At 33.8% G+C, this 72,089-nt stretch overlaps 2 protein-coding genes across 13 annotated transcripts; both read right to left on the bottom strand.

Annotated features, from left to right (window-relative positions):
• Window positions 1-33,614: 33,614 nt before the first annotated feature.
• Window positions 33,615-44,024, bottom strand: LOC100255982 (uncharacterized). Of its 12 annotated transcripts, none has more exons than XM_059735191.1 (4): window positions 43,931-44,024; window positions 39,708-40,810; window positions 35,410-35,793; window positions 33,615-34,348 (listed from the first exon to the last, which is right to left on the bottom strand). In XM_059735191.1, coding segments are annotated over exons 2-4 (1,431 nt in total). In that variant the 5' UTR covers window positions 40,753-40,810; window positions 43,931-44,024; the 3' UTR covers window positions 33,615-34,346. The 12 variants fall into 12 exon arrangements, with proteins under 12 accessions (XP_059591174.1, XP_059591178.1, XP_059591173.1 ...); XM_059735195.1 differs by having other exon boundaries at window positions 35,463-35,793; XM_059735190.1 differs by lacking the exon at window positions 43,931-44,024 and adding an exon at window positions 43,453-43,900.
• An 8,951-nt stretch (window positions 44,025-52,975) lies between these two features.
• On the bottom strand, window positions 52,976-69,227 carry LOC100267894 (serine/arginine-rich splicing factor SR45). Its single transcript, XM_002268447.5, has 12 exons — window positions 68,924-69,227; window positions 68,069-68,134; window positions 66,065-66,153; window positions 60,254-60,300; window positions 60,088-60,168; window positions 59,839-60,004; window positions 59,511-59,751; window positions 59,367-59,432; window positions 58,327-58,452; window positions 55,866-55,932; window positions 55,746-55,783; window positions 52,976-53,275 (listed from the first exon to the last, which is right to left on the bottom strand). The coding sequence occupies exons 1-12, from the start codon at window positions 69,133-69,135 to the stop codon at window positions 53,212-53,214; spliced, it is 1,263 nt and encodes a 420-aa protein (XP_002268483.1). The 5' UTR covers window positions 69,136-69,227; the 3' UTR covers window positions 52,976-53,211.
• Between the last annotated feature and the right edge of the window lie 2,862 nt (window positions 69,228-72,089).

Below are 72,089 nucleotides of genomic sequence, written 5' to 3'. Positions count from 1 at the left end.
GTGAACACTACAACAGAGGATCCATGCGAATGCTATAGGGAGGACCTTCTATAAAAAGGAAACGTAAGCTTCTAATTGTGGTTTATTTACTGCCTATGATTTTTTCTCCCTTTTCTTTTGGGTGTTTCTATTAATATATCATGTTTTTATTATAAGAATTATAAAGTGGAGGATAACTAAGAAATAAAATTGTGGAGGAAAGAATGAAGGAAAGTGAAAGACTTTTCCCTTTTGGGATGTCTCAAGAACCAAAAGTGCCTTTTATAGGCTTTAAAAAAAAGGGGCAATTAAGATGAGTAAAGATAGGTATTAATGGAAAATTTAATATAGCCACCCTTGTAATTATAATACTTCCCCTTGAATATGGATCGTGTTTTTTAAAATTCCTCATTAAAACTTTATAACTAGAAAAGTTCTATGAAAGAAAAACCAAGAAGGAAAAAGAGTACAATATTATTATAATTAACTTCAAGATGATCTTAGTCTATTAAGATTATCTCATTAAAACATTGTCAATAAAACATAATAAGATAAGGCCTAGATGGAGGAAAAAAAAGTACAACAAATAATATCATTTTATGTACATACTGCTCTCACACATTCAAATCTTGTGACTAACTTATTGAACATAGTAGTTAGTAAAGCTTAGTGAATAAATCTATTAGATTCTCACTTGAATGCACTGGTTGAACATCAATTGATTAACACTCAAAAATGTATATTTTCTATAATAAATATAAAGGTTTGTCAATGCTTTTTAGTGTTAATGATACCTTTTTACTTTGAATTCTTGCCAAGTCTATATTTGCAACTAATGCATGCAATCAAGTGTTAGTGACAACAATTTAAGAGCTTTTAAGAACTTTTAAAGAAGATGCGTATTATAGATTTGATAGAAGCACACGAAGTTGAGAAAGGTACCTAAATTCTTGGCATGATGATGATGAAGGAGATTAAAGGGCAATTGGTACCCGAGGAAGATGATAACAATAACCAAACTTCCAAAGCTTGATTGAAAATTTGTTGATCATGTTGAACTAGAATATAAGAATTTTGAATTAAAAGGCCTTTTTTTGATGAGGAGGATGAAGATGAACTTTGCATTGACAATGTTGAGTTCCATCAAAATAATGTGATTGAAAATTAATTTGAGATCAATGAAAGTAATCTTGATGTTAGTGGGAAGGGCCATTTTTTGTCTATTTCATGAAAATGATTTTGTGGAAGATTTGATATATATTGAAAAAAATTTAAATTTCAAAGTGAAGAACTAAATGACCACTTGATGACAAATTTTTGTGAAGACTTGAATGAATCTAAGCTTGATGAAAAAGTAACTTTAGATCCTTATTCTAATGTTGATTTTAGTTCTAGTTTCAAAGTTTGTTTGCAATCTATCTTCTAATATTTGGTAGAAATACTTAAGAATAATTAAAGTATTTTTACTGTGTATGGAATAACAATTTCTTTTTTTGTTTTCTACCTTTTGAGATTAATTACAAGTGGTTGACACCATTTGTAATAGTTTTTGAGAGGGCTGGGATTGGTTGAGATTGATTTTGTTTCATAGTTTGGGATGAAGTGAACCTTAAAGTTTGCCTCATCCTATGTAAATAGTAGGTTAGTGAGTTTTCTTTTAATTTTCTTTTGGTGCTTGTTTGCTTAGTTTAGAGTAAGATCTTCCTAATGATTTCTTTCCAAGCTCTTATTGCAAATTTTGTGCATCTTTGGAATTCATGAGTTTGCGTTGAATTTTATTGGAATATCTGATGTTGAAGAAGAATTGTTTAGAGATGTTAAATTAAGGCAAGATATTCAACTATAAAGGCAAGTACTCATGTATGATGAGAGTATGAACTCTTAGGAATATCTCTGCTTGATAAAGCTCAAAAAGCATGTTGATAATGATGGAAGGAGTTAGAAATCGTGATGAATACAGTCTATTGTTGATTTTGCTTTCAAAGTGATTATAGTATTTTGAGATAAGAGCACTTTTAGATTTTTATGCAATGGAATGAATTTTGGTTGGTCATTAGATGGGAAAGAAAGTAACCTCGCTTTTGTGTGATAAAGGGGTTATGATTAAAGAACCAATAGCAAGTTCCCCTAGTAAGTCAGGAGTTGAGTAATCAAGTGAAAAAGAAAAGAGCGAAACTGTTGTAATTACATAAGTCTTAGCAAGAAATCTACGAACGGGAACTTGAAAAGAAAAGAGGAGCCTGTGGAAAAATTTCTAGAAAAAGCTATCAAGAATGCTTAAAGAGATCAAAATAGGAAAGAAAAAAAAAAGGAAACTTAGAAAAAGAAATTGAAAGAAATAGGAAAGAAGCAGACTATGGACAAGTCTCTTAGAAAGACGTCTATTGGTAAGAAATAGATAGCGTCTAAATTAGTGAAAGTTGTTATAAATATATATATATATATTTCTACTCTTGATATAATGGAACTACAGCATAGTCTTTAAATCAATCCATTAAATAATATTTTATTACCTATTTTAGGTTTGTCCTTTTAAATTAATTCTTTAAAAAGAGCAAAAATCTTATACAAATATAAATAAAATCAATCACAGATAAACATAGGATATAAAGTGAAAAAACCACCTAACAAGTTACAGGTGTAAAAACCACGAGTGGCCTCTCAACCACTAAATATGAGAAAATGGTACACAGTTATATCTAATTGAATGCACCTATTCCTTAGTATCTCATAATATCAACACCAAATTACAACAAGATGCATATACTTATCATGTCAAATTATCTGAATGTAATTTCTTCCAATATCTCATTTTTTTTTTTTGGTAAATAACTAAATAAATAAATTTATGTTTAAAGTTAAGCAAGTGAGTCAAAACATTAAGATTAAAAGTTATTGATAGATAAATAAATAAATAAAAAGTCTTAATGTAAATTCAATTTGAGCTAAACATTCATCGAATGGACTTTTATATACCAAAGTATCATACAAATAAAGTGAACATATTTTTCATGCTTATGGTGCTAAGTTAAACTCTCATATCAATGGTTTTTATTACATGAATTTGAGTTGTCGCACACATCTCTCTAACATGCCCCATTGTACTCTACACTCTGGGTGGAGCCAAAGTTTGCTGACATATGCTCCCAAATATACCTTCATTTTTATTTTTATTTTTTTGATAAATTTAACCTTATTATTATGACTTTGTAGGTTATAATAAAGGTCAATTTTTCATTTATAACTTACATTTTGCTATGACTTTGTCAAAATTCTAACCATCAAACGACAACCACCATGTGATAGTTATATTAACATATCATATATAATTCTTAAACTAAAAGTTGAGTCACTTTCATCTAATTATCTACAGAAAACCTTATAATTCATTAATGAAATTATTATATTTTTTAGAATTTTTTACTTAGAAAAATTAATAAAAAAAAATTAGTGAAATATCTAACAATCCTTTTTTGCTTTTGGTAAATTCAGTACATAGTATATTCAAAATTTTGCTTCTTGCCCACCTAGCAAAAATTTCTAGCTCTACCTCAAGCACAAGCCCTCTTCGTTTCAAGTTGAACCCAAAACTTAATGCCCATTTGAGAGATGATCATGCTAAGTTTAAAAGCGCTTCATTTACTTGACATAATTTTTCAAAAATCACTTTACAAATTCTAAAAAGAAAAAACAAATCACTTTTTTGGTTTTTGAGGTGGTACACAACTCAAAATTCATCTATATATGTTTGTTTCAAGACATCAGTAAAATATTTAAAAACTGAAATTAATTTTTTATTTCGAGCATTATAAAAGGGTCCACAAATTACAAGGATGATTTTTGTTTGTTTGCAATCTGGTTGTAAGAAGATTTGAATTACAAAGCTGTGAATTCCCATCCTACAAAATGGAGAGAGAGAGTTTCCTTCTCTTCATAACTAGTAATCTATGGTAACCTTGTTGCCATCTTAGAACAAGAAAAATAAAACATAAATTAAATAAATTTAAAATTAAAAATGTAACTTCCACTTCATTCTTCCTTTCGTTTCAATTTAGTTTCTTGCAAAAATCAACTAAAACCCTAATAAAATTTACAACACCAACTTTCCGAAGAAAAATTTCCCAATACAATGAACAGAAAAGGCAACAGGTTTTAGCAACAGGATGCAGTCTGGGCTTTTGATAGAAGGATAAAGCACAAGCAAAAACATATTCCCTGGAAAGATGAGAAACTGGTTTTGCCTTTCATAGTGAGGTATCGTAAACAAGATGAAAAGAATAATATCAAAGATATGCTAAGCTAAGAGCTCCACCTCTAGGGTTTCTGATCATTTTGGCAAAAATATCAAGAAGACCGAGGAAAGAAACTTACCCCGAAACCAAATGAATCACAGAAACATGTTTTGAGGCACAGGACTTTGTTAGATTTTCTTCTTAGGTTATTTGGTTTCAAAATCGTCACGTAAACAAAAACCATTATCAAAGCCCTAGCAGCGCATCAAATGAAAATCCCAACCCAGACATAGGTAAAACATGCTTATCATCAAAATCCCATGGATCGTATGAAAATCCAAGGAAAAACACGGAAGAGGGACCATCAGAAACAGCACATCTCATATTTAAATATCAGATAGCCATCGAGCCTCATATCTCCAACAAACGAGATCGGTACTGGCAAATTTGTAAAACCTTGTGTTGAGACAATCGAAGAAGATAACATTGCAATAAAAACCTATACTAATGTGCCTCAAGGAGGTAAGGATACAATTGTCAGAAAGTTCCACATGATCCCCTTCATTCTATCGAACGGAGTAGGTGAGTGGTACTGCTCAGAGTGCAAAGCTTCAGAAGATTTATAGAGGTGAGCCACAAGTCAATATTCCCTCGTGATTCTGCTACAGAGGAAAAAGCAAGAAACTAATCCAAGCTCCCTCAAAATCATCTAAATACAAGCAATCTATTACTGGATCATGATTCCCTATGAGGTCAGCTGAGAATGAAGGACCAACTCGAGAGTATGGCACACCAACTACTCACAATCAAAAGTACAGCAAAACTCATAATACAATGGCTCCGTAAAGTCCAAATCCTCTCTTCTAAAAAAAAAATTAAGTGGACTTAGAGAATTTCCAATTCCATAAAAAGGAAAACTGTGATTCCAAGTTATACTAACTCTTTCATAATCTAACAATACTCTAATTGAAATATGAAAATTTTCTCAAATTAAAAGGCTAGGCAAATGGAGTTCGATTCAAGTGAAACTTGAGCCAAATAGTTTGTTGATGAATCTAAAAACCTTATAAATTAATTTTTGATCCAAAAGATCATCAATTAAGCCTCAACTTAAATTAGTTCCAAATTACTCCAAATAGAGATATTGTGATGCTCTTCATTTTCTCAATTTTTCTCATTAACCAAACAAGTTCTAAAAATTAGGAAACTCTCCAGATCTAATACATGATGAGTCTAAAATATTTTACAAAATTAAAACAAACTCTAATAATGCCAAAACTCTCAAAAATAAAAACTATCTCAGCATACCTTATTGAAAATCCTTTGATGTTTCCTTAATTATTTCCCTATCCAAACGAATTCAGAATTGATTGAAATTAGATTCTACAGTTTCCTTTTTATTCTAATAATATATAGAAATAATTAAGAGTCATGATAATTAGCCAAAATATCTCAAAATTTAAAAGAGACGTAAGTTAAAGTTGTCTTAGTTGAACCACTCTATTTTTTTACCCTTTTCTTTATAATTTTTGTACTAGGCTATCAATGCCCAAATCAGGTGAAATTTATAGGTTAGATTATTATATAAAATAATTTGGAGTAAAATATACTATAGAAATAATTCAAAAAATTTTGAAAAGCATAATTAGTCCAAACTGTCCCTATGAGCCTCACTCTTGTATTTCCCAATCTGTTTGAAATTTTCTCATGGGGTAAACATGGTGTAAATGTAACAAAACTTGAATAGTTAGAGTCATTATCAAGTCTATTGTTTGGTAAAAATAATTTGGGATTTTAATACTTTACCAAAAATTGACAAAAATTCAAAATTCACCAACTGGTTAGATATATAAAAGGTATTCCTCATCCTTACGAAATCCCTTTTTCTCATAAAGTTATCTCCATAAACTCAACTTAATCTATTATACTAGATTGTTTGAGCTTGATTTGGGTCTTCCCAATGTTGAAAACAAATTGTGGTTCAACATTTATGGATTGAAAAGTATCATCCAATTCTCCTTTAAGTATCAACATCATACGATATCATTCCCATCCACTTTTAACAATTTATATGTGAATCAAACCTAAATTACAATATTTTTCCCTTACTGTCTTAGCAACCAAACAGTTCAAAAAGTAGTAAAAATGATTTCAAAATATATAAAAAATTTCACATATGCAAAAACCTAATCTCTAACAACACTTGCCTAAAGAAGAGGTGGAGAAGAAAAAGAAAATAGAAAAAGGGAAAATGGAAGATGAGATTATTTACCTCTAATTACTCCTCTAAGTAGAAATGAAAATTTCTACACCTTGATGTTTGGATCCCACCTTTACACCATTTTCTCTCAACAAATTTTTGAAAAAGGAGAACAAAAAAAACAAAAAAGAAGAAGAAGAAGAAGAAATCTCTAGGAAAAAATGAAGAAAAACCGTTTTTCTTTAGATTTTTCTCCTTTTATATCGAATACCAGTTGATGTAAATGTCCTTCTCTACACTATGAGGTGACTGGATTACCCTTAACTGCCACCAAAATTTCAAGTATACCTCTCTTGTCTTGTAATGTCAAATTCTTCATATCTCTATATGTGACATTTGGCAACCCCCAAGTATGACATGTGGTGCTTCTATTATATTCCCAACAATTCTTCATATCTTAATGTCTAACATTTGGCAACCCCTAAGTGTGATATGTGATACTTATAGTATATTCCCAACAATTTTTCATATCTCTGTGTGACATTTGGCAACCCCTACTAACATGTGACAGTTCTAGTACATTCCCAAATTAATTTCACTTGTACTAATAGTCTAGTTGATGTAATTATTTTCTAGCTTATTTGTATAGTTTTAAGGTTATTTAACTTTTTTAATTATCTTAATTTATTAGGGATTTAATTATTTCACAAAGATTTTATTTATTTTAAATTTAAGATAAAAACATATGGAAAAATGAAAATTTTATTTCATTTGAACTAGGATTGTTACATTTATAAATGACTCTCACCCATGTCCATTTACCATAATTTCAAAAAACAACAGCACCTCTCTGAATCTTACATACCAAACATGGGCTCTTCAAGACAAACTGATTTTTGGTGATTGTTGGATCTCTATTTGGCCCCAATTACTCCGCTTATCACCACAGCTAAAACATCTTAACAAGCATAGACTATTCTTGCAACACATGTGCAACACATTTGCACACTTGCACCAACCAATCTCCATTCTTGTATTAGCACAAGGACGGACTGTCAAGTGTATGGATGTGACTCTCACATTCCTTCAGGTTGTAGAAACCGTGCATATCCTTAACTAAATTTTTAACATTAATGAATAGTTGATTAATTTTTATCTACCCAATCTACTATTTCAAATGTTTCTTTCTACCATTAGCAAAACATGTCAAATGTTTTTCTCTTACTTCAAGTCAAACAAGATCCTTTATATTCTATCATGTCAATTTAATGTAATAATTTCTTCCAATATCTCATGATTTTTTCATAAATAAATAAATAGTACGATAATTATATTCACATATCATATACAAACCAAAAGTTGTGTTAGTACTTTCAACTAATTATTAAGAAAAAAAAACCTTACAATTCATTAACGAAATTCTTAAATTTTTTAGAAATTTTTTTCTTAAAAAATGACTAAAATTAATGAATTTTTTTCTTTATGAAATATCTTACAATCCTTTTTTTCTTTTAATATATATATACATTTCATTTCATAAGTATATTTAAAACTCTTTAGAGCTCATTTAGTAGTGATTTTAGAAAGTACTTCTAACATTTCTAATATTTGAAAAATTTTATCATTCAAATGTTAAAAATGTTAAAAATATTTTCTAAAATCACTGTCAAAACACATTCTTAATTTGTTGAATAACAATAAATAAATATTATAGTTCAAAATTTTGTTTGTTGCCCACCTAACAAAATTTTCTAGCTCTACCTCAAGCACAAGCCCTCTTTGTTTTATATTAAACCGAAAACTTGATACTCATTTGAATGATGATTATGCAAAGATTAAAAACGCTTAATTTACTTGACGTAATATTTCAAAAATCACTTTAAAAATTCTTTAAAAAAAGAATCTTTTTTTTTTTTGTTTTTTTTTTTTTTTTTTTGAGGTCGCACACGGCTCGAAAATGCCTTTATATGTTTGTGCTTCAAGACATTAGTAAAATATTAAAAAACTGAAATTTACATTTTTTATTTCGAGCATTGTAAACAGGTCCACAAATTACAAGGATGATTTTAGTTTGTATGCAGTTCTGGTTGTGTTAAGATTTGAATTAGAAGGCTGTGAACCCCCATTTTCTGTCTAAAAATTGGAGAGAGAAAGTTTCCCTCCCTTCATAATTAATAAATCTAATGTAACCTTGTTGTCATCTCAAAACAAGAAAAAGAAAACATAAGTTAAATAAATTAAAAATTAAAAAAGAAAAATTAAAAATAGAACTTGCACTTCATTCTTCCTTTCCTTTAAATTTAGTTTCTTGCAAAAATGAAGTAAAACCCTACGAAAAATTACACCACCAACTTTCCCAAGAAATTTTTTTCCATACAATGAACAGAAAAAGCAGAAGGGTTTGAAGTCTGGACATTTAATAGAAGGATAAATCATAAGGAAAAACATATTCCATTTCCCTGGAAAGATGAGAAACTGGGTTGTGTAAACAAAATGAACACAATAATATCAAATATATACCTAGTTGAGACCTCCACCACTGCAAGGGAATCCTAAATGGCACTTATATATCCTTCTTAATAGAGGAAAAGAATATGAAGAACTGCTTGATCCAATTAGAAAGTTGCATTCAAGAAGATAATACATAGAGAGAGAGAGAGAAGGCAACAAGATGAAAACTGCATTTAAGATGCATAAAAATTGAGCTGTTCAAGAAGTTTTAAGGATTTGATTTTTGAAGAACATGAAATGAGGAAAAAAATCAGGAAGAGAAAGATATGGCATTATTTCTTTAAGTTAGAACCGCTCAGCCCCATCTGAGCATGTGGATTTCCAAGAAACATCCATCTTTTTTCAAGGCCCAAATATAAATAAATAAATAAAACCTGCAAGCCAATAAATATGCACTTCAAGGAATTAACACTCAATTCATTTCGATTTCTATCAGTAAAGCTGACACATCCAAGAACTTGGAGGGAGTAGGAAACAAAAATATCACCATGGAAAAGAAGATCAAGTAATAAGGTTGAGCTGGTATGAAGTTCACATGGTCTTTGACACTACAAAATGGTACCCCCCTGCAAACTGAATTTTTCTTTGAAATTATGACCACCCTATGAGTTTGAGGTGCAGAAATTGTGAGAAATCCTCCACTCTCATATATCTACATTATAAACTTATCTTATGTGGCGATAGTTCAATGTTGAAATTGATTATGACACTATGTTTGAATTGAAGACCTGAATTATATTCATGTGATATACTTTATGGACACATCCTTCACATTGTCCTTGATAAATGTTCTATATGGTATGTGAAGCATTTTTACAATCCTTTTGGACATGGCATACAAGATGTTCCATGTGAGTATCTATCTTTCATATGTTTAAATAAAATTCAATAGAAGATTAATGGTCCCATTTGAAAATTGAGTGGCGTGTCATAATTGGCTTTTGTGATATTATAATTAAATATATGTTAATTACTTGTCATGTATACAAAAAGAAATGAGGAGATGGATCTTTGATAAGTATTCACAAAAATTTACTTCAGAATTAAAGACTCAAAATGAGATGTGTAGTAGGATATGGACACAATTACCATCTATGATTGCTTGTGAATACTCATTTTATATGCATTATGGATTTAAATATTGAGTAATAAGATGTTTTTATTGATCAATTTTTGACATACTCATTTGCACTTCATTAGATATGAACAAAATGAAAAGATAAGTGATATTTAAAAGAATAAATGAAAATAGCTAGAGAAAGACTAGAGAGAGCACGAATTAAAAGGAGAGATAGATCCACAATACGCATAAAATAAATTATTTCAAGAAAACTTTAAATGAAGGATGGAAAGGATGTGGGCATAAGTGTTGAATATATTATTACATGTATGCATTTAGAAATTTTGGTATTGAGTCATAGCATAGTCATATTTGTATTATTCAGTCGAATAAATATCATAGAGTGCGTTTGGGAGTGCTTTTAGTAAAAGTGTTTTTCTCTTAAAGTGTTTTTAAGAAAACCACTTATTAAGTGGTTCTCCAAAAAACACTATAAGTGATTTTTCAACACTCAAAGAAATTTTTCAAATTTTTGTAAGTGTTTTCTATATTGTCAAACACTTAATTTTTTTTCAAAAACACTTTTGAAATTAAAAAAGCTTTCTAAAACCACTATCAAACGGACCATTAAATATATTACAAAATAATCAAATAGATAAGTGACTAAGAATAAGGAAAGGTTACCAAGCCAAGCCAAGTCATCTAGAAATGGATAGTTTTGTGAGTGCCTCGCACACAGGCAAGTAGGATAAAGAGGGTCATGTGAGATAACATATAATCATATAAGATAAATAAACATCGTCATACCATAACAAACATATAACAATGGCCCATGAGAGGAGTATATGTAAATCAATCAAACCAACATCAATTTTCCCTCAAATTGAGTTTAAGTTTGACTCTCTAACCATGCCTATTTCTAGACCCCCATTTTTCATAGTGTGATGATGCGGTTTGGAGTTTTCTCTTATTTTGTTTCTTTATGAAATAGAAAATAAAAAATAAAAAATCTAAGTGACTTCAATCAAAGAAAAGATAAGTCAACGAACTAGGGGCTCAAGTTAGCTAGTGGAAAGGTATTTACCCCTCCACTAAACGCAAAACAAAATCGCTCTCTACTAAGCAAGTGGAGGGAATATTGACATTTTATCAATTTATTGACGAACTTAGGTATATGAATAACATGCTAAGATACTAAAAATCCCAACCCAGAAATATCAGAATAGGTGGTAAAACATGCTTATCATCAAAATCCCATGGATCGTATGAAAATCCAAGAAATAACACCATGATGGAAGAGCAACCATCATGCTTACCAGTAACAGCTCATCCTATCTTTTTGCATAAGCATTTGTATATATCAGCAGAAACCAATGACCACAAATGCATGTAATTAACCATGTATCTTCTTGTGTATGTGGATGATTTGATCCTCACAGGTAGCGATGATTGATTGTTTAGCTGGTTCACCCAACAACAAGGACCTTGGCGCTTTATCATACATCCTTGGCATCAAGGTAATTCCCACACCTAATAGCATCCTCCAAAAACAAAAAAAAAAACAAAAAAAAAGGGAGAGAGAGCGAGAACTTCTGATAAAAACCAAGGGGTTTTTTTTTTTGATAGATCATGAGGTTGGTATATCCATTTGGTAAAACACTACAAATGAATTGGAACAAGGTTAAACTATAGAGGAGTCAGCTCCTGCTCTTGATGATGACTCTTACCTTTGGGGTGTGTTTGGGGGCAACTTTGTGAAAGAATTACCTTATAGTTAAGCTTTTATGTTATACCTTACATAAAACTCCGATTGTTTATGAGGGTCATTATTTTCAAGTAATTTTGCTGTTGTAGAAATAATTCAAAGGAAGTAGGTTCCATCTGCTTTTAGGGAGAAGTTAAGAAATGTCAGGTTTAGAGGTAGACAGAAAAGCACTCAATGGAGTTCTCAACTATGCCAGTAAAAATTACTTTTTGAGGTTGCTTCACCAGAGATATAATGTGGTTGAGTTCATTGGTTGAACCTGAACATGCATCTTATGAATGGAACTTCAATCCATTTTCCATACTTGTACTTAACAGTATGCACAATTTCTCCATTGTTGTTTCTTTCTTTTTTATCCCCTAAACTCAAGGATGAGTCACAAGACTTTATCAAGAGGCAGCAGTGCGTGAACTAGCTCTGCTAAATTCAAATTTCAGAGAAGAGAGTCCCGGACAAGTGATAGTGTCTCCCCCTTCAATACCAGCGGAATGAAACGTGCAAAAACAGGATATTTAAGAACCCCGTGTCCGAACTGGTTTTCACCCCGCTCCAGAATTTCATGACCTAAGTATACCCACCCTATTTACATCTCAATTCAGCATAGGGACAAAGAATAGGCTAACAATTCTGGCTGGGAGAGGTTTCTGGTGGGCTTTCTTAATGAAAAAAAAAAACACCAAAACATGTCTTCTATAGTTGGCTTTCGAGTTTAGATTTGGTGATGTCAATTCTTCTATAAACCTAGCCATAGCGTGGTGAACCTATAGTTGCAGGATTACTTTTGGCCGTGACTATAGGCTTTATTTACACCATCTATGGCCAGCATGATCCTTTTTTATTTGCAACTATACCTTATAATTACACATTTTTAACTTTTAGCGGATGGTTGACCTTCACTGTAAACTTATTTTCTTATAGTGATACTGTGGACCTCGTATTTCTGCTCATGCATTTCCACTCGATGGGGAACTCGTTTTTTATTTGTTTGGTAAAAATTTGATTTTTGATAAAAAAACTTGGAGTGGCCACTTATTTTTGTTTTATTTTTAAAGTGTAAACAAAATAAAAAAGAAAACCCTAAGTGCGACTCCTTATTCGAAAAAAGTGGTCCATGAAAAACCAAATATGGACTCGGGGGTCAGGTTACTTATTGGGAATGAACGATAAAGACCGTAGCATCCCTCTAAGTTCCAAAAAAATGGGTCTTTACTAATAAAATGAAATAATCATGGTAATTGGTAAAGAAATCAATGGATATCAACATGATTACACACTGAAAGCCAAAACATGCATGGAAAATGGTCAAAGTGAGAGAGGATGCGTACCTTAGCAGTTATGAGGTTAGTGCACAACAATGAACATAAAATATGGCACACATGTCACTAAACAGAGTAATATGTCATCAGATATCACACTTCACTCAAAATTTATTTTTAGAGAAAACATCACCAATGTTGGGCCCCCACCAAAGCCCAATTTATTTTTACACAAATTAATTTAATGAATTCCATTACTTGAAATTATGAAATTTATTCACACTTATTTTAAAACATTTAAAAATCATGGAAGATGTGAAAATGGCTTGCCGAAAAGAAAATGGCAACCAATTTTATTGAAAGAAATGGGATTTTTGGTACCTAAAAATTCTAGGATTGAAAAAAAATGTGAAGTTGGGATTATTTAAAAAAAAAACTAAAATGTGGAGTTGGGCCCATGTTGGAAATATACTCCTTCGATTTCCCCTCTTTTCAGGTATAACACCTTCATTGAAATATATAGCTTCTGCATCATACTCTGATAGACAAGAACCAATAATTAGCTGAACTTCTTTCTAAAGCCAGGAACAGTATTAGTTTGCACATCCTCTTCACAGCGAACAGTAACCACCATTATTTTATGAACGGGTCATCCATTATACGTCCTTCAAAATGAAATTCCAGCATAGATTCAACCACAGCTCTAATACTCCTTGATTTTCCATGTCCCCTCGATCGTGTTTCCGAAGTGGGATACACACCTTCACTCACAATCTATTCCCATCATTTCTGATCCAACCAAATTCAAAAGTCTCGAGGCGGTCGAGGATGAATGACCCTTCTTTTTGTACTTCAAACTCCAATTTGAAACTTCAATGAGGTCCTCTGAGACTATGCTCATTAGCGCTCGTGCTAAGAGTTCAAACTAACAGCAACTCTCATCTACAGCAGGATTTAGAGATCTCCTGCCCACGAATTATAATACCACGCGTCCTCTGGGAACTATCTCTCCTGATCGTGACTAGAGAAATAGTGAGAAGTCCTTCTGGATTTGATACTTAGTGACTTGCGGATTATATATGTTCAACCGGACCTTGCCTCATAACAGCTCCTTACACACAATCAAGTGTTAGGGTTTCCTTGTGTAATCTGTATCCTTCTAGAAGGCAAACCCTATGTGACATCTGCTCCAGTAGCCTCGCAGAGAGCCGACATGACATTAATAGATAAAATCCTCTGGGTCAAGAAGGCATTAGCAGCGAGCTTGGAGAGCTCTTCTGGAGTCTCTCTGCTTCCAATGAAGACCCAATCTTGGAGAGCTTGGAAGCACACCAACCAAAATAGCCCACCCAATAAGCGACCGACCCAACTTTGATACTCAGCATCTCAAACGCACCAGCAACAGAGGAATAAAAATGGAAGAAAAGGAGCCAAAACAAAAAAAAACCGATGGAAGGATAAACTGGGAATCAAGTAAAACATGAATGTATAGAGCCTCATTTCAGGTGACATCCATGGGCTAGATTTACAGAGTGTATGAGAAACAGAGTTCCACTAGTTCCAAGCCAAACCACAAAAATAACAGTGAGATCAACAACAACAAAGTATAAAAATGATCCAGAAATCAACAAAATTCGGCATGTAACCCATATTATCCAAACCAAATTGACAAGCAATGTAGAGCAAACAAGAGATGAGAAGTATATTAAATTATTAATCAAAGTAAGCAAGAAACTCACCACAAACTCACCTGCAGCCGCTCTCCTTCCCTGTTATCTTCTTCTCCAAGCTCTCTTGCTCCTCTGGAATGTCTTGCCCTCCAAGCTATCCCCTCAAAATCTCTCTGGAACTAGCAACCAAATCCCCTCCTTCACCCTCTGTCTTGCCTCTCAAGATACTCCTAAAAAACGCTCCTCTGTCACCACTACACCGAATATGCTCCTCCAAATCTTCAAATACCAACCAAGAATATTCTATAACAGGTGTCATCGTCTGATAGCTTCAACCAGCTCTCTCCCAACAGGCAAGATGTATTATTTGATGACCAATCCTCAAGCGACACGTGGCTCTCCAAAATGGGGTCTACAACTACATACCCATCGTGTCAAATTATCCTAATTTAACATAATTTCTTTCAATATCTCATGCTCTTTTTTCGTAAATAACTAAATAAATAAATTGATATTTGATATTAAAGATAGTGAGTCAAAACATTAAGATGAAAAGTATACATTGGATAAATAAATAAGAAGTGCTAATGTAAATTCAATTCTGGGCTAAACATCCCTATGGACTTTTATATGCTAAAGTATTATCATGCAAATAGAATGAACATATATTTCATGTTTATGGTACCAAGTAAAACTCTTGTATCAGAATTTGAGTGAACAATTTACATGAAAATCCCACTCAGCAATATCAGAATAGGCAGTAAAACATTCTAGCTTGTCATCAAAGTCCCATGGATCATCCTACAAAAATCAGTCAGAAACAGTAATAATGAAAATCCAAGAGAAAACACCATGATGGAAGAACATCTCATATTTAAATGGTAGACAGTCATCAATCCTCATTTCTGCAATAAAAAACATCGATACTGGTAAATTTGTACAACTAAGAAACCTTGTGTACCCTTATTAATCCGTAAACTCACATTCTCCATAAATTGCTGTTGGGATGATCAAAGAAGATAACATTGCAATAAAAACCTGTACTAATATGTCTCAAGGAGGTGATGATACAATTATCAGAAAGTTCCACTCGACACTTGGTATCAAGACGATCCAGTTCTCTCTTTCAAACAGAGTTGGTGAGTGGTACTGCTCAGACTACAAAACTTTATTAGATTTATAGAGGTCAGCCACGAGTCCGTCTCCCCTGGTGATTCTGCTACATAATTAGTTCGGAGGAAACTGCAAGAAACTAATCCAAGCTCCCTCAAACTGATCAAGCAATCTATTACTTGGTCATGATTCCCTATGAGGTCAGCTGAGAATGAAGGACCAACTCAAGAGTATGGCACACCAACTAGTCCAGGATGAGTAATATAATGCATCAGAACTATGGTGAGAGAGAGAATCAAGCAGCTATAAATAATCACCAAGCTGATCAAGAGAATGAGCATAAAATCTTGTTAATATGAATCCAAGTGCTAAAATAAATTTTCTTAAAAAATTTAAAAATTAAACACAAAGGTACAATGATGTATGTGTCTCATTTTTTTTTTGATTTGGTAGATTCTAGAATATAAGGTTATGTTTGGATCCCGGAAAGTACTAAAGAAAAAAAAATGTTAAAGAAAATAATTTTCTTATGTTTGGTTGTCTTATAGAAAATAATATATAAGTGAGATTAATTAAAATTTTATATATTTTTAAATTATTTAATCTTTATATTGAAAAGTGAAAATAAGTAAAATGAATTTGAAATAGCATGTAAAAATAATTTATTGATTTTAAATCTATTTTTATTTTCCTTTATTTTTTCTTTCTTTCCATCTTTCCTTTTTATTTTCTTTTCCTCGCATTTTCTCTTATATTTTCTGGGAACCAAACATAGTCTAATAAAAGTGAAAAAGTGAAAAATTATAACTATAATCATAAAATTGAACTTTGAAAAATAAATAAAATAAAATAAATATTACTTAGAATACTTTTAGCAACATTATTGAATGGAGAAAAGAAATGATCGGTTTTCAGCATCAAAAACAACCAGCAAGGTTTAAATTAGAAAAGATGCCGGCACAAGGTTTAAATACTGATGCTCCTGCACATTATAATATATAGGATCTTTCTAACCAATATTCTATAAAGTAATTGCTCGCTCGTCCTGTCTTTTTGCATAAGCATTTGTATTTATCAGCATAAACCAATTACCACAAATGCATGTAACCATGTATATAGATGATTTGATCCTCACAAGTAGTGATGATTGATTGTTTAGCCAATTCACCCAACAACTTGCGGCGAAATCTTCCATCAAGGACCTTGGCATCAAGGTAATTCCCACACCTAATGGCATCCTCTTATCCTAACACAAATATATTCATGTTCTCTTGGACAAGACAAAGATGTTTCACGCCAATGAAGTTCATGCACCCATTTCTCCAAACAATGTGCTCAATTTGCTCGATGGCACCTCCTTACCCAATGCAACGGAATATGGCTCATTGTTGGTGGATTACAATAATTCTCTTACTCGCCTGAATGTTATCTTTGTCGTCAATAAATCAATCCATGCATCGATCCACTACCTTATATTGGCCTGATCTTGAACCTGTCCTCCTCTACGTGGTACCATCACTCATGACTTGTTTCTTGGTCGACATTCCCCGATGTTCCTTCATGGATTTTCTGAAGCCTATTGGGCTGGTAACACTTGTGACCGCACCTCCACTAGTGCTCATGTTGTGTTCCCTGGGTCATATTCCTATCTCTTGGAGTTCAAAGAAACAACGCTCCATTACCCACTATTCCACTGAAATTGCATGGTTTTAATCCTTGTCCCATGAATAGGAATTCAATTGCCCATTACACCAACTGTTTTCTGTGACAATACTGGCGCAACATATCTATGTGCAAATCTGGTCTTCCACTCGAGAATGAAGCATATTCTCATAGATTTTCATTTTCTATGTGATATGGTGTAAAATGGTGTTCTAAGAGTTTGTCATTTCTCATCCCATGATCAATTGCCAATGCTCTCACTAAACCTCTTTCCCCCAATGACTAGAGACACTTCGAGTCACGATTGGTGTTCTGCCATGGAACTCCATCTCAACGGGACATAATAAGGAAATAGATAGTCAATGATTTCAAAATATATTCTGTAAATATTTTATTCTTGAGTAGTTTCTAGAGGTATATCTTCCGTAACTAGTTGTCAATATTCGGTAAATATTTTATGTTTAGGTAGTTCCTATATTGTAAAAAATTAGTGGTTAGAGAATTATTCTTTTCCTTCTTTATCAATCTTGAATATTGTAGATATTGGGGGAATCTTCTCTCTCAATGAAAAGAAGTTAGTTAGCCATTTTCCTCAATCTCTCAAGTTTCATACTATCAAGCCCTAAACTTAAGGTTAAGAGTGTGTTTAGTAATGATTTTAGAAAACATTTCTAACATTTTCAACACTAAAGTATTAAAAATGTTAAAAATACTTCCTAAAATCACAACCAAACGATCTCTAAATATTTCACCCATCAAGTTCCTTATATCACTAAAAATGCTCCCTTCCAATCAAATATAAACAAAGCTTATAATAGGTTAAATTTTTCCAAAGAAAATAGATCACTCCAAGTCCAAAAAAACTCTTTGATCCTCAATGATGTATGATAATTTAATAAATGTCTTATAAATCCAATGCTTATAACAAACTAACATGATCCCTTTCATCAATATTTTTTAATATTTTTTTCCTTTCCATTTTATCTCTTTCTTTTATATATATATATATATATATATATATAAAAGAACTCTTTTCATGGTTTTTTATGCTTAAAGAAGTAACATTAAGAATTTTTAATTGAAAAAACTCAATTCCTGGTTAGCTAAGTTAATTTAGACTCAGTTTATAAAATAAAATAAAAATACAATTATTTGTTTATTAAAAGTAGCTAATTATTAATCATAAAACAATAGTTTCAAATGTAATGTGAGGCAAAAAGATTTAAAATCAAATTATCTTTTAAACTACCGTATTTTCTTTTAATCAAGTTTTTGTATTTTATATATGTATTTTTATTCATGAGAATAGTTACAATGATTTAAGAGTTAAAAATAAAATAAAGTAAAAAAAAAACTTGGTTAATATGCATCTAGATGGTTTGAAATAGTATTAGACATTGTTTCTCTTATGACTTTGCATATTATAAAACTCAATGATTTATGTTACGGAAAAATGAGAATAGGTAATCAGAAAATTAAGAATACACAGATTTACATGAAAATCTGAAGGGAAAAACCATAGGTAGAAGAGAAAAATAATCCACTATGTCAAAAATTGGTACAAAATGGGAGAGTATCAAACAAGTATTGCATAGACACAAACATCATAATCAAGTCGCACCTCGAGTCTTTTGCACATATGTCGCACATATATTGCACATAATTTTTTGTCACTTCATATGTCACATCTTAATAAATTATGAATAGAAAATTGTAATTGATAGATATCATATACCCACTATAATTAATCCACTATGTCAAAAATTGGTACAAAATGGGAGAGTATCAAGTGGCTATTGCATAGATATAAACATCATAACCAAGTTGCACTGCGAGCTTTTTGCACATATGTTGCACATAATTTTTTTTCACCACATATGTCACACAGTGAACTATTCGGATCAACCTATGCAACATATGTGCAACATATGTGATGAAAAAAAATTTTGTGCAACATATGTGCCAAAAGCTCGTAGTGCAACTTGGTCATGATGTTTATATCTATGCAATAGCCACTAGATACTCTCTCATTTTATACCAATTTTTGACATAGGGGATTAACTATAGTGGGTATATGATATCTATCAATTACAATTTTCTATTCATAATTTATTAAGATCTCTCTCAGTTATGTGTTAGAACTTGTTGACCCAATTTTTATTTTTATTTTTGTCTGATCCAAAAAGCTCACAGTGTGACATATGTAGTGAAAAAAAATTATGTGCAATATATGTGCGACATATGTGCAAAAAATTCGTGGTGCAACTTGATTATGATGTTTGTGTCTATACAATACTCGTTTGATACTCTCCCATTTTATACCAATTTTTGATATAGTGGATTATTTTTCTCTTCTATCCGTGGTTTTTTCTTTCTAGAGATTTTCACTTAAATCTGCGTGTTCTTAATTTTCTGATTACCTATTCTCATTTTTTCGTAACATAAATCACTAGGTTTTATAATATGTAAAGTCATAAGAGAAACAATGTCTAATACTATTTCAAACAATGTCTAGTAACCACTTCTGGTGTCCTAAAACAAAACGCTGCATTACAGCATGTTACACCTTCCTCTCATGCGGCCCCACGAAATAGAAATAGCTAGGTGGCTCTTGCTGCAGTGCCAATTGAAGCAATGTACAATGCAAATGTTTTGGATTTCATTATCACCGATCCAAATTATTCCTCTGAAAAAATATTTACTTAAAATATCAACACTAACAACAGTCACAACAGCGACATCCTCGTCTAGGAAGTCATCATCGATGACTCTACCATCGGGACATGGTAATGAGGCTAAGTGATCTGTGACAATGCTCCATCTGATGGACTTTTGAGTGACATAATGGATGTCAAACTAGGTTAGAAGTACCAACCATTTCATGAGGCAACCGACCAGAGAGAGTCTATCAAACAAATATCTTAGAGAATCTAGACGAGATATCAAATGCATTGAATACTCGGTCATGTAATGTTTCAATATTTGAGTGGCCTAAACCAACGCCAAGCAGTAGCTCTCAATCATGACATATCTCGCCTCATAATCTAAGATCCTCTTACTAAGATAGTAAATGGCCCAGTCCTTGCCCGAATCATCGAGTTGAGCCAATATGCATCCCAATGCCACGTCTGAAACTGACAGATATAGGAGTAAAGGACGGCCTAGTGTAGGAGGCCCTAAGACTGGAGGTGACAACAAGTACTCTCTGATCCTCTCAAATGCACGCTGACATTGATCGTCCCAAACAGTAGGTTGACTCTTCCTCAAGAGTCGAAAAATGGGCTCACAGATGTCTGTCAATCTGACAATGAACCTGCTGATGTACTGAAGTCTACTCAAGAAACCTCTGACCTCTCTCTCCGTCCTTGGTGTAGGCATGACAAGGATGGCTCTGATATTGTCCGGATCTACCTTTATGCCTCTCTCATTGACCATATATCCAAGGAGTTTCCCAGAAGTCACTCCGAAAGTGCACTTCTTGGGATTCAGTCTCAATCTGAACTGTCGGATCCTCTCAAAGAACCTCTCCAAAGCTACTAGGTGATCTGATCTGTCTCGGGATTTCACGATCATGTCATCTACATAAACCTCGACATCCTGGTGCATCATTTCATAGAAAAAGGTGGTTGCCGCTCTTTGATAGGTGGCTCCTGCGTTCTTCAATCCGAATGACATGACTCTATAACAATAAGTACCCTACTCGGTAATGAAGGACGTCTTCTCCATGTCCTCTAGAGCCATTAAGATCTGACTGTACCTAGAAAACCCATCCATAAAGGACAACATTGAATGACCTGTCGTACTGTCAACCAGCATGTCGATGTGTGGGAGAGGAAAATCATCTTTAGGACTAGCTTTGTTGAGATCTCAGAAATCAACACAAACTCTCACATTGCCGTCTTTTTTAGGAACGAGGACGACATTGGCCAGCCACTCCGGGTACTCAACCATTGACAAGAATCTCACACTAAGCTACTTTTAGATCTCCTCTTTCACCTACAAACTCCAACGAGGGTGCAATCATCTCAACTTCTGCTTAACCGGTCTAGCATGGGGTAGAAGTGGCAAACGATGCTGGACAATAGATGGATCAAGGCCCGACATGTCCTCATAAGACCATGCGAAGATGTCTAAGTGATATCCGAGTAGCTGTATGAGGTTATCCCTCTCATCTGTAGATAAATTCGATCCGATCCTCAACTCCTTAGGCAGCTCTGCTGTGCCAAAATCAACAATCTTCGTGTCGCCTGTAGCAGGCAAAACTCTCTGATCAATGGGGTCTGAGTTGGAAACAAAAGATGAGTCATCATTTGAGTCATGCTGTGCAATCTTATCATCAGTGTTAAAAATCTATGATATGGGTGAAGATAGTGTGGATAAAGCAATAACATGAGAAACAAGAAAATACTCAAAGATGCTCAAATCCATAGATGAAGAGTAAAAAACATCATCATAACGGGAGACAAATCCCGATAAAACATCAAAGGAAAGAGGTGGGTCCATAAAGTCGGACACTCTCTCAACTAGGCCAACGGGACCATCAAACAAACCATTAACAGCTATAACATCCTCAGCAATCTTTGGAGCGAGAGCGACCTGGATTTCCTCGGCGATCTCGATAACGGACACTCCGAGATCGAATGGTGAAGCGAGCTCAGGCGAGGCTATCTCCTTGATTTGGCTCGAGCTCATCGCGAGCATCTCATCAACAAACTCCTCATGTGGCATAGCTTCATCCACTATGTCTCTGATCTCGACAAATGTCACGTGCTCGTTGATCTCGTCCGGGAAATAGAGCGTCATAAGGCTCAGGCGATCAGGAGAGGAAGGGGCAATCAACACAGGAGTTGAAGTACCTAGGGCTCCATCACTCAACCGTAACTGCTGGACGAGGCGCTGAAGCTCGACTTCCTAGATGGTGTTAAGCCCTTCAATGATCCCCGAAGCCCTTGCAAAGTAATTTTCTAGGCTCATTGTGTATAGGCGAACAGGATAATCAAACGGACTGTGAGTCAGCCGATCCCTCACCCTCTCTTTGTGCAATCACGCCATATATCGATAATCGGCCTCAATGGGGATGAATCCGAGCCCGAATGGTACATCGTGATCTGGGAGAGTCATGAACTCGCTGGGCTCGTGCTAACATCATCCCAACCCCATGCCGGGAAGATAAGACATACCCCTCATCATGTCGAGCACCACCATGCTACTATGCTGGTCAAATGACATGGCCACAAAATCTCGGCAAAAATCCTCCGTCTCCAGGGTTTACACCTCATCAAAGGTGAATCTAATTAGGAGTAGGTCGTCATCACTGTGACTGATCTAAAGAATCGACTCGACAGAAGTAAACATGTCTCCTATGGACTGCATTGTGACAACCTGGCCATCGTGAATGAACTTCACCTTCTGATGAAGGGAAGAAGGAATGGCTCCTGCTCTGTGGATCCAAGGTTGGCCCAAAAGCAGGTTAAAGGATGCAAGAATCCTCAAAACCTAGAATACAACGACAAATGTAGTCGGACCTATCAGTAGCTCAATCTCCAAGGTGCCCATAACCTTCCTCTGTGTACTATCATATGCTCGAACGGTCTGAGTGGAGGGACCAAAATCAGAAGGTGCATAGCCGAGGGCGATGGCAGTGGCCAGAGGACAAATGCTCAGGCCCGAGCCAGTGTCCAGAAGAACAGATAGGACCCGACGGCCTAAACAACCAACAGATATATAAAGGGGACGCGTGTGGCTCGAGCCCTCCGGTGACAAGTCGTCATTAGAGAATATGATGCATGTGGCTCTGCCAGCCATCACCATATGAATCAATCCCTCAAGAGTAGTGATAGTTTCAACTCTGATTTGGCTTAGGGCTTGAATCAATGCATCTCGGTGAGTACTGGAAGATGCTATCAAGCTCCAGATGGAAATGCGAGCTTGAGTGCTCTACAATTGCCTCAAAATCTTGTCTTTCTCTCTCATGATCTTCTCCTGGGAGGACGTCCTCTCCAAGGGTCTAGCGGCTGCGAAGGGCTGCTGTCGTACCACTCTACCCTCGCGGATAACATATTGTACGTTAGAGGTGTGAACATTGTCAACATATGGAGCCTGAACCTCATCGACATCTAGAATAAAAACAAACAACGTCTAAACATTGTAATGTGGGAAAGTCAGTGGCTCGACAGTGGCCGTCTATATTGATGCTACCTCGGGGACTAGTCTGAATAGAACGGGCATCCGAGGTCCCAAAGTCACCCCACTCATCTCATAAATCTCATCTAACACTATGGGCTTTGGCTCAGAATCATCCTAGCTAAGCATATGGATGCGGTCATCAAACTCGACAAAATCGATGGAGTGCATGCTATCAATCAGAGGGGGAACCATGTGTGTAGTGTGAGTCGGTAATGGGTTCGTGGTTACATTTGGCTGACCCAAGTGAACCAAACCTTGGTCGATAAGACCTTAGATGGCATGCCTGAGAGCAGTACAACGATCAGTCTCATGTCCAGGTCCCTGATGGTATGCACAGTGCAGATCCATCCTGAACTGAGGCGGAATAGGCTGAGGCGGTAGCCTAGGAGTGAGAGCAGTCAATAACCCGACTTCTGTAAGCTTCGGAAGAACTTGGCTCAACGGCATGCCTAACTATGAAAACTGTCTTTGCGCCCTCAAAACAAAAGAGATAGAGGTCTACTGGGCTCTGGGCCTAGGGTAGGGCATTGTGGGTCTCGCAGCGAACTGAGCAGCATATCATGGCTGTCCTGTGGCTGTGTTGGAAACCGGGGGTCTCTCAATGCCCTGTGTGGCATAATAAGGCAAAGCCAAAGTCTGTGGCATGTAGGTCTGATCATAAGCCGAACGAGGTGCTTGAGGTCGGTACTGTTGAGGTGGATAAGAAGGATGAGTCTCGGGAAGCCGTGGAATTGGCAGATGACGCCTAGGAGGCCTCTAACGAGAAGAACCGATGGTGCTCACATCAACTGACCTCTGTCCTCTAAAGGGTTTCTTCCCCTTAACATCACCAGGGGAAGAATCAATCCACAATCCTCTCGAGATGTTGTCCTCGATATCGTACAAAGCCAAAACCAACGAACCAAAATTTGTGAATGGTACCCCGACCACGTGCCTGGCAATCCTGGGTTGTAGGCTCCTCAAAACCATCTGTATCTGATCCATCTCCGAAGGCCTGTCAATGATCTCGGCAATCTTCCTACGCCAACGAGATATGAATGATGAAACAAACTCATCTGTCCTCTGTCTCAGAGCCTTGAGCTCTCTCCTCGATACATCTACGACAGTGTTAAACGAAAACTGTCGTAAGAACTCTTGGGCCAAGTCGTCCCATGTCCGGCGTCGTGAGAACTCCAAGGATGGAAACCAGCGTTGGGTCACCCCACTTAGAGATAGTGGGAATAAAGTGATCATCTGTGACTCATTCAATCCGTGTGCTCTCATCATTGTGCTGTAAAGTCTGAGGTGGATGCGAGGACAATCAATACCCGTGTACCTCTCAATGTCGGGCATCCTGAACTTAGCCGGTAAACTGGCCTCGAGCATACCCTCGAGATCATCATAAACAACGGAGCCATAAGATACTCTCAACTATCTCATGCACTGCTCAATACGGTCCATACGTGCATGAGCGTCATCACTGACTGTGGTCGGAACGACTGTAGGTGGACCAACCTCAGAATGCCCATGCAATACATAAGGTGAGGCATGAGGCATTATCGGAACAGGTGGTGGCGGTGGCGGTGGCAACGAATCATGAAGAGTCTCATTCTGAACTACAGACGGTCTGCTCTGCTGGCTACCAATCTCCTGCCTGAGACTAGCCAAAGCCTCCTGGATAGAAGCCATGGCAGCCGTAAATTGATCCACTGTAACAACCTGCTGATCCATACTCGATCTCTATGAATACCAGACTAATCTCCCCTCTACTCTGACCCAAGAAGGCGTATCCAGACTGTGAACGAAGATTCGATCCTACAAAGCATGAAAAAATGAATAAGGATATGGCCCGGGGAAAGCATGGTAGAAATAATAATATGAAAGGAAACAAGCAAGGCATCCAAGTGAAGATGGACTGTCCGACCGTACTTTAACTCATACTGATCTCTGTGCATTCTCGATTGGAGACTAAAGAAGAAGTATCAGAATTCAAACTGTGAATATAGAGACTCTGAAAGCCCTTAGATGCACCCACGTGTAGGGAGGGAGTCCTAATCGAAGGATCTACGGCTCAACCTACGAGGTCAAGGTGGCTCTAAATGGATATGGGTGGGCTTTAAAAGATCCCTTAGTAGAGGCGATCATACCATGCAAGGTGGTCATCACCTCCACACATGCACTACCTCGACATCCCAAGGGGGTTTCCTATGGTGAAAACCTCTCGAACTCTCAATGCTCAATGGTCAACTAGAGTGCACAGTGAACGGTGTGGGTGCATCCGAAAACCCTAGGAAGCTAAAACCAAAAAAGAAACACACTGGCCACACAAATATCCATCAAACCTAGCTCTGGGCTATACAGGTCTTCAATGATCGGACTCCAATAGACATCAAAGTGTCAGTCACCTCCAGAATGCTCCCAAACATCGGTATAGCCCGTCGCCAGACCCTACCCCTAATCTCTGGCTCGGTCAAAGTAACAAACACACACAAGGCCTCACACTTGTAATAGTGAGAACCATAATGAAGGGAATGACCGAGACCAAGAGAGTTGGAGGTAAGGGGATAGATGTGCGGCCCACAAAGACAAGCGACATTCAATCATGCAGAAGAAGGGCAGTCATGCCACATGCAGTCAAGCAGAGTACAGGGTATATCACTTAGGTCCACATACAAACTATGACAATCAGATGAAAAATGATACAAATATCATGCTCGAAGATGATCAAGATAATATATAAGAAAGTGAATCAATATGTCGAATCAAACGGTATATAATAACGAATCCATACATGCGAGGCGATAAGAACAATCATGGCAAAAATCAAAATCACTATGCTAAGCAAAGCAAAATAAGCAATCGATGTAATCAACATGTCAATATCCCAAACAAATATAGCAATGAAGCACAGAAGAAATAGCTATCTCGGAATCCTCAATCAAGACAAATTGATTATCACAATCAAAATATCAAATATCTCAAACAAATATATCAATAGAGCGCAAAAAGAATCACTATATCAAAATCCTCAATCAAGATGATCAACCAACATGATCAACATGCCAATGTCCCAAGTGAAAACTCAGGAATTCTCAATGTGCAATCAAGAGTCAGGTACCCATTGATCGACTCATCAAATGCCACATTTGCTTCATCTTAAGTTCAAGTTTGACTCTCTACGACCCCCAATGGAGTCGCCATTTTGTGGACCCCGCATTTCGGCTCATGCATTTTCTACTTAATGGCGAGCTCGATTTTTATTTGAAAATGATTTTATTTATTATTAAAAAAAATGACTTGGAGTCGCCACTTATTTTTGTATTATTTTTTTTAAAAGGGTAAACAAAATAAGAAAGAAAATCCTAAGTGTGAGTCCTTATTTTGGAAAAGGTGGTCTGTGAAAAACTGGATTAGGCTCGGGAGTCAGGTTACTTATCAAGAAGGTACGATAGAGACCGTAGTACCCCTCTAAGTCCCTAAAGTCGGGTCTCTACTAGTAAAATGAAGCTGACATGGCAATCAATAGGGAAATCCATGGGTACTCGAATCGATCATGCACATATGAGGATCAAAACATGCATAGAGAATGACCAAAATGGGAGTAGAAGCGTACCTGGGCCACGAACGAGCAATACGCTATCATGAAAATGAGGTACGTGTACAATAAAGAGCACAAAACATATCACATGCCTCACCAAACATAAATTAAAATTGTTCGAGAGAAAACTGGATTTTTGAAATTCATTTGAAAATTAAAGTCTTAGAGATTATCAGAAAATTGGATTTTTAGGAATTAAATGTAAGAATGAGAATTTTAGAAATTAAATTCGAAATAAATTGGAATTTTAAAGAATTATTTAAAGACGAAATTTTACACAAATGAATAAGTGAATAAATAAATGAATGGAATAACAATAATGGCGAAATAATAATGATTGGATAAATAATTGTGGAAGTTAGAGTTTTGGAAATTGGAAGTTGAATTTAGAGATTGGAAATTCGAATGATTATTTAGAAGAAGGATTTTAAATATGTGAATAAGTGAATAAGTAAATGAATGGAATAATAATAATAACGAAAATAACCATTAAACAAATGTGAATAGTGGAATTTTTGAGATCGAAAATTAGACTTGGAAGTCAGATTTTTGAAGAGTTGAACTTTAATGATTGGAATTTTTAAAAGAAATAAATAAATAAATATGGAATAATAGTACTAATAACAAGAATAATCTCTAAACAGATGAAAGTGAATAGTGGAATATTTGAGATTGAAAATTAAATTAGGAAGTCAGATTTTTGAAGAATTGAACTTTAATGATTAAAAATTTTAAAAGAAATGAATAAATAAATAAATGGAATAATAATAATAATAACAAGAATAATATTTAAACGGATGAAAGTGAATAGTGGAATATTTGAGATTGAAAATTAAATTAGGAAGTCAGATTTTTGAAGAACTGAACTTTAATGATTGGAATTTTTAAAATAAATAAATAAGGAATAATAATAATAATAACAAGAATAATATTTAAACGGATGAAAGTGAATAGTGGAATATTTGAGATTGAAAATTAAATTAGGAAGTCAGATTTTTGAAGAATTGAATTTTAATGATTGGAATTTTTAAAAGAAATGAATAAATAAATAAATGGAATTATAATAATAATTAACAAAGTGATATTTAAACGAATGAAAGTGAATAGTGAATTTTTTAAATTGAAAATTAAATTTGAAAGTTGGATTTTTGAAGAATTGAACTTTAATGATCGAGATCTTTAAAATAAATAAATAAATAAATATGGAATAGTAATAATAATTAACAAAAATGATATTTAAATGAATGAAAGTGAGTAGTAGAATTTTTGAGATTGAAAATTAAATTCGAAAGCCGGATTTTTGAAGAGTTGAACTTTAATGATTAGAATTTTTAAAATAAATAAATAAATAATAATAAGAGCAAATAAATAGATATGAAAGATGAAATTTTGGAAAATTATTGGAAAATCGAATTTAGGACTTGAAAATTCTAAGGATGAAAGATTATAGAGTTGAATTATTTGGAAACTAGATTTTCGAAAATCAATTTTTAAAGTTCGTGGGCTTTGGAAATGGGCTAAGAAAGGTGGCCATGCAAAATAGAATTGTGCACGTGGGCTTGGGTGTAACTAGCATTGCATTTAGAGGTTCAACATGGCCCATGCTCCCTCACTAGACTTAGACTTGGAAAAGTCCTGCTCTTTCCTAAATTCCTAATACACTTCACTATAGTCGTAGCAAAAGACAACCCCTGTGAGAGCTGAACTCCTCTCACAACAGGCAAGGGAACGAGCCTATAAACGACCTCCATCAACCTAGTTACACCCAGAAGAAACAGTGCCCAGGAGTGCAGATTCCAGGAGCCATGACCTCAGGTATCCCAAAGCTTGATTCATTTGATATAGTCGATGCAACAATCGACTTCATGGGTTGCATCGACATTGGAACACCACAAAGGGCACCTATTTAAAAATGAGGATTTCCCGACAAGAATCGTGGGATCTTTCTCCGATTGCTTATGAAAGTGATATTCAGTCCTCATGGAATCTGAAACCTCATGGAATTCGTTTCAGATTCCATCAGCATGGAGCAATGATGTGAGGAGAAATTGAAACATGGCTCCATCTCCCACTCTCTTTCCCCTTCGTTCCACATTTTCTTTCCATACGAACACCATCACGGCCTACTACAGCCAAGGATGAAAATATTGGTAATCACGGATATATCGGTACTTCCATTTTACGGATATATCAGAGATATATTGGCGGATATTCTGGAAAAAAATATCGGTAGGCTTAAAATTGTTAAAAACTCACGGAAATACAAGGAAAACCTCATAATAATATAATTAGAAGTATAATAAACATTTTAAAGTTGTTTTATTGAAAAATTTGATATATATATATATATATATATATATATATGATATAATTTGAGATATTAGATGTAATTATATCATGTCGATCTATAAGAAATGTTAATTTCATAATTGTTCTCATTATAAAGTCACATAAAATACTTCATTTCATTAAATATCAATAATTTATACACATTGCATTGCAATGTCCCTTTAGTACCAAAATGAGGATCGATGTGGTTCAATGAGATTGATAGATGAAGGAACCCCGGCTTGCTGTTGGAGACAATATTGGTACCAAATCAATGAGCCTTGATAATATTGGTTATAAATTCTAACATGCCATGCATATATCTCTTGAGTCCTGCCTATTGTCTCTGCATGGATAGGATACTCAAAGTTCACCCATGTGTTAACGTCAAATCCTTCTTCCATCTGATATGGAACTTGGTATGGCATTTGTCTGGAAGGGGAATAACGCGACATACCATACTCTTCATCTGTTGAACTTGAAGGTTGACAATAACTCATCATATGAGGATGATAGACGTTAGCCTCATTCGAGGAGTCACTAAATTGAGTCCTTATACTCATAGATTCAAAACTCCCTGAAAGTAACTCCTCGTTATATGGTTCCATCATTCGTTCTCTTCCTCTATAAGGCTTCCCAATAGCTCCTATGCCTGGACCAGCTCTTCTAGAGCCACGGTCTTCATCCTGTGTGCAGTGTGTGAAATCATTTTCACAAGTAAATTGGTTGATTGGATATTGACTATGTTAACGTTCATCAATATCTCCTCCCCCATTATCACCTCCATCATTAGTTCCACCTCTTGAACCATCGTAACCATAAGCAGAAGTACCTGCAACACTAGGTCTACTACTATGGCCAGCACTTGTGGAGTCAATCTTTTGGTGGGAATTCAATGCCGCCTGAAGTGAATTATCAGTATCTTTGCTAAAACTTTCAGAGTGAACTTCTTCGGACAACACACTTTCAACATTAACTCCAAATTCTCGAGCATGAGCGGCAATTCGTGGATCAGGATTTCCAACTTCGTCATCCAAGTGTATAGGCCTAACCTACTGGAATAACTTATTATCTTCTTCTTCACCCACCTTGGCTGAAATGTCAAGAAGATCAAGGTAATCTTTTTCAACAACTCGATCATTTTCTGCCTCCATATTGTGTAACTTTAGCCTCATATTATAGTAATAAAAAACTAATTGCTCCAATCGAGGGTAAGCTAAACGATTTCGTTGCTTTGTATGGATGAGAGCAAACGTGCTCCAATTTCTCTCACATGCAGAAGATGACGCAGTTTATGAGAGAAATTTGATGGCTAACTTTCTCAATGTAGGTGTTTGATTCCCATACATAAACCACCATTCAGCTGGACCGAATTTGATAATCATATAAATACTTATGTGGTGAATTTACAATAATAATAATCAATTTTTTCCTATAAAGACTCACCGAGCACCATGGTTGACCTTGCTGCAATTGCTGCTCGATCATCGAATCCTCTTTTTGCATCTCGAAAAAGTACAAGCTATGTATTCAACATTTAATTTGTTAGTAAACGATCAAATAAATTGATGAATGAAATTATTGTTTTATTGACAAAAATAACAGTTTTTTATTCACCTCATTTCCAAATATACCAAGTGATTCAGTAGTTTTCATTTGAACTAGTAAAAATTGCATTAAGATTCCCATGTACAAAAAAACAGTAATAAGTGGACTACTCCAGCCACCTAAGAAAAAAAAACAATAATATTATTAAGTATCAAATTAGAATAAAAATTTTAAATCAATAACAATAAAATGAAACTTATTCGTCATCAACTAGAATGACAATATTATGCTTGCTATAAATCCTATGAATGGAATTGAGAAACCCCGGCCATATCCTGTCGAGGCGAGCAACAACCCCCTCCACAGTGTCTGCAATCCATGTATTCCACCTGGTCTGTGAGGCCAACTTCCTCCTTTTAGCAACACCCTACGCCATAAACAAAAAACGAAAGCATTAAACTAAGTTAATTACAACTAAGAACAGAATATAAAACTCGAGATTTAAAAATTTATACCAACCTGATTAGCATGGGCGACTACATTTCGCCTGTATCTTAGAAATGCCTATACATCATCTGATACATTTGCAATCTTTTGCAATATAGCAACAAATCGGCCTTCATTAGGCACATATTGAGTCCAATCCCGTTGATGAGTCCACTTATGCATCTTTGCCAAGACAATTTCAGCAGTCCTACCCTTAAAATCGAGAATATCATTAGCAACCAACCGATAAAAAAGCTTTTCGAAAGGCCCCAAAAATATGGGGTGTAGAGGTAAGTTGAGCATCCTTTGTTTGCATACAATAGAAAATTTGAGTTAAAAATAGAGAATATCAAATTAATAAATTAAACTATAAAATAAACAAGTTATAACAAATTTTTGTCACCTAGAAAAATGGGACCCCTCTAACAAGCTAAGGAAATCATCAAAATCCCTAATTCGGAATTGTACCCTTTCTTTCGCTAAAATGCTTTTCATAAAGTTTGTGAAATCAATGAGGCCACCGATATGATGATCATTAGAAATACAAATCAATTTTGCCCTCCCCTCTTTTATAACCACATTTTTTCTCTTTAAATTTCCATGATGTATGCCTTTATCTAAGACAAAAATAACATCTCTTAAAATATCCCAGAGAATGTTAAAAAACATAAAATCAAACACAAGATAAAACAAAAATATGACACAAAATAACAATAATAATAACAACAACAAAACCAAACAATATACTCTCTCACCTTGCAATTTGTAATTAGAAGGATCACCTAAATGAGTTATGATCCTGTTACTGTTATTGTGTGGCCATCCATATAACATATCATCAAATTCTTCATAAAAACAAAGGGTTTCTCCTTTCACTTTTTTTTTTCAAGAGTGGTCGTAAGATAAACTCGCTATGAAAGCAAACTACAATCTCATAGAATCTATCAGCATTTTCATCAGTGTGGACAACATGCCAGCCATGGCCTTCGAGTTAGGTTGCAGTGAAGGCCCCATCTTATTGGATATGAAATTGATAAACGCAAGCAAATATTTCAATTATTCTAATTTGTAATTTCTACCAATATCTCATTCTTTTTTTCATAAATAACTAAATAAATAAGTAGGTGTTTAATGATAAGAAATTGAGTCAAAACATCAAGAAAAAAAGTATTGATGAGTAAATAAATAAGAATTACTTATATAAGTCGATTTTCAGTTAAACATTCCTACAAATGACTTTTATATTCTAAAGTATAATGCAAGTAGAGTGAATTAGTGTATCATGCCTATGGTGCCAAGTTCAATTCTCATATCAATGGTGTTTTACTCTCTAACATGCCCCATTGTCCCCTGCACATTGGGCAAAGCCAAAAGTCTGCTGAGACATGCTCCCAAATAAACCTTCACTTTCTTTTTTAAACAAAATTTTATAAGAAAGGTTAATTTTTTATTTATAACTTATATTTTGTTTTGACTTCATCAAAATTCCAACCATCAAACGACAACCACCGTGAGATAGTTATATTAACATATCATATATATATACTTAAACTAAAAGTTGTATCACTCTCAACTAATTATCAAAAGAAAACCTTACAATTCATCAATGAAATTATGAAATTTTTTTAAATTTCTCTTAAAAAAATTACTAAAATTAATGAAAGTTGTAAAATTAAAGAAAATTTACACCAGCAACTTTCCCAAGAGAAATTGTTTGGGCAAAAGATAAAGGGGTTGTACAAATAGGATGAAGTCTGGCCATTTGGTAGAAGGATAAATCAGAAGGAAAAACATATTCACTGGAGAGAAGAGAAACTGGGTTTTGCCTTGAAGGAGGTATTGAAACAAAATGAACACAGCAATACCAAAAATCTGTCTAGCTAAAGGCTCCACCACTAGGAAAGCAAATGTGTTTTGAGGTTAAGAGATCACAAGACTCTGTTAGCTGTTCTTCATGGGTCATTTGGTTTCAAAATCATCCCATAATAAAAAATGCAGTATCAAAGACCTAGCTGCTCATCACAAAAGAAAATCCCAACTCTGAGAAACAGAATAGGTAGTAAAACTTGCTTATTATCAAAATCCCATGGATCATCATACAGAAATCAGTCAGAAACAGTAATAATGAAAATCCAAGAAAAAACACCATGATGGAAGTGCGACCATCAGAAACAGCACATCTCATATTTAAATATCGGATAGTCACCAATCCAACAAAAGAGATCGGTACTGGTAAATTTGTACAACTAGGAAACATTGCGAACCCTTATTAGTCCGTAAGCTCACATTCTCCATAAATAGCAGTTGGGACAATCGAAGCAGAAAACATTGCAACAAAAACCTGTACTAATGTGTCTCAAGTAGGTGAGGATCTCCAAACAATTCCCGTTCTCTCTTTCAAACAGAGTTGGTGAGTGGTGTAGCTCATAGTACAAAACTTCAGAGGATTTATAAAGGTCAGCCACAAGTAAGTCTTCCCTGGTGATTCTGTAACACAATTAGTTCGGAGGAAACTGCAAGAAACTAATCCAAGTTCCCTCAAAATCATCTAAATACAAGCAATCTATTACTGGGTCATGATTCCCTGTAAGGTCAGCTGAGAATGAAGGACAAACTCAAGAGTATGGCACACCAACTAGTCCAGGATGAGGAATATAAGATATCCAGTTGAGGATGACAATGTCTCAGAACCATGGTGAGAGAGAATCAAGCAGCTACAAATAATCACAAGCTGATCAAGGGTGGCCACACATCAGAAGTTATGGAGATTGATTCCTGCAAACACAAGAATGAACATAAAATTTTGTTAATATAAATGAAAGTGCTAAAATAAAATTTTCTTAAAAAATTTAAAAATAAAACACAAATGTCCAATGATGTCTGTCTGTCTTATTTTTTTAATGGTAGATATTAAAATCTAATGAAGGTTAAAATTATAACTATAACCATTTTCTTACATTTTATAGAAGATGAGCATGATAATTTGTTTTAATGTCCTAATCGAAAATGGCATCTCTTTCTATCCAAAGGATACAATCTAGGGCTTCTCAACACATTATATTTGTAAAGAAACAAACTTTGTCAGCACAAAATCTATGTAAAGATATACTTGGAAAACCAAGACTATTTTTTATGTTTTTTTAACATATTCAGTAGATTGCCAAGTGAATTGGAGAATTTTCAACCTACAAATCCTCTAGCATTTCTCATTTCACAGAAACATCTGTCACTGCAACATCATTCTATACACTGCTAAACATTTTGTACTGTGTGAACATCACAACATTTCTCAACCGCCTAAAAATAACATGTTTTTTCTATTTACAACAGGACCTAAGAAACAAAATGATTAACAGAACATGAATTACAGAGTGATTTTCCAATATTCAGGGCAAGCTAGCTTCATGATCGTGCTACATGTGCATACATGCATGTAGAGCAGAGAACAGAAAGTTTGTAACAAAACAAGCATGCTCATGATATATAGAATCCAATCAATAAAATTCGAACATAACAATGATGGTCCCATTGGACAATGCCATTCTTCCTAATATTTTTACCACATTGCAAAGTGATAAGTGGTGTTTAAAAGCCAAAAACATTTTGAACTGAATGCGTTTTAAGCACTTTCTGAATACATCCAATCACCATTTCCATGCGTTGAGATAATAAAGCATGTGGTAAAAGTGGTAGAGAAACAGCATTACTCTGAATATTGAGGACCATGCATGCATTATGCTCATGTTAATGGGTCGATGAATGTTAATCACAGAACAAAAGTTTGGTCCAAAAGAATGTGTTCTCATGTGTATATAGAACTTGAACAGGAGAGTTACAGTTACAGTTAGCCGAGTGTTGACTGGCCTGTCCAGGTTCTATTAGACTTAACTCCATATCATGAGTGGCTGTCCAACCAGGTTCATATGCTTCAAGAAAACCAATCTTTGCCTTGTTTGGTAGATCATGAGGATGAACAAATGGAACCCCTGGTGGCCACCCGATCTCCATTCTTGTATTGGCACAAGGACTGTCAAGTGTATGGATGTGACTCTCACATTCCTTCAGATTACAGAACCTCAACTTGATGCCCTTCTTATCTGCAATATCTTGAACTCTCTCCTTGAGAACTCTTTGTGCCTCTAGTCGTAACCTCTTGGAAGGTGGGAGAGGTTTGCATCTAGAATTATTCTTCCTCCTCCTCATCAAGGGCTTCATAGATCCTGTACCAGCATTTCATCGATCCAAGGACCTGTTATTAAAAACTTCTTACTAAGAGCTAAACACAAAAATAAATACTCAAAACAAAATAGCAAAAAAAATAATCCTATACAAAGGTGATACAACTGACAATGGCAATAAAATATTGTTAGGATTTCAATTTTCTATCTTGCTGAGTTCATAAAGGTTGACATTAATGCTAAGCAGACCTGTCCAGATATAATCTATTTTGTTCTTTTTTTTTTCTCTCTCTTTTTACCCAGAAAAAAAATGGCATTGGCAACTTATGATGTGGTGACTGCTCTCTGCTAAAATGATATAGAAATGGCGTTTGTATTGCCTAACATTTCTATCAGAGTTGTAACCATTTGAACCTCACAAGGCTGACTTCTCTACAAAATGCCAATTGAACAAGAAACCAACTTCATGAGAGTCCAAACTAAGATGCCGCAATTATTAAGCTTGCATCATCTTTACCATGTTCATAAATTGGCATGTCAAGGATATCAAACATGCCGAGATATGAATTATACCCTACTATAATTACAGCTGATATTGACCTTTATCAATATAGACATATAAATATGAAAAACATTCTAGTTACATAAGTAGTATAATTTGAATAAGTAATTAACCAGTGAGCTGATCCAGCTAATGGAAACATTGATGAAGCATTAACCTAAAGTAAAGCAGAGCTCCAAATGAATTCATAAATCTTGAGAATGAAGTGACAACTCAAAAGATAAATAATAACAATCATCTGATGAGAGAAGTGCAACAACTAGTTTCTATGTTTGCTTCTATCCCCAGTGATTGAGAGCACACCTTTGACTAACTTAGCACAAGGCTAGAGGGTCCTTAAGGCCAAGCATTTATACCTTAAGGTGTTTAGTTTACACCTTGAACCAAAATGGGCTCTGAGAAATAAGGCTCCATAAGACTTAATCTTTATTTGTAAAAATGCTATTTTACCGTGCCAAATTGACAGCTTTCTCCTCAAGATTATATCCAAGGTGCTTATAATAAAAAATTAAAAAACTAAATTAAAAAATAAATAAATAAATAAGAATCAGTAGCACCATTCTTTTATCTTTCATTTTGTTCTGCAATTGAGAAACTGAACCAGGGGCAGATCCAGAAATTGTCTATTAGGGAGCAAGCAGACATGCAAAAATGACACTTGGTCTATTGTTCACTATGTGGTCATTTTTGAGGTTCATCCTATTAGTTTTAGGGCCATCTTTGTATATACCAACAAAAACAAGGAAATCATAAATGGCAAAGGGAGGGGGAGAGAGAGAGAGAGAGGAGGGAACAAGATGAAAACTGCATTTGAGATGGATAACAATTGAGTTGTTTGGGAAGTTTTTAGTATTTCAATTTTTGTGGAACATGAAATGAGGAAAAAATCAGGAAGAGAAAGATATGGCATTAATACTTACTCCCCACACCTCAATCAATGTAATTTGGGGATTGACCAGACTAAACTCATATTCACAGAAAGAAACAGTAAACAAAACTGTTTCAAGACAGAAATACAAATAGCGATGCAAGTAGATAGAACTGCTCAACCCGTGGATATCCCAGAAACATCCATTTTTTTATTAGGCCCAAAAATAAATACATAAATAAAACCAGCAAGCCAATAAATATGCACTTCAAGGCATTAACATCCATAATTTGTATTTTGGTGTATTAATTGTAGATTTTTAGGAACTTGAAATTTTTAGTATAATAAAATTCATTATTAGACCAATTGGAGCTTGGAACTAAAATTATTGTTCAAACAGTTTATTTTGTGGATTTTTGATGTAGAAATCCATTAAATTGTCATATTTTTAAATTCAAGGTTACTACATCTTTATCTGATCAAAAAAAAAAAAAAAAATTACCATACCTTTTAACATTCAATGCTTTCACATGTCTAATAATGATGAATGTCTACATTTACCTCTTTTAAGTTCACTATCTTTATTAAAGCTGGTAAAATACTTCACTGTTGAAATACAAATGTGGCCCTTATGTGGGTATATTTTTTTCTATTTATTTCCCTTATGTAACAAAAAAAAAATGACAACAAAAATTAGGATACATGGTACAGAAAAATAGTAAGACAAAAAGGACAAGAAAAGAGAGCATGTTTTAGGTGGAATTGTATAATACATGTTAAAGGCAAATGCTAAAGATTGAAGCCTAAGTAGCATTATTGCTCTGATAAATAATGAAATATATGAGAACAAAAGACATGTATTTCAAATTCAGTATGCTATCTTATGGAAGATGATGAAGAATGAGAAGTTTTTAACATATAGGCTTTTTTTTTTTTTTTTCCTTTTTTGAGCTTCTTTTGGTCACTTTAGGATGGATAATTAATGACCTTGAAAAATTAAACCTTGAACATAAGACACAAACATAAGTATACAGTCATAGTTGTACATGAACATCATTTCTTAGTATATTGGCTGTTGACTTTTAGGAACTCAGTCATTTTAACAAAACAGTATTAGCAAACTAATTGAAACTTGGATGTTAAAATTATAGTTCATAATCTAGAAAGTTCATTTTGTGAATTTTATAATGCACCTCTACATTAAAGTGTCATATTTTGTTAAGTTGACTTCATAAAAAAAATCTAGCATTTAGCGTTGAGATATGTTGATGAATACCTATATTTACCTTTTCAATCTATCTTTCATGAAACTGGTTGCATAAATGTTGAATACTTCATTCTTGCAATGTATATGTTTCATAAATGTACAAATATTTTTCCAGTAAATGTTCAGTATATATATAAGAAGAGAAAAAAGCGAAAAAAAAAAAAATACTTAAAACACAACATATACTACAAAAAATAGGAAAATAATATACGCTAGTATTTAAAAGTTGACAACCACAACTGGAAAGATAGGAATGTTTACCATGCATGGAATTCCAATAGTTCACAACTGGGTTTTAGAAAAAAGGAACAGATCACCACAATTCAATAAAGGCAAGAAACAACTTAAAAGATGGATGACCAAGTCAGTAATACTAACACATCTACCACATCAGAAACTTGAACAGTTTCAAATAATTGTGTTCTTTGGCATCATATTCAAAATCTGTTGACCATAGCGGAGTTCATTATGCATTCTTGTTCAACATAAGCATGAGCTTTTTTTTGGTAGATCTGAGATTCATTAGGTTATAGCCAACTCTACACAGGAGCTTTGTTTACAGATGGACAAGTCAGGCCTTAGTTATCTAGGTCCATGTGATGTGGGAAACATTTCTGTTTCTGGATTACATATATTGAAGCAAAAAATATAAAATAATCTTTAAGGAAAAGGAAGTACATGTGGAAGAAATAATGAACCACAACGGAGCATGGTTCTTAGTCCTCATATTGAACTTTCTTTAGAGTAGTTTGTTCAAGGGTTCAAATAGAGCTCAAACCTCATCATGCTTTTTATTAGGATAGGGCTGAATAACAATGTCAGTCATCTTATTCTTGGTAGGGACTCATGGGTTCATACATTCCTTTCTTTTATGAAACTTTCAATTATTAATTACCAATATATATATAGAAGATAACAATACAAATGATAACGAATCAGCTATGATGGCTAAAAATATAGAAGAGGTCAAGGAGAATAAAAAATGATAATAAATGACATAAACAAGAAGAAAACAGAGTCCTAATGTCAATACTTTTCCATAGTAAAAGGCAACTGATTTTGTGAAGGAATAAAACATTGCTTCAGGGTGACATGGAGCCCCACTTCAGCCAAAAAAGAGAACCAAAGATGGTATATATCACTAAAAGAACTATTTTTAAGCAATAATTTTTAATTAGTCCATCCAAACATGTTGTGCAATTTCATACTACTTCAGCAACTAAAAAGTGAACATTTTCATTTAAAAACTGAGAGCCTACCATCTTGGGCTGTAGGAAAATTGAAACTTGGGAAATTGTTTCTGTTAAAAAGTTGCTCAGTGGGGTGGGATCTCTGCATAAAGTCATCCACTGGTACTGGAAGCTGAAACTGAGCTTCAACCCCATGACCAGCTGCCCTCATCTCCGAACAATTGAGACTGGTCATGGATTTGGGCATGAGTTTGAAAGCTAGAGAGCATCGTCCATACATATTACCCTGCATATTACTAATCTCTGTTCGGTGTAGTGCAGGGCCAACATAGCCAGCAGTTGCCTGGTAGAGTGCAAGTCCAGGATAAACAATGGCTTCTTGGGGACCAAGATCCCCATCCACAAGAACCCAACGACCATGAAAGTCTCTTACATGTAAGCCTGCTTTATCTGACTTGACAAGTGTTATCAGGCTTTTATCAACTTGGTGCTCATGATCAGAAAACATAACTAATTGGCCATCCTCTTGGGTAGTTAAATTATGATGTTGTGGTCCCTGAAAGGATGGCCTTCCATAACAGCAAACAGACAGTACAGAAGATGATATTTCACGACTTCTCAAGGGAACATTATCGAGTATTTCAGTAAAAGGCGAGCTACGCAAGTTCAAATAGAAGCTGATAGCATCCAGAATATCCCGAGCTGCTTTGCCAAGCAGAGAAAATATATCTGGCAAACCAGCTGGAGGGAATTCCAAACCACTATTTGATTCTGGAGGAGTTAAGCCTGGTCTGAAATCATAGGTTTCTTGCCACTGTTGCGGATCTGCATAATAACCAGAGGTCTTGCACCACTCACGAGATTCATTGTTATGGATCATATCTGCAGCTGGGTAAGATGCTCTTTGATGGAAGTAGAGGTGAGCAGAATCCAAACCAGACCTTAGAAGGGCTCCATCACTTGAAGGAAATTGAATGATAGCAGCAGAATACTGAGCTAGTGATTGTGACAAAGTGGACACAGATAACTTATAAGAATCAGAAGGAAGGCCTTCACAAGCAATCAGATCGCAGAGTTTCACACGACCCAGAGATGGCAGGCTATTACCTGCCATGGAACCCTTTCAAGTGACAACTATTTGAGAGTATAATAGATTATATATACTGTCTTGACTGCACAAATGAAAATTGCTTTAGTCAGAGGAAAAAGAAATTATTATTATCATTAACTTAGTGCAAGAAAAATATTCAACTAACCTGACACTACAAATTTGTTATTACAAGTATATTATATTACACTACCCCCCAAAAAAAGACATGCAAATAAAAGGGAAGAAAGCATTACATTTAGGATATCCAAGGAAAAGTGAAAATACAGATGCAGTTGATTGCTTTAGTTCAGGCAATGACATAGTGCTGTTATGGGAAGTTCCAGTTTTCCAACAATAGTTGAACCAAATTCCAACTAAGATAGATCAATGTACAGATACACAATTAATGATACTCCCACAGTTATTTAAGAATATTTAGTGATAAATTTTGTGCCAAAGTTTCAGGATAATAAGGGTGTGGGAAAAAAAACCTTCTTATGCAAATACGGACAAAAACCTTCAATATTCAAATAGTTGGCAATAATGATGAGTGCCAATAACTTTTTTTTTATTAGAATGGACAGATGTTTTAATTATGGATAAAAAGTACATTAGAAGGATAAGGAGTTCTATGAGTGCCAATGATTTAGAAGAGATGTTCTCATATATCTTACCAACACATCAGAACCAAATGTAGAAGCAATACAGCAATTAAACCTTGAATTTGTTCTCCAGAATCTCTCTATTAGTGGGCCATTGTTTAGAAAAGGTTACGATAATTAGTTCGTGCAGCAAGAAAAATAATTTCAGGGTTTACTAATGAAATATAGATAGAAAAAGGCACAGTTGAGAGACAATAATTAGCTAAGGAACTATTCGGAAACTGTTTTTAAAAATAGTTTTCTGTTCTTTAAAATAAAATGGCTTTCTAACATCAAAAGCACATTTGACAAAGTTCATATTAAAACAATTTTTTGAAAATTTGTTTTGAAAACAAGGTGATTTTTAATAACAAGTTTGAGGTGCTTTCAGATTTTTTTACAGAGTGTTCTCACTTCTTAGTATCAATTAGAAATATGGAGAATAAGCTGAGAGCTTTTGTGTTGTCTATAATTGCAAAATATCTTCACAGGGAATAGACCCGGAAAATTGTTTTTTATATTTGAATTCCCAAACAAAATTTTGTTCCTAAAAACTAATTTTATTCATCAAAAACTAATTTTGAGAACTAATTTCAAAAACCTTATGAAACAAAACCTGTATTTTGGATAAACAATTTTGAGGATTGCAAATACTATAGGCTTTCGGGTGTTTAGGTCAAGCTTTAATCTTAAAAAGAGGTTTAGGACTATGATGGAAAGATCTACCTCCAGAAAAATAAAGAAAACAGAGGCTGATTGAGTGTAAAACATCCCAAAATATGTCTTAAAAAATTTATAAAATAAAATAATAAACCCTGAAATCTCTTCACAAGAAATTTTATAATACCCATTCATTACTCATGATTTTGCCCCAGTTTTGCCTAAAGGGGAAAAAAATACAAACAAGCAAAGCTACATCTATATGCAACATTCTCTCATAATTTCCTCCTTTTTAATTTTTATGGCTTTATTTGGACATCAGAAATTGCAAGTGGGAAAGGGAAGTTGGAGGTAAATGGGAAAGAAAAATAAAACTAAAACAAGTTTGAACTCAATAAATTTCTTTTTTCAGTATTTCTCCAACTTTATTAGCATTTTAAATGAAAAATGAAGTATTTGAAAAAATGCAGAAGTCCTCAAATAATTTTTGTTGTATTTCATTTTCCGAGAATTTGATATATGTTCCTATTTTTTCCCCTTTCTCTGTGTTTTCCAAGAATCCAACTAACCGTAATCTTTCTCCCATGAATTATGATTAGCATAATGGTGGCAAGTTCCAACTACCATCATAACAAAAAACTTCGCAGAAAACAATTCACAATTGTGTTCCCTAAAATGTACATTTATTTTTAAACAGAATCCCTCCTAGAACTATCAAAATTATTATTTCTCCCAATTCCATTTCCAGATGTAGTTAAAGTGTCACCTTTTATTTTCCAAATTTCATTAAAGTTTCCCATTTTCATCTGCAAATGTTGTTAAAGAAAATAAATTCCCTCAAACTGATTCAAAACCACACCAACTTGCAAGCAAACAACTTCCTATACTCATTTCTCAGCAATCAAACACAGCCAAACTCATTCAAAATTACACTAACCATGCAAACAACTTCCTAGAGCCATTTCTTGGCAAGAAACATATGCAAACTTGGTCAGAACTCATACTAAATGAAAAATGTAAAACTAAAAAAATAAAAATAATAATAAATAAATAAATAAAACCCTTCCCCAATCATTTCTCAGGAACCAAACAGCACGCAATCCAACATCCAAACTCCTCTAAAACAATACAAATAAACAATATAGATTAAAATCATCACCACTGAGATCATCTCACTAACACACTGAAACAATAGAAAAGGACAAAAAAAACTACTCCTATTGCGCAAGCAAACAAGTTTCCATAGCCATTTCTGAGCTGCCAAACACACCCAAAACTGACTCAAAACACCCACCACCTATAAAACCAACTTCCCCGACTCATTTCATAGCAACCAAACAGACCATAGCCTGACACCCCCAACTCATCCAACACCACAAAGTGATAAAATATATTCAAATCATAGAAACTGACATCATCTTACCCATACGGTAGAACATAAAGGAAAGAAATCAAAAACAAAATTCGCCAAAAACCCGTTCAAAGCCACGCCCACCATGCAAACAAGTTCCAAGACCCATTTCTCAGCAGCCAAACATACCCAAAAACTCTACAAAGCACCTTACCCGAACCATTTCTCGGCAACCACACAGGCACAATCCAATATCCAAAGTCATCCAAACCCACACGAAACAATAAAATAGATTAAACCCATTAGCACTAACAGCCTAACATCATCTCACCAATACAATCAACCAAAAAGGAGAGAAATCAAAAGCAAAAGGTTATCAAATTGAGATGAAAAATTAAGAAAAGGGTTTAAATTGACAGTAAATTTTTTCCCATTTAGGTCAAAACAAACAAAAAGAAAAGAAAAAAATACATCCCACAAATTAATAAATGAGAAGAGAATAAGGGTGAAATATTTGACAATTGGGATAGAGAAAAAGAAGCAAGCGTACCACTCAAGTCTCAAGGCACCAACACACCCATCGCCCTTTTTCCTATTTTTCTATTGGGTCAGACTAAGGAAAATAGCCTTATATAGTCTATGGCGGTTTGAGACAGCTTGAGACGGACAAATGATTCTTAAAGATTTTATTTTTTTTATTCCTTTAATTAGGCCTTTAAAATTTTAATTCTTTATATTTTCATATGATGCAAAATGAAAAAAATAAAAACAAACAAAACAAAAACAAAAAAAAAAAACAAAACAAAGACAGAAAACAGATTGAAAGATTGTTTCACACTAAAAACAAAAACAAAAACAAAAAAAATACTTTTGACAACTAAAAACTATTTTCCATAATATTATCTAGTCTTTTCATATAATATTTTTTAATTATTTTTTTATTTTCACTTATTTTCTAAATATTGTTTCAAGAAATAATTATACAAATATGTAAAATAATTAAAAATAAAAAACTAAATATAAAAATTATTTTTAAAACATATTAAAAATATATTAAAAATATTTTATGCTTCTAAACAGTCTTTTGTTCTACAAAATCATATAACAGTTTTTAAAAACTATTTTTTCCAAATTGTTTTAAAAAACAATTACTACACTGCCATTTGCATCTCCTTTCTTGAAAATTTAAATAAATTAAATTAATGCTTAAGGGTTCATTTGGGAGGCAATTTAAACTTTAATAAAAGACTAAAGTCCAAATTGAAGTGATGACTTTTAAAACATTAAATATAAAAGCTCATTTGGCATGTGTTTCTAAGCTTGTTTTGAAAAATAGTTATTAAATTTTAAAACAAAAGACCATACTTTTTTAGAATCTTATAAAAATAAGGTGTTTGGAAGTTGTTTTTAAAAATAAAAAACAAAAAAATTTGTTTGGATAAGTTATGTTTAAAAATAACTTTTTATTTTGGAGTTGTAAAAACATTATAAATTAAATTTATATAATATTAATTAAATTTAACTCTAGTCTTATTAAAAATCAAATTAGTTTTGTAATTAAAAGTAAATTAAAAATAAATAGTTTTTAGTAAATCATGAATAGTAATATCATAATACTTTTATAAATATATATATATATATTATTTTATTATATGTAAAAAATATGGGTACTAACTTCTTAAAAGTATAATTGATTTCTTTTTTTGATTAAAAATGAATAATAATAATAATTTAAAAATAATATTTATTAATAATACTTATTCAAAATAAATAACAAATAAAGTTTAACTTTTTATCATATAAATAAGTGAAAATTTTCATTTTATGTACATATTTAATGTATTATGAAATGTTTTAATTTAATATGTAATTAATAATATTAGTTTTTTGAATTTCAAATTATTCTTAAAAATTAAAAGATTCATTAAAAAAATTAAATCATTAATTATATTTCACTTAATTTAGAATCTATTTACCTAGTTAGAAAATTCAAAAAAACATAATTGTGTATATAAGAGGGAAAAAAAAATCATGACTCATGATATATCAATTTTTGTTTATAATTTTTTGTAGTGATTAGATTTATTTTTGAGTTCCAATTTATTTTATTTTAAAAAAAATTAAACTCAATAATGAGTTCAATACAAAATCTCATTTGATTTGAAGGTCTTTTCTCTTGTGAGAAGATTTATAAAAATATATTTATGTGTAAAAAAAAAAAAAAAAAGGAACAATAGAGTCATCATGAACCAACTTATCCAAAAATTGTTGGTACTAATGAGTTCATTATTTGAGTCATAAATTATTTTTAAAAATTACTAAACTCATTAATGAATCCCATTAAGTCATGTTTAATTTGGATTTTATTTGTCTAGTGAATAAAAATAGGAAAAATATGATCCTATGTAGAAAAGAAACAATAGAATCGTTTCAAACTAATTTTTGTTCATAATTTTCTGGTATTAACTAGATCACCATCTGAGTTTCAAATTATTTTTAAAAATTAGTAGACTCACTAATAAATCTAATGCATTAAATCTTGTTTAATTTCAAACTTATTTGTCTAGAAAAAAAATAGAAAAATATGATTTTGCATGAAAAAGAAATAATAAAGTCATTTTAGACCATGTTTTGTCCATAAATTTTTTATATTAACTAGATCACTATTTGAATTTCAAATTATTTTTAAAAATTACTAAACTTATTGATAAATTTGATGCATTAAGTGTTGTTTTATTTGGATTTTATTTATCTAGTAAAAAAAATCATAAAAATGTAGTTTTATGTAAAAAGAAAAAAAAAATAGAGTCGTTCTATATTAATTTTTATCCATAAATTTCTAGTACTAATTAGATCATTACTTAAGTTTCAAATTATTTTAAAAAATTATTAGACTTGTTATTGATGAATCCAACATATTAAATTTTGTTTGATTTGAAGAAACTAACCAATACATTCAAAAACGAATTGCATTTTATTGAGTTTCATGACCTTCTAATGTCATTGAGCTCATTGACTTTCTAATACTAATTAAATAATATTTAAGTTTTAAATTATTTTTTAAAATTAAAAAATCTTATATATAAAGTATAGTTTGATTTGAAAATTATTTGATTATTGAAAAAATCTTATTAAGTTAAAATAAAAATCATAAAAATACATATAATTTAAAGGAATATCATATTTGAAGATTTTTTGTATTAGTATTAAATTTTTAACAAAGAAGAATAATGATATCATGTTTAATTTTACTTGTTTTATATGAATTTTTTTTAATCCTGTACATTTCTCTTTTGTTTTTAAAAATCAGTGAAAATAATTTCTACTTGTTCTCTAAAAACCATTATTTATTTCACTTTGTTTTTAAAAACTCGAAAAAGAGAACGATAATCAAACGGTTTTATGAATTATTAAAAATAATATTCCATTTTTAAAAACAAAAAATTATTTTTTAATCACCCGACCAAATCAAATCATAATATTTCCTTTTTACTCACAACTAAGAAAATAAAAATTTTCTCCAACTAGTCGATTTATTTATTTCTTGGTTTTATAAGAAAAAAGTGGTGTTACAATATTCATTTGTCATCTCCAAAATGGTAACAAAGTATTTATAATAATATAAATATCATCTAAGGGCATATTATACAAAGTAAGTTTAATTGTTAATTGTTCTCCATTTACCTTCCTCCCTAACTCCACCATTTGCATCATTTCTCTACAAATCATTAAGTGCCAAAAAATAAAATTGTGAAATATATGTTCAATGAAGGTAGTATTAAAGTAATATTAGGTTTAATAATTAATAAATTCTTTATTTATAAGAGTATTTTTTTTCAAATAAGACATTCTTTAACCATTTCAAAAGCATGATAATAAGAGTTCAACAAGTAATTATATTTACTATTAAAAAAATTCTTTTATTAAGAAGAATATTTTAAAATTATTATTTTATTAAAAACATATTTACTAAATTATTTCTCTTATTTAAACAAAATTTCTGATTTGTTTGATATTCAATTTTGTACACACAAAATAAATATGTACAAACAAATATTTACAAAAACTAATAAAAATAAAATCAAATAGTAGTGGGAAATAAGTCGTGTACCCAAATAATCTTACAACAAGCTCAATTTCTTCCTACAACTTTTTTATTCTCACTTTCTTCTATGAAATTTTGTGTTTCACTTGTCATAAATTCATACTTAACCAACAAAATTACAAAATGAGTCCATGCAAAAACAAAAATAGCTCAAATGTAAATATCCATTAATGTATAAAATTCACAATAAATTTTCAAACCCAAATTCAAAATTCAAATTAGTCCAACAAATTTCGTCAATCAAAATGGGTCCAAATTAGCAAATATAACCCAACAAAAATATTTCACATGTCATAGGCCCCAATCCAAAATTTCCAAATTAATAGTCAAAATATAAGTTAAATTAATAAAATCCAAAACATGATAAATTAAAATAAATTCCATTAGGTCTGAACTTAATTTCCCATAATTGAAGCTTAATTTAATATATAAACCTAAACCCACAACCAAAATCAACTCAATTTAATATGCAAACCCACATCCAAAATATACCACAATATTATATCATGTCCAAATTAAATAATTCAAATGAATATAACTATATAAATTATTAACTAATCTAACCCAAATTAGCAAAATCTAAATTAATTCATCAACAATAAATGAGCTCAAATTTCATATTAATTCTTCGATAACAAATTAATTCAAATTCCATATTAATTAACAAAGCCTAAATTTCATATTAATTCAATAATTAAAATCTCACAAACAACAATTACTATTAAAATCAAATAATAATAATAATAATAATGAAAAATTAGTGTGATGGGAAAGTGAGGGAATGAGAGAATGAGAGAAAAGAGGAACAGGTCGTCGATTGGCCGACGGTGACTGGTCGATGGTCTTATTGGCGATGATGAGGGTTGAATGCTTTTTGGAAAACAAAAAATAAAATAAATAATAATAATAGGCGATGAGGGTTGATGGCTTTTTGATAAATAAATAAATAAATGAAGATATAAAAGAAAATGGGATAAAATGGGGGATGAAAGGGCGCCGACGTTATGCCACTAGCAGTCGCGACAGAGACCGCCGAAGATGCGATACAAATGAAGATATAAAAGAAAATGGAGAAGAATGGGAGAAATAATGGAGCGAAAAAATGAAGAGAGGAGAAGGGATGTGGCTCGCAGGGTGTGGGGTGGCAGTGTTTGGCAATGTTTGGGAAGGGCTGTAGGGAGAAGAAAAAAAAATGGAAGAGAAAAATGGTGGCCGGTGACCCAAAAAAATGGAAAGAAAAAAACTTTAAAAAAAATGAGAAGAGTGAGAAGAAGGAAGAGAGGAGAGAGGAGGGGGGAGGGGGGTGCGGAGGGGTATGGCCTCGTGACGTGGGAGTATGGGTGAGAGAGAGAGAGAGAGAGAATGAAATTGAATGGTAAGTGGACCAAAAATATAAGATGTAATGGGGATTTAAAAACTAAGAATGAAATTGGGTTCAAAATCAACTTAAAAATAAAATTGAGACAAATTTTGAGGTCTACAATATATAATTTTTTGAGAGACGTTGCGAAATAAGTCAAAAAAAAAAATGGTTCAAATCATCACAAAAAATGGTTTTGCCTTTGTAAAGATTGGGAAGATATTGTAACAAATATATATACTAGACTTCATGTGATATGCATTACATCAATCTAGTGTTTGAAGACAATGAAAAAAAGTAGAGTACAACATAATTAATTAGTAGAGTAAAAACATTAATCGTCTTTATATGCAATCATAGTTAGTTACTTGCATAAATGAGATATGTTTGAAGATCCTAAAAAAGAGTTCAATTTGAAGAGGTTTTTTTACAAGTGATGAATGGGTTGCAAACTAACTAATTCATTCAACTATTAGAAAAAATGTAGGACAAGTTCTTGATCATCAATTTTGAGGCCAAATGGCACATGTTATGGCTATTTATTTGAGTCACTCTATTTGGTTCTTTGAAGTGTGGAAACAAAAGTTGTTCCAATGATGCTCATACCATGTGGCTTACTTCACGTTATGGTTTTAAGTAAGTTATTATTTGCTAGCGATATTGAAAGCATGTAAAAAGTTAAAATCAAATTACTTTTGACTATCAATTTATTAATGCATTTATTTATGTCATTTTTTTCTCTAACTAAATGGTAGTTTATGTATGAAAACAAAACTGAGAAAATAAAGCTAATCTAATTAAGAAAAACACCTAAGAGGGTGATGAATTGGGTTTTTGAATTATTTTTTTTCGATTACAACAATTTAAAGCAAAATAAGGAACAAAAGTAAAGAGATAGAATTAAAGAAAGCAAACACAATTTTATAGTGGTTCGACCCCCCTTGCCTAAGTCCACTCTCCTTAAGCTTCTAATCAAATGAGGGTTCCATTATCCTTAAAGCTTGGTTCTTTACACTTGGATTCCAACTCCAATTCTTACACAATCCTTCAAGTAATTACCAACTTGAAACTTTTTATTCACACACCTTACTTAATCACAATGAAGATAACTCTCAACCTAGCTTAATAAAAACTCAAATACAAGGAAATACTAGGATGAATGACAAGGTGCATTAAACGATATGCAAGTGAAGAGTTCATGCACTAAATGAAAGAAGTGAGAGCTTTGAATGAAGAACAGGTAGGTAGGCAATTTATTTCAAGTATTCTCTTATTTGTAAATGAAGTGGAGCTCTCAATTTATAGGTTTCTAACCTCAAAAGCCAAAACTATCAAAAAGTAGCCTCAACCGATTGAGCTCTAGTTTGATCGATTAACTAACTGTTAGGCAATAAATGTATGACAGGTGACCGTTAGGTCTTGACCAAGACTCGACCAAACCTCAACCAGGAGGACGTACCCATCAACTGAGAATGCATAGCTATTGGAAGAGAGAGAAGATTTTTGCATCCCTTGAGTAGTCCTCGACTAGGAAGGCATAATCGGTTGACTGGTACCTTGATCGATTGAGTCAGTTGACCAGTCTCTTGACTAGTTCACCTATTTTGACCTCGAAAACCTTTCTTTTTCTAATCCTTTCACTTCTAACACTTAAGCAAGGTCTTTAAGTGAATGAATATGTCAAATTTAAAATGGTTTACCTAAAGTTTGTATGAGAAAACTCAAGTTTTATTAGAAATTTAATTATAGTGCATAAACCGAGTTTTTAATAATGCATGAATTGAAATGAAAAACCTAAATGTACCCATGCATTCAACTTACATATACTTCTTAAGATTGAAAAGTCTTCCATATGCCTTGATCTTACATCCAATTGGTCAATTGATGATTTTCTTGAATTTCGTTTTGAATTTTCAAATCAAAACTTGAAACTCTTCTAATTCAAAATCATTAGCAATTTAACTATGATCTGTTATCATCAAAACTTCACTTAGAGGTATCCTTGGGCTAACAAAAACTTCTACACCAGGAAGTTAGCAATAAGAATCCTATCACAAACCGCATTCTCTTCAATATGTGAAAGGAATCGAAGCACATTTACTCTTATCACAAATAATAATGAAATCTTCTTGTTCACGTAAAGCTTCAATAGTTAATTTTTTTCTATTACAATATGAAGCTAAAGTTATGAGATATGTAGGATAAAATTGTTGAAATAAATTTCTTAGATCCTTCTAGAAATCTCAACAAAGCCAAGAAAAGAAGATGATGATTAGTTGTTCCCATGGTTGAGACCTATAAATTTGAATGGCGAACATGAGGTTCCTAATCTACAAGCATTAACACTTATGATTTTGGAATTACCGTTGAAAAAGTTATGTCTAAAAATATTTGGGCTAGTGGCATTAAAAATGAAGCTAATTCATTTGGGATAGCAATGCAACTATCAACACATCCTATTTAGTTAGTTTTGACTCCATGAGCATTAGTCACACCAATGTTGGTACTTCTAGTTGCCGTGCCTCTATAGGAGATGAAGAAGATAATGATATAGAAATTGGTCTTGATGATCATGAAGGTGGAGAAAATGATAATGTTGCAGATCATCGAAGAGATGTTAGACAATATAGACAAAGTGAATGATAATTTAGAATATTTACTGGTGAATTGATGACCATGGATCTAAAAGACCAAGACCAAGTCCAAGAGTATGAGCTATTGGGAAGCCTTATATGGGAAAGAGACAAGGTATGATCCAACAAAAGGATGTCAATATTTGAAGGGAATTTTTTTCACGAGTATTGAATTTATGAGTGCAAGCACTTAGCATATTGAGGCAAACATTTTTGCTCCCTATAATTATGGTTATGGACAAGGTTCACAATTTCAAATGGAATTAGCTCATGATGATAACAAGGTATTTAACTATCCTCCATAAAAGTCACGTAGAGTTCTAAATCAAGTAGAATGAGAAATTCAAGCAAAACTTGGGTAAACTTAAGAGTTTCCTATCCATGAATAAATAGTGGGAAAGAATCTAGATGGTAATCTAGATAGTATTCTATGTTGTGGCATGTTCGTGTCTAAAATTACTATTTTGTGAACTCCATGTTATGATACAATACTGTTTAAATCAAGATTAAATTCTTGCATCTTCAGTACATTAGAACCATATTAATCAATATTTTGATATTAAATCAAATAATTTTTTTTATCTTAATGTTAGTGAAGTCATATTTGTTATTAACATATATTAAATATTAGCCAATTTTATTAATTTTATCATACATACATACATACATACATATATATATATATATATATATATATATATATATATATTTTAAAAAAAATAGTTTAAAATATGCATTAATTGTTTTTTTTCATCATTTCTCAAAGTTTCATCTAAACTTTCCATGTTTTATAGTCAATTTTTATTATGACTAACTCCATCGATATCTTTTGTAAAATCCCATCACCGTGGTTTCTTATTTTTATCACTCCATTGTTTTTTGTAGTATAGAATATAATATTTAAATAGCAAATTAAATTTTCTTTCCCATACTCTTCAAATTAATCTAATATATACTCACTTGAGTTCTTTTATTAGCTTTCTCAATTGGATCCCAAAATCCTTTTTGTTTAGAGCTTCAAATGTACATGTAATCAAAGACATATATCTACTTCCTTTCCTTCTACAATGACACAATCATTCTTTGTAAAGGGTAACAATTCCTGAATTAAACTTGTCATGACATCAGAAGTATAGAAACAGATTTAAGCTTCCTCCAAATTGTTGGTGCATATCCATAGTCGTATCATTGGATTCAATTTTGCAACCACCCATACCAAGGGCATCACAACATGTACTATCATCTATGAAACGACCAATTTTCCCCAAAATACATTTCAAGAGATCGTCTTTGTATTCATGCCTTGCAGCACCAAAGCCACACCACCAATCACAGTTTGTGGGTACAACAAATCATGGCTTTTGATACGGTGAGAACATTTCCTCAGAAAATTCTTTTGGGGAAGTCCAAATTCTTCATACATATATTTTCATCCATTTAACATGAACAAACACATCCTAAGTCTAAATGTAATCACATATTTCATCAGGCACCGAATGAAGAAACTAAACCAGAAGTTCATTGAATCCAACAACAACCAAAACCTAACAATCATCAACATGTCCGTTTACACAGCTCAGTGCACAATCCAACATGTCAGCATGAAAAATTAGGAAGTAAAATACTGTTGACATAACATCAATCACTTGTGTTCAGCTGCAAAAGACCTTCACAAGACCCAGGTGCATTGAATTCCAGGAGGGTCAGCGAGCAAAGCCTCGGGTGTTCAGCTTTTATGGCTTCCGTGGAGGGGTACCGCTGCTGCTGCTGTTGCTACTGCTTTTTCCTCTCAGAGGCCTGCAGAAGGAACAAGAGTGCATGAGCACTAAAGAAACCCTTCAGCCAGTGGCTGGGCTCCTCCAGATGTTTTGTCTATGAACAAGTCAATAAGATGCATATAAGAAAGATGGCGAGTTTTCATTTCATGAGCCTGGAATTTGCTTTATAAGCCACGACAGGAATAACCTTTCAGTTCAAACACTAGCCACCAGCAAGCCATGGAAAGGTCAGAACTATGAGTAGATGAGATCAGGATGCCCACAGCCCAAGATCAGTTACATCATTTATTTCAGGAGTTAATAGGAGTAAACAAGTCAACTTGATACAAACATATTTATCAGCCAAGCAGTTTGTGTTTGTGTCAAGTGGAATGAGCCCAACTTAGAAATTTCTAGGTACTTCATATCAAATGTAAAACCACAAAGTTGCTCTCGTTTTATTAACTCAGTTATGATCACACCCCCTACACAAATTCACTAGCAGAGATTTTCGGCACCAAACTTTCAGTTCTACCAAAAGCTACCCACCAACAGCAAACTTTTCTAGAAAATCTTTATTCTTAAATTTTTTGCGAGCTTATTTCTTGAACTTTGAAATAAATGATGATAAAACATCCTTCTTAGGATGACATTTACAAGAAATAGCAGAATATTTTGGATGGAGATTCCTCAAATCTGGATCAAGAATAAAACCATGGAGGCTAGATCTGCATCCCCTAGGAAAAGAAAAAAAAAGTAATATATACGGTGAAGTCCATGCAAAGGAAGCATCAGATTTCATTCTCCACAGCCTTTGTAGGCAAACATCAGCACTGGACGTAAGACAGTGCCAATTGCCGGGTTCAATGGGAGTTAAATGGCAGCATACACAAGCCATGGTCATGCACTCTTGAATGGCTGTACATACTAGGAACAGAGCATTAACAATGGAGTCATAAAGAGGAGGAAGAAAAGCACAGATAAAAATAATAGAAACTAATGATCATGTGACTTCTTCAATCATACAAATGATCACCTACATTGATGGGCATTATACCAAGGATATGCAAAAACAAAATTTACGACAAGAACACTATGTAGAACATTATATTTATTTGATGTGCAAATTTCCTCTTCATTGAACTACACAAACAATTCAAATTCAAACAACAACAGTAATGACCATTTTAACTAATGGCATCACAAAAATAAAAAATAGATGTGGGAAGTTGCTTGTAGAATTTTGTCAAAGATTACCCTATGGAAATTTTAGTTGATATGAAATTTTAGATGGTATTAGAGTCATAATGATGCAAAAGAAATGTAAAATGGAGGGATACAGGGAAAAAGTACTTCAACATTTGTATGTACACATGCACTTTCAGATGAGATACAAAGTCCAGTTAATGTTGGGAGTAATTTTGAGAATCCAAGGGAAGATTACATATCCAGAATTACAAATATCACCATGATGAGACATGGGTCTCCTAAGGGGGTAGAGTGGATGAAACAGCTTAAGGTGGAGGCTGTGGAACAGTAACAAGCAAGGAAATGATAACAGATGAAACAACTGTGTGTGCACTGAATGACTTACATTTGCCTACCAACATATATACTTATTTATCAACTTTAAGTGAACAGGAATTTTATGGTAGGTTCTTCCCAAATCTATACATGGACACTCCTAGTATGAGTTGATAGTGCTGGAAACATACTCTGAAAATTTTGGCAAGTTAGGCCCATATTTTCATAGCTAGCAACTGTCCTGCAATTATAAATGACTAATACAACCTGCATCCTATCTAGGAGATTCATCTGTCAAAAGACAATATTTAGAACTAGGCAAGAAATTTGGTACCATGTTGACCTAATAAAAGCCTTTCCCATAGATGTGTAGACCCAATCATTAAAATTTAGTATTGTTAGGCCCAGGAAACTTTTTCCTCCTTTCTGAATTTTCCAAATATGACATGCTATGGTGGCTCTCTCACCTAGTTGATTCAACAAAGCTGACCAGCAAGAGAAAATACCTCAACCGGCCTTTTTTTCTCAAACTGATTCTATCTTTATCCTTTTTTGTGGAGACCTATTCCTTCCACCTCTGTTTCATCTTGACTCCATTTGTTTCAAATGAAAATAATTCTAGGAAAGAAGTTTTTTTCTTTTTTCTTTTTTTTTTTTAAAAAAATGGTTGTACAGAGATTTTTTTTCCTCAGGCAATTTAAAGATTAATTGCAATCTTCCTCCATCTCCATCATAAAGCATCTAAAACTAAAAATGGAGCCAATTTTTTTTGCAGAAACTTTTTGTCATTAGGAAAAAACAAATAGTTAATAAATTTCATTTTTTTAAAAGGGGAAAAAACATGATGGTTTTCTGCAAGGTTGAAACTCGATGAAAAGAGAAATGAGAAAGGGAATAAAAAACATTATGATAAATTTCACATTCAACTCAAAATTTTAAACAGAAAAAAAAAAAATTGAAAACATTCACAAATTAAAAAATACTACCTTCTAGGACTGCCACTCCTTGACATCTTCCGAACAGCCTGTTATAATTAAAATTAACAAAAAAAATCATTAGATATCTACAAAGAAACGTTTCTGAAAGCAAAACCAGCAGAAACAAACCTTGCGTGGACTAGGCGATCCAGAGTAGGATGACGACCTCCTATGTCTGGCAGCTAGTGCTCGTCCTCTGTCACAGACAAGTTCACCACATAAGAGAAAACTTATACACATTTGAAAATTATGAATAATGACATACAAAAAATGCTATCAATAAAAGGCAGACTTTCAATGAATTTGCAGTCCAGAAGAACATATTGAGTATTCTGCCAACCTAAGTCACATGGGTTTGAATACTGGTGTCAAGTACGTGTCTAAGAATCTGATCCTTTGCATCCCAAAATCTTTGGACACAGGGATTCGATAAAAGGGATGTCAACTATGCGTGTGAGTGCTTGTACACAACCTTTATAACAAAATGAAAAATAAATTAAGAGTAAACATAAGCTAAGTAAGATAAGTTATCTATAATACTACAAAGTTTATTTCAGTTAGAAAAATATATCTATTTTACATGAAGAACCTATCTACTCTAGGTCTTTGATTTTAATAGAGTATTGAGAAAAATCTTTAAGAAAATATTATACCCCATAATTAGTTAACTTCGATTAACTTTAAAAATTTATAATGACTGATTTTTTTTCAATCTTTTCAACCTTGTTTTCATAGGAGCAAGTCATGTAAATTGAGAAATAAAATCATCTGATTTGATTCGTTCTCAATAGCCATGAGATGATCATCTTAGGGTGATCCTTTTGTTGAAAGATGCTCCTGTTACACTCACACTTGTAGTCTTTGAAGGATGAAAACCATGGATTTCTGATAAAATCTTTTATAAAGAATGAAATCTTATAAGAACTGTCCATACCCAGTTCATCCTTTGGAACCCGTATCACATTCCAAATATGATGTGACACAGGATGAATGAGACATGACGTTATTTTGCATGTGTGTATATATATATATATATTGATTTTATACTAAAAATCTTCTAATACACTAGATGTTGATAAAATATAATTCATAATTAATTTTTTATCAAGTAAAAATTTGAATTTTTTATATTAATTATTATAATTTATCTCTAGACCTTTTTAAGATGTTAATTTTCACATTCATCTTTAAATTTTTTATGCTATTAATTATTTTTTACATTATAAATTTTATCTAATAAATTTTTTAAAAAAAATAGAAAGAGATAAATCTCTCCTTTAATTAGAAGAGTGAGAAATTAATTCAAAATATTTTTATTACAATTTATTTTATACTATTATCTGATAAACTTTGAAAAAATTAAGAAAAAGATAAAGAGTGAAATAATTGTATCTGATGAAACATAAGTATAATTTTTAAAAAAATTAAAGAAACAGATAAAGCAATAATATTGCATTGATATGGGTGCAAGAGTTAGAAAAATGCAAAGAAAAAAGCACTATTTTTGCTTCTTTTTTTAATTCAATGATAAGCACAATTATGATACTTCTAAGATACATTACTGACCCACATATTAAAAAAAAAAAGAAAGAAAAAGACGATGAAATAAATAAGTTATAACCATTTTTTTTGCTTAAATAGATTAAATTTCATTGAAGACCAAAAGGTGTGCAAACCTGGTATATGCAGAATATGTGGGCTACACCAAAAAGGAGAAGTGGAAGAGAAAAATAAAAGAAAAGGGAAAAAAATAAGCCACTGCTTAACTATCACCCAAATCAAACAAAAATCCTTCAGAAGCACCAACACCCCACAAATATGGAGCTATAGCCATAGAAGTTGAGATAAAGACATAAAAAAATTATGCAAACCATACATAATACAATAATATTAATAAATATAGTTGTTGTATCTCCCTCTGCTCTGCATCCCAAATTTTTTAGAGTTTAATGTCTACATAATTTTATTTTGTGTCCAGGCAGAGCCCATATTGGTTAACGTGCTAGTAGCAGTTGATAGAATATTTCTTTTCTGTAACCATGCAAATTCTCCCCTAGAGTTATAGCCACTTTTGGATGCAAATAAGTGTTGGCTCAAGCTGTAATCCACAAAATCAACTGGCCCACTTAATTTAATAGAATGCAACTGTAAACCCAATAATATTCTGAATCCCATCCCCAACAAAACCGCAAAAGAACATAGACTGAGACCCAGAACATACTGAATTGTGTAATCTGAATATTCTCTACACTACCCTCTCACAAGCAAATGCAGAGACACATGAAACTTTTTACATAGACACATGCAGAGACGCATGAAAATGTGCACATGTGCATGCACACACTCACACAACACCAAATAGCTTAATAAATTCCATTTTGTGGATCCTGAAGTTAAATTTGCATATCATTTCCAATACAAATATCATAGATACATTGTTATCCAACTGGTATGAGCCCAATGCATAAACAACCGCAAAGCAAATAAAGAAAGAAAATAGAGCAAAGATTACAGGCTACAATTCAAACAAATGAGAATACACCAACAGAAAATTCTTATTGTCACAGAAGTGTGCATTTTCAGGTGTTACCTCCGTGGGGAGATTGACCTTGAACGTGAACGAACAGGCCTACGAACAGGGGGGGAGCGGCTCCGTCTGCGATTGACTGGAGACCTTCTAGGCATAGGTGGACTCCTAGCTCGTCTGGGAGGTGAGCTGAGTGAAAAGAAACAGATGATATATAACTATATAGGATACCAACAAAAGCAAATGAATATCTGTCACAAAATAAATTTTTAACAAATTCAGTTTGTGCCTAAACCGACCGTAATTTAAAATTTAACAAGTAGAATTTATGAACAAGCTCAATTTAGCAACTTTAACCTCTGTTTTTCAGAAACACGTGTTCAAAATGTAGGATTCTGTGTAGAAACTCCCATGTAACCACTACCAGAATGTAAAACCAGCTTCTAGATTTTGAACATTCAATTTAAATTCAAGTAGCACATTTGAAAAGAAAACAGAAATATCAGCTGCAGAGAACTTCCAGGTAACCATCCATATGAAATTTAAGAGTCCATTTGGCATTGTTTTAAAAAAAAACACTTTTAGCCTAAAAGTGTTTTTTGAAAAAAAATATATATACATCAGATGTTTGGGCAAAATTTAGGGAACACTATTAAAAATTAGAAAAATCACTTGCAATGTAGAAAAATCTCTTGTAATGTTTTCTGAAGAAACAATTTATTCTCCTAAAACACTTCCAAAGAAAACATTTACACTAAAAAGACATTGAGTAAAAACACAGTCAAACACACTCTTAGAACTTATAAAACTAGTGTATGGACAGCATCAATCAGCAGGAGCTCATGGCTGCAATTAATCAGCAGGTATGAAGGCCAGCATCAATCACTAGGTTTCATTATATTCAGTGATATCATCCAGAGGGATGATCCTGAAGGAATGTGTGGTTACAAGTACCAGTGTCTACACCCTTTTTATTGATCCTTTAGGTAACATATTCTTACATGAATCCTTAGGATCGCAACTTTTGAATAACTATTTTAAACTATCCCTTTTCTTGGAATAAACCATTTTAATTTAAATAGCAATCAAACAAACTCAATTACCGGCGCCTTGGAGGAGGTGGAGATCGCCTGCGGACAGGACTGCCACGCATCCTTCGGGGAGAGGCCCTTCAAGAAAATAATGAGTCAAATTCTGTTAAAACCACTCAAGCAATTGTACAAGTAAGCATGTCACAAGTCACTGACCTTGCAGGTGATCTATGCCGCCTTGGTGGAGAAAGTGGAGAACGACCTCTGGATGGAGATGCAGGTCTCCTCCTAGGAGGTGTTTCACCCCGGCGATAAGGAGATTCTACTCGGTGTCGAATGGGACTCTCTCCACGACGACGCTGAGGTGAATCTAACTGTCGTCTTGGAGATCCACCTCGTCGACCTGGAGCAGGGGATCTCCTTCGTGGTGGAGAAGGAGGTTTCCGACGGGGAGAAGCTGATAGCATTAAGTGAAATTAAATTTCAAGAACAAATACCAAACAAAATCTACCAGTTCCATATATGTAACTATCCTAAAGAGTACCTTCTCTCTGCCGCTTTGGTCCATCCTTTTCAACATCTGCACCAACATTATCAGTTTTTGGGCCATCTCTCTTTGAAGCAGTAGCAACAGCCTTTGGGGGTGATGAAATCTTCTGCCTCTGAGGCAATGTGAACTTTGCTCTAACAACATTCCCATCAATTTGAGCCTGCATAAAGGCAGGTAAGCACATCAATTTACCAAAAAACCAGCATAAAAAAATTTTGCTTCAGCATTTTAGTAAAACCATACACCATCCATGTATAATTGAGCTTTTTCAGCATCAGATCTTGTCTTGAATTCAACATATCCATATCCTTTTGGAAGATTAACCTACAAAGCAGAAAGAAATTTCAAGTTATTATTCCAGGAAAAAATTAGTTCAACATCAACATAGTGTACAGTGATGCAAACTTACAGTGCGATCCATTGCCAGCTCTACATGTACAACTTCACCAAAGTTACCTAGCAAAGAACAATCACCACCACTTAAACATAATTTCATGAAAAATTAACTTATAAAAAATTCTTGGAGAAGTTTCTGACATAAAATCTCCATTCATATGCAGTAATAAAGCAAATAAGACTTACTTGTTACAGCATTTGCTAAGTACACTAGCTAGTTTTTCATTTAAATTTCCATCTTAAAACATTTCCCAATTCCCATTCTCTGTTCAGACATCTAATAACTCTAGCCTACTTGCAAAACAAATAAATAAATAAATGGTGTAAGAGCTTGGTAATTTTTACCTCCCTACCAATACAACAAGAGGAAAATGCCATCCTCAGTCAAACACTAAAATTAAGTTCGAATTTTATGTCTATTCTGCATTTTCCAAGAGTGGTTAGAATGAAATTGGAGCAGATTCAAAGGGATTAACTGTGGGGAGGTGGGGCTCTAGAGAGAAAACCTCATTTAGTAAGGTGGACAATAGTTTATCTAGATAAAAGAAAAGGGGGTTGGGGGTGAAGAGCCTTGTTGCACTCAATAAGGCTCTCCTTGGCAAATGGAGTTGGATCTATGCAAATGAAAAAGAGGCTTTTAGGAATCAAGTAATAAGGGGGAAATATGGGGAGGAACGTTGTGGGTGGTGTTCTTGGGAAGTTAGGGAGGGGTATGGTGTAGGCCTGGGGAAAGCAATTAGGAAGCTTGGGCACCTTGTTAGCTCTAGAATTTCTTTTGTGGTGGGCAATGGGCAGAGGGTGAGTTTTTGGAAGGACAAATGGTGTGGAACTACACCTTTATGCAAATCTTTTCCTTCCTTATTTGCCTTAGCTACTTCCAAAGAGGCTTGGGTGAAACATATTTGGACTATTTTAGAAATTGAGGAAATAGAGGGGAGTTGGAGCCCTTATTTCTCTAGGCCTTTAATGATTGGGAGATGGATGAGGTGGAAAACTTCTTGTTGTGTTTGATTCGGAAGAGAGTGATTGTGGATGAGGAGGATCGGGTGAGGTGGGTGGAATCGAAGGATAACAACTTTTCGATAGTCTTTTTACAAAGCCTTAGGGTCGAGCTCAACAAGGTGTTTCCCAATGAAGATAATATGGAACTCTAGTGTGCAGCCAAAAGTGAACTTCTTTCCTTGGGAAGCGTCATGAGGAAAAGTTCTAACTTTAGACCAAGTTCAGAAGAGGGGTTGGGCTTTAGCAAATAGATGTTATTTGTGCCAAACACATGAGGAGACCATTGACCATCTTCTTCTCCATTGCGAAGAGACAAGGGATGTTTGAAAGCTGTTCTTTACTTTGTTTCACTCGGTAAGGGAGACCCTCTTGGGGTGGAAAGAGTCTTTTGTGGGCAAGAAGCGTAGGGCAGTTTGAAATGCAAGCCCTTTATGCCTGTTTTGGTCAGTTTGAAAGGCAAGGAACATAATTGCCTTTGAAGGTGGTGTGTTGTCCATGCAAAGGCGGATGCAAAAGCTGAAAGTTTTTTTTGTTTATTTACTTTGGTTGGAGTCTAAATTGTTTATAAAATGTGGTCCTTCAATGTTAATTAATTGCACTGATTGGGTGGGTTCCCTTTGAGGGAAGGGTTTTTTTGTACATCTTGTAAGACAGGTTTTTTGTTTTAGTTGTAAGGGGGTGAGTGTCTCTTTCTTGTAAATCTTAAGCCACTAATTTAGCACCTTTTCGTAATACAATACTCTTATAAAAAAAAATATGTATTAACAAGGCCTAACAAAAAAGTGCATGAGAGCATACACAAAAAACAATTCCCTTGCCTACTTAGAACTCAACCAATTAGCAAAGTTCATCATGGACAAAGAGCAATCTCTCATATACACTCTAACCCACTCTAAAAATATTAAACATAAAGGATTACTTGATTGTTTGATCAGCTTTTTCGGCGTTATCAAAAGCTCTCTCATTTCTCACCTTCTAAATGGTCCAAAAATAAGCACATATGAGCAGTTTTCTAAGCTTCTTCCTCTTCTTCCTGAAAAAAGATCCATGTCAACTCAAAAGGTCATCTCTCATTGTGGAGTGCATTAACTACCCAACCAAATCATGTGTAAATGAGCTACCCTAGCATGACTACTTTTGAGCCATGTGGGAGGTTGTGATCAATCATTTCTTCCTCTACTTTGCACTAATAGCATATATTCAGAATTCTCTTACCCCTCCTCTTGAGTTGACCTAACGTCAATATCCCTTTCCTATGTACCTTCCCTAGAAAAAAAGTTAACCATCATCGAGCCTTATAGATTCCAACATGCGATTGCAGGATACATCCCCATTCTTTCACTAGATAAGGAGGAGTGGAAAGATTTAACTAAGAATTTGCCACATTTCGAGTTCAACCAAACCACCTTATCCTCTAATCACTACAAACAATCTCCTAAAAAAGGTCTCCACCCCATCTCCTAGTTATGAAGCTATCTTGCAAACTTTGGGTTCTAACAACCCCCCCATCTTTGGTTGTAGTTGTTCAAAATTTCACTCTACTTGTTTCCCCCCTAAAACTAGTTCTACAATTAAGGAACCCTCATCTCCTTCCAATAGCTTTCCACACACCAACCCCTAGGGGTGTAAGTCAAAACCGAAAAACCAATCCAAGCTAAACGGATCAAATCAGTTTAGTTTTCAACATCCATAAGATCAATTTGGTTTGAGAATTTTGAAAACCAATTTTATCAATTTGGCTTTTGGTTTTTTTTTTTTTTTTCCCCTCGATAGGTTTGGTTTTTGGGTTTTTTTTTTTTTTTGTCTCCTAACAAATAAAACCCAAACCAAACCATCATTCCAAGACTTCCATATCTAGTGAATTTGAGTTAGAAATTATCTTCAAATCCAAATTGATTTTAATTATTTTTAAAAACAAATTAGACTTAAGGCTTAAATTAACTCGCATCCAACCAACCAGCTAAACTGAACTGAACCAAACCAATCTTAAATAAGCTTGGTTAGGTTTGGTTTTTCCATCACTAAAAAGTTAATTTGACTAAGTTTTTCTCCGACAACCAACCAAACCACACCTCTTTATACCCTTACCCACTCAATATCCTTCCCTCACTCCTTAAAGCATCATCCCCCTCTTCCTCCCTATACTTCTTGCAAAAACCCACTTCCAAAGGGAGTTGCTCTCACAAGCAAATCTCCAACACCATTGGTGAGAAGAGCCTTGTTAGAGATGGACAAATTTCTAATACCCAACTCCTCTTATCAATACAAATTGTTGGCCAATTAACCAAATGTGGCTTTCTCTCAAGAGCTCCCCCCCGCGCCAAAAGAAAATCCCTTTAGATCTTTCCTAGCCTTAACTAACCTTCTTCAGTATGAAAAGTAGAAACATAAAGTAAATTAGCAAGCTAGATAGAATGTTTTTTTTTTTTTTTTTTTTTTATCAAAGTCAATTTTTCTCCTTTTGATAGATCCTATCTCTTCCACATAGTGAGTCATTTCTAAAACTTTTCCTCTACCACATCCCAAACCCTGATTGGTTTGAAATGAGGTCTCAACAAAAGACCCAGTTAATTGGTGGGGAGAGTACCTACTCTACAACTCAAAACCCTAGCTAGATCTTCCGCATTTGCAACCTCCTTAACTAGAACCAACTCACTAAATCGATCTTTTCCTTTTATAGGAACTCACTAAATTGATCTTTAGGACTTAGATTGCCTAAAACCACATAAATGCCCAATTCAAGTAATCTATATGCTCCTCTGTGGCATCACAAAGAATATGAGTATCATTAGAAAATAACAAATGGACCTCCATTCCCTCTACTCCTTTTTACTAACTAAGAACCCCATGATGAAGCCCCCTTCCTTTGCCCTCTTTAGGACAATGAGTCCTTGCTTAACTCCCATATTAAACGTAGGACTAGCCATCGTGAAACCTAGTTCTTTTTTACCTCACAATTTTAACACTAAATCCTCATTTTCCTCCTCAATAAACAACCAAGTCTTTCCCTATAATTTCAAAACATAATGCACCCAAAATCATAACCATTGTAATCCCTTTTTTTTATAGGTAAAACAACAGAGTATTATATAAAGGAAGGCATCCCAAAATATACAAGTAAAAAGCTACATGTTTTAACCAAAGTGTAGACCCTCCATTTTGTCTATGCAGCACATGTTCTAATCGCATATTTAGTGTCCCTCATTTTGTGCCCTTACATGCTACACATGTATGCTCCCTTTTTTGCATGGTTGTTCTTGCACTCCTTAACGATCTAATCGCTACATGGCCTTGGCATTAATTTTTAAGCCATTTTTTGAGACCTTTTAAAGGAAGTTTTGAATCTATGGAGTGAATTTAGTGGCAACCCAAGAATCCCTAAAAGTTTTAGCACATCTAGAACTACTAGCCATGCCTTTTTTTGTTTTTTTAGCCACAAAGGTTCATACCATTGTAAGAAGGTCTCTCTAACCAACAAGGATAGCATCCATGACACACCAAAAAGGGAAAACAATGATTGTCATAAAACCCTCATCTTGACATGGTGAATTAAGATTGTAAACAATGGTTTCTTCCTCATTATGACAAAGAAAACATATATTTGCCAAAGGCCACCCTCTCCCTTCACATTAATCTAAAGTTAACCCCTTTCCCCACACCGCCTCCCAAGCAAAGAAACCCTTCTTCAATTGCACCCAAGAATTCCATATGATGCCCACCATGAAAGATATCAAACTCCTCAGCTCCAAGACAGTGTAGAGGGCTTCAACAGAAAACTTACTACTCTAACTCTATCCAACTCACTCTATCTTCTGCTTCTCTATACACCCCCTTCCCTTGCAGTCTCAAAAGTAACTACTCCACATTTTCCACCTCCCAAACGTTGAAGAGCCTAGGGAGGAAAGGAGTTAACAAACCCTTTCATCTAACTGATTCCATGCATCTACCACCCACACCTCCTTCAAATCAGCAATGGCAAATAAAGGGAAAGTAACACACAAAGGTCTTGTCCAAAAACCATAACTCCATCCTCCCTCCATAAAATCCCCATTCAATTTTTAATTATAGCGAGCTAGAGGCCTTACTGAATAATCGAGCATTGCCTTATATAAATAAAATTCCTCAAAATATTGCCCCTCATTTAAGTTTGATCGATGTTCCAAACCTACTAGGTGAAAAACTTACACTTTTTGTACATAAAGAGATATATCCTTTCAACTCTTTTAAAAAATAATTCAATACGGGAGGTATTTCAAGATGGATAAAAAGGACTAACCTATCTAAACTCCATTTAAGTGGCCTAATTCTACAATGCATTTAGTTACACTCTACGTATACTTCTTAATAAATGCTAACAAAAATGAAAGTATTAATATCTTTAAAGAGATAAAATTTTAGCATTAGGGCAAAATCGCCAAGTTTTGTCATAACTTCTAAAATACATTGAGGACAATTCTCAAAACAAATGTAGGAAAAAGGCTGATGGTTAAAATCAACTGTTGAAAAATCAATAACAAGGTGAAAAGCCATTATGTTGTAGGTGTCGTGTCAATGATCTTTGGGCTATTTGGGTTAGTATCTGTTTATCATTACTTTTGCTTCTCTCGAAGCATATTTCCCCTTTCCTTCAACTAAAATATTTTTCTTTTCGATGAAATAAATAATCAATGGTCTATGTCCAAAGGAAAAAGAAAAGGAAATGGGGAAAAGCTGGTATGATTGGCATGAAGTAACATAAAACCATTATCAAGCTACACTAATGTGCAGCCTCAAGGAATAGGAAAAAGTAAAAAAAAAAAAAAAAAAAGGGAAAAAAACATACTAAATATCTCTTTTAGATGGCCTTCATTCACATTCCTGGAGAGTGAACCAATGTGAAGAACAAGAGATTCGCGAATGGGAGAAACTTTCCTGAAATCAGTGATCATAAGTAAACATAAGCAAGAAATTCACAAGTACACAGGGAAAACACCAATAACAAGACTTTCCCGGTCCAAACTTAAAATATAAGAAAACTTTGAATAGCACCTACAATTCTATACAAGAAAACCAAGAATAGCATAATTGAAATAAATTGTTTAAAGTATAACTACATTAGTTTTCATTAACTCATAGGGAAGCTAGGAATCAAAGCATAATTCCTTGTCAGCAAAACAATGGGTTGTAGGAAAGAAGGGAGAAAAGTTCAAACTTCTACAGCTCAAGTATGGCAGATGAAAATTTCATATAACATTGGCACTTCCAAATAAATAGTTAATAGCACCCAACTGCAAGCTGACTACCCTGTGAAATGAAACCAGAGTAGCCAAAGGTAATTACTATCTCCTACGTAAGGAATTTTCCAAAAAGCCAGGTACTCAGCTACATTCCAATATTTAATAGATGAAAAACTGTATTAATATGTTCTTTTACGCTGTTGTCAAAGGTGATGCAACAGTAAGGAAAGATAGGAAGGAAATAGACCGAGTTGGTGAGAAAAAACAAATTGGCATATAGTTAATGGAAAGGATAGCTGTTATTAGAGCATAATCATCAAACAAGGTTAGCGCACTCTAATAGTTGAAGAGAAGGTTTTGGTGAGTTGATCTGTTAATAAGTCCTGTTTACATGTGTCTGCTCATTTTATGTAGGATGGAGAGAGAGAGGGTTATAAAATCCTTGGCAACATCGCCTAGTAAAAGACAATGTTCAAGTGCTAGAGCAACTAGTAGAAAATAAACTTTTTCTAGGAAAAGATGTTAAGGAATAAAAAATAAAAATAAAAATGGGCATATTTGTGGTGAGAAGGTTGAGAAATTACAGATTTAGGAAAGCTAGATATATAAATTTGTGAAAAAAAGTCATCAGGAAAAGTCAAAAATCATCTGAGGTAGTTAAAATCCTTGGCAACATTGCTAAGTAAAAGCCAACATTCAAGTTCTAGAGCAACTTAGCAGAAAATAAACTTTCTAGGAAAATCTTTTGACGACAGGTTAAATTTTCAGAGTAAATTAACAATAGATTTCCCCTAAAACTTCAAACTTCCATCTTTATATTAACTTATTAGCCGATCTAGTTCAAGACTTTCCGGTTTAGTGTAGTCAATTTGAAACTCATCACATTCCACAATAGCAAACACTTGAGATCCTAAATAACCCCTCCCTTCTCAGTACAAGTACAATATTCATAAAATGAAGCTAACATGGAGACTTTCCACTCATGAAAGTTAAAATTCATAGCTAATAGGTTCTAGTTCATAACCATGAAGGTGTTTGGTAAATCAACTTAATTACTTAATTTGAATTATTGAATTATTGAATTATTTTAATTCTTTGAGCACATTAAACATGTTTAATAAGATAACTTAATTTTACAATTTAAAGTTAAAAATTATTTAAAGTAATAAGTCAAAATAAATAACTTTTCTAAATCCCAACATCTTTTGTCATAATTGTCCTATGTTGTTCATATAAATAAACAAATTTATTATGAGGGTAAATATGTCAATTTAATAGTATAGAGGAAACTTTTAAGTTGATTTACCAAATAATCTAGTACTTAAAGTAAGAATTAAGAAAGAAGTTTAAAATCAACAACTTAGTAGAATTTAACTCAAATCCATCTTAAGTCAATTAAGCATTAAGCATTAACTTTAATCTAACACACTCTACAATCCCACATGTTAAGAAAATGATCAAATTAAAAGGGTGGTAAGTTTAGCTATTTTTTTCCATTGTGAAGTGTAGTATCTTCCTATAAAACAAATGCTTAAGAGTTACGCAATTAAAAGCAAAATAAAAATAAACAGGAATTCAAAATTAAAATTTTGATAGAACTGATGAGTTACCTTGGAGGAGGAGAAGTTCTTTTAGATTGTGGTGGTGGGGAGCGACCTCGCTTAGCTACTTCAGGACTGTGGGAGAACAACCATGTACATATATATGTTATATCCAAGTGAACAATGAGTTAAATGTAACATCACAATAAACATGACAAACAATTACAAAACAGTTGCATTGCTTTATCTCAAAAGAAGAAAAACAGAACAATTACTTAAAAGTTATGCCTACTCATTTCCAAAGATGTAACTCACCACAAAATTTCAATTCCTTGTGGGCCTAGCCATCAAAATCAGGCCTTCCTAATTTCTATGGATGTGAATCAGAAAAGCAAAATATTGAGTTTTAATGCATATTTCAATCCACTATCTCTTATATTAAACTGACTATTCTCATCTCTCCATTTTGATCGATGCTGGTATTCTAAAAACATTTAGAATTGAAATTCTAGAAGTTGGACCACATGTCTTGTCCACAAGATTCCTATGTACTTCCCCTTGTTGCTAGGCGCTTGATAATCTACTGTTTGTGCATAAAAGAGTGTACATTCCACAATTTCAGCACACCCATGCAACAGAAAATGAAAGAAGTTTATGGAAGGAATATTAAGGAAAACTACTCTTTTCTACTCCCAAAGTAATATGGCATGGTATTCTTGAAATTAATAATAGAAACAGGAGGCATTTGTCGTGAACTGAAAGAAAAGAGCTATAAAGGAGAGGTGGCTTCCACGTCATGAACATAAGTCCACATTCGCATTTCCATGAGTTTGCCCTTAGATTTTCCCGCAACCAAACAGAAGGAAAAAGAAAATTTCTCTTTCCACAACTCAAAAGACAGATACAAAAAAAGGCAAGAAGAACCTTTTTCTCTTAGGAGAAACGCTTCGACTGCGAGAGCTGACACTGCGCGACTGAGACGAAGATGAAGAGAAGGATCTTGAGCGGGAAGGAGAGCGAGATCGAGAGGAGGAGCGAGAATCAGAGCCGGAGTAGGAGCGGGAGCGGGAGCGAGAGGAGGAACCCGAAGCGGAGCCAGATGGTGGAGATGGGCGACCTCGGCCTGGCTTGGCCATGGCTGGAGAGAAGAACCCTAGAAAAACCCTAGAGAGATTTGAGAACGCTCTCAATCTCAGCCTTGTGAGGGAAGAGAAAGTGGAGTGTCAGCTTTAGCTTTAACCGTGATTTTTAGAGGCATAGAGCCCATCTGCGAGGTCGGCCCAGATTTGAGTTTGGGCCTCTGGACCCAATTCTTGCACTACCATCTTTCCTTGCTACTTCTCGTAATGATAGGGGTAGGAAAACGGGGCCTTGACCTCGCCCAATGCCCCGCAAAGGACCAGGTGAGGCTACACCAGCCCGACCCGATCCTTCGTGTCATGCCAATGTGGTCGTGTTTACTAGAATAAAGAATAAAAATAAGAAATTAATTTTATTATCATTTATCAACGTGTTTGTATCATTTTTTTAGAGTGAAAATCAAATTTACTTTCGCTCGGATTTTTGTTCATTTTTTTCTATGCGGTGTTAGGATTCACTTCCATAAATGATTAGAAGTATGTAAAATAGCAATAGGACAATAAGTCTATGTTATTAATTTTGTTCCAATTATATTATATTTTAGGAAATTTTTTTAGATAGTGATTTATTTTTAATTAAATAATCAAATTTGTTATTTGTCCAATCGAAAAGTAACAAATAAGTTTAAAAGGGGCTGAGTAAAAATAAGTTACTTTGAATTAAAAGTTTTAATTAAGTTAAAATGTTTTAATTATTTAAAAAGAATTTTAATTTGAGAAGTTTGCCAATGTTGGATGAACCAAGACACCAGAAATTCTTCTATCCCTTCTCCAATCTTGGATGAACTAGAACATCTTCTACCATTAGTATTGGATGAATCAGAACACGAGAGTCTTCTAACTCTAGTCACAGAGTGCAAATCTCCAAAACAAGAGATTCTTAATATGTTATTGATAGTACAGTTCCGTTTACTGGCAAGGCTGAGTGATATATTGTCAGTCCTGAAGACAGTTGTTTAATTGAATGATGAGAAGGCATAAAGTTTTAAATGTCTCTAAAGTGTAGCTCATGAAAACTCTGTTAAATTCAAAATCAGGGGGTCAAGAAGAAAAGAAAAAGATCATGCCAATTTGATGCAATTTTAAGGTGTCTTAAGGAACTAATCAAGGAGAAAAACATACGAAAAAACATGCGCATCGAAATTGAGTGCAAGAGCAAGATACAATCCAGGAAAAGGCATGCCCCACTTTGGACGATTTCTATGAAGCATTTGTAGTAGAGGTTGCAGTTTACAATCTTCAACAAAACTTTTCAATGTCTTCACAAGGTCTTCTCCTGCTTGTAAATATCCCAAGTAAACAAATTCCAACAGCTTCACCAATGGCAGGTGATGTACATGGGAAGATAAATGAACTTCTTTCTTGAATTTTTTTTTCCACTCTGTATATTGTCCAACCGAAGAACCATCGAACCTTTTCTTATCAAGAGGCAGCTCCACAGTCTGCAGCAATGATGGACATTGGACCATAAGAACAACACCATGAATGCTCAAAGATTCTCCACTTTTAAGAATGAGTTGCGTATCTGCATTTTCTTTTTCACCAAGTGCGTTCCCAATCCTTTTCCCAAGTCTGCTTGGAAAACCATACACTCCAAAATAACTGAGAAGGTATGCAGCATACCATCTTAGCCCAGGAGTAGAAGTATCACTGCAGATCTCTTGGAGTTTATGAATTAATTGAGCTTCAGTATATTCCATCTGACCATGAAATAAGTCAGGGCAATTTCTCACGGAACTAGAATGGTGGATCAATTCAGCTAGTCCCCACAGGACAAAAAACAGAAGAACGCCTCTGCCATCCCAATCTTCTGTACATGTTTGGCAACATGTCCTGCTGCTGAACATATTTTGCAAATCAGGGGGCAACAATTAGCCTTCCCAAATGGAAATCACTTTTTAAGCACTGCTTTATAAATGCCAACAGCATTTTTATGCCTTCATTCAGTATAATATACTTTCGATACTGCCACAAACTTGAACAACATGTCAATGCCACTATGCTAAAAGAAGTGCGTTCATCTAGGTTTCCAAACTCATCTCTCGATGATACATAGTGTAGGTGATCCATCAAGGGTTTTAGATATTGCATCCCATATGGGTATAGGGCCGCAGCCAGTTCGGTTTGGGCCTTTGATTGAATGTATATGCAGGGAGAATAAATCATCATCAGAACTACTCAAGCTATTGAATTGTTGGCATCATCTTGAGAACTTCTATGAACTGAGGACGCAAAGATCGTGCTATTCAAGAACATAGGCAGAATAATAAAATAAATCAGAAACCAGAAGATATAGGTAAAATATCATATGTTAAAATGACCAGAAAAAAACATAGATCAGGTCCCTGATGAAGAAAGAATAGAATAAAATAAAATAAAAAAAACAAAACAAAAGCAAAATTAAGAATACCATAGTATTGATGAATAAGGTGAATGGAATTAAGCCGAATTCCCAACATGTGAGAAACAAAAAATAGAGAGAAAACACACGTCAAAGAAAAACAATCATACGCATAAGACAATATTTACGTGGTTCGGCAATTTGCCTACGTCCACGGAGTTGCAGGGATATCACTATTATCAGGGAAGAATATAGAATACAACCTTAGCGACTACAATATTTTCTCTCTATATATAACGCAACAACCACACCACACTAAAAAACCCTAATTACAAAAGGTGGTTCCACAATGGGCTAAACGGGCCCAAGCCTTCGCTCCATGGACTAAGCCTCAATAAATCTCCCATTAAAAAATCATGCAATATTATTTGGGTTGGGTCATCAAACCGAATCAAACAAAACTAGGCTCCACAAAGCCCAACAAATCTCCCACTTGGAGACTAGTTCAATCACCAACATCAAACCGCTATCCTCCAAGAAACAATCCCTCATCCCTGCAACTCATCCTCCTATCCTCAAGCTAGAAGACCAATTGAAGCTGCGCACAACT

Source organism: Vitis vinifera, chromosome 19 (genome assembly GCF_030704535.1).
Source record: "Vitis vinifera cultivar Pinot Noir 40024 chromosome 19, ASM3070453v1".
Taxonomy (NCBI): Eukaryota; Viridiplantae; Streptophyta; class Magnoliopsida; order Vitales; family Vitaceae; genus Vitis; species Vitis vinifera.
The sequence above is the reverse complement of the archived record's forward strand: the minus strand, read 5'-3'. Positions and strand labels throughout refer to the sequence as shown.

Coding starts and splice junctions, on each gene's coding strand:
- LOC100267894 (XM_002268447.5), bottom strand. CDS start 69,135: ATGGCCAAGCCAGGCCGAGGTCGCCCATCTCCACCATCTGGCTCCGCT. Junction 60,169..60,253: donor AGCTGGCAATGGATCGCACT/GTAAGTTTGCAT, acceptor TCTGCTTTGTAG/GTTAATCTTCCAAAAGGATA. Junction 58,453..59,366: donor CCACCTCCTCCAAGGCGCCG/GTAATTGAGTTT, acceptor CTTTTCACTCAG/CTCACCTCCCAGACGAGCTA.
- LOC100255982 (XM_059735188.1), bottom strand. CDS start 40,752: ATGGCAGGTAATAGCCTGCCATCTCTGGGTCGTGTGAAACTCTGCGAT. Junction 35,794..39,707: donor TTTTCCTACAGCCCAAGATG/GTAGGCTCTCAG, acceptor ATGCTGGTACAG/GATCTATGAAGCCCTTGATG.